Source organism: Hydra viridissima, unplaced genomic scaffold (genome assembly GCF_058129835.1).
Source record: "Hydra viridissima isolate aposymbiotic clone 2 unplaced genomic scaffold, HvirCarnegie_v1 scaffold_7, whole genome shotgun sequence".
Lineage (NCBI taxonomy): Eukaryota > Metazoa > Cnidaria > Hydrozoa > Anthoathecata > Hydridae > Hydra > Hydra viridissima.
Genome location: NW_028324306.1, coordinates 6,726,148 through 6,797,329, shown reverse-complemented (window position 1 = coordinate 6,797,329; position 71,182 = coordinate 6,726,148). Strand labels below are relative to the sequence as shown.

General features: G+C 27.9%; 7 protein-coding genes and 1 pseudogene across 15 annotated transcripts in view; 5 read left to right on the top strand and 3 right to left on the bottom strand.

The window, feature by feature from the left end:
• Positions 1 to 405, bottom strand: part of LOC149885903 (uncharacterized) — a 1,057-nt gene extending 652 nt beyond the window's left edge. Inside the window, exon 1 of the mRNA XM_090094291.1 lies at positions 1 to 405. This exon is cut by the window's left edge and continues 480 nt beyond it. Coding sequence (XP_089950417.1) covers positions 1 to 405 — 405 coding nt within the window.
• Positions 406 to 2,917: 2,512 nt separating this feature from the next.
• Positions 2,918 to 9,026, top strand: LOC145184025 (uncharacterized). 2 transcript variants are annotated; one of them, XM_080059567.2, is made up of 5 exons: positions 2,918 to 3,117; positions 3,697 to 4,766; positions 6,338 to 6,441; positions 6,842 to 7,879; positions 8,269 to 9,026. In XM_080059567.2, the coding sequence occupies exons 2-5, from the start codon at positions 3,703 to 3,705 to the stop codon at positions 8,505 to 8,507; spliced, it is 2,445 nt and encodes an 814-aa protein (XP_079915693.2). In that variant the 5' UTR covers positions 2,918 to 3,117; positions 3,697 to 3,702; the 3' UTR covers positions 8,508 to 9,026. The 2 variants fall into 2 exon arrangements, with proteins under 2 accessions (XP_079915693.2, XP_089949483.1); XM_090093357.1 differs by having other exon boundaries at positions 2,926 to 3,474.
• Positions 9,027 to 15,881: 6,855 nt separating this feature from the next.
• Positions 15,882 to 18,546, bottom strand: LOC145184412 (ribosomal L1 domain-containing protein 1-like). The gene is made up of 6 exons (XM_090093962.1): positions 18,354 to 18,546; positions 17,373 to 17,524; positions 16,826 to 16,937; positions 16,599 to 16,747; positions 16,324 to 16,422; positions 15,882 to 16,246 (listed from the first exon to the last, which is right to left on the bottom strand). Exons 1-6 carry the CDS (start codon positions 18,414 to 18,416, stop codon positions 15,937 to 15,939), a joined length of 885 nt encoding a protein of 294 aa, XP_089950088.1. The 5' UTR covers positions 18,417 to 18,546; the 3' UTR covers positions 15,882 to 15,936.
• A 6,291-nt stretch (positions 18,547 to 24,837) lies between these two features.
• LOC145184754 (chitin deacetylase 8-like) lies at positions 24,838 to 27,889 on the top strand. Its single transcript, XM_090093747.1, has 8 exons — positions 24,838 to 25,829; positions 25,942 to 26,041; positions 26,268 to 26,342; positions 26,446 to 26,709; positions 26,795 to 26,856; positions 26,930 to 27,176; positions 27,395 to 27,619; positions 27,727 to 27,889. The coding sequence occupies exons 2-8, from the start codon at positions 25,942 to 25,944 to the stop codon at positions 27,849 to 27,851; spliced, it is 1,098 nt and encodes a 365-aa protein (XP_089949873.1). The 5' UTR covers positions 24,838 to 25,829; the 3' UTR covers positions 27,852 to 27,889.
• A 2,790-nt stretch (positions 27,890 to 30,679) lies between these two features.
• Positions 30,680 to 31,702, top strand: LOC145184739 (hydralysin pseudogene; annotated as a pseudogene). Its single transcript, XR_016454598.1, has one exon. The product of XR_016454598.1 is annotated as a hydralysin pseudogene (transcript).
• A 2,484-nt stretch (positions 31,703 to 34,186) lies between these two features.
• On the top strand, positions 34,187 to 38,862 carry LOC145184757 (uncharacterized). Its single transcript, XM_090092138.1, has 7 exons — positions 34,187 to 35,817; positions 35,958 to 36,353; positions 36,467 to 36,560; positions 36,974 to 37,090; positions 37,174 to 37,290; positions 38,103 to 38,191; positions 38,401 to 38,862. The coding sequence occupies exons 1-7, from the start codon at positions 35,699 to 35,701 to the stop codon at positions 38,402 to 38,404; spliced, it is 936 nt and encodes a 311-aa protein (XP_089948264.1). The 5' UTR covers positions 34,187 to 35,698; the 3' UTR covers positions 38,405 to 38,862.
• A 110-nt stretch (positions 38,863 to 38,972) lies between these two features.
• Positions 38,973 to 52,331, top strand: LOC145184406 (uncharacterized). 6 transcript variants are annotated; one of them, XM_090092134.1, is made up of 19 exons: positions 38,973 to 39,106; positions 39,305 to 39,363; positions 39,498 to 39,585; positions 39,794 to 39,840; positions 39,922 to 40,194; positions 40,330 to 40,453; positions 40,729 to 40,821; positions 43,913 to 43,992; positions 44,128 to 44,246; positions 44,390 to 44,528; positions 46,753 to 46,853; positions 47,017 to 47,105; positions 49,694 to 49,730; positions 50,161 to 50,195; positions 50,483 to 50,565; positions 50,651 to 50,732; positions 51,118 to 51,149; positions 51,264 to 51,376; positions 51,958 to 52,331. In XM_090092134.1, exons 2-19 carry the CDS (start codon positions 39,307 to 39,309, stop codon positions 52,049 to 52,051), a joined length of 1,686 nt encoding a protein of 561 aa, XP_089948260.1. In that variant the 5' UTR covers positions 38,973 to 39,106; positions 39,305 to 39,306; the 3' UTR covers positions 52,052 to 52,331. The 6 variants fall into 6 exon arrangements, with proteins under 6 accessions (XP_089948260.1, XP_089948256.1, XP_089948259.1 ...); XM_090092130.1 differs by having other exon boundaries at positions 40,726 to 40,821; XM_090092133.1 differs by having other exon boundaries at positions 38,978 to 39,106; positions 39,299 to 39,363.
• Positions 52,332 to 53,709: 1,378 nt separating this feature from the next.
• Positions 53,710 to 56,071, bottom strand: LOC145184600 (uncharacterized). Of its 2 annotated transcripts, none has more exons than XM_090092136.1 (2): positions 55,933 to 56,071; positions 53,710 to 55,084 (listed from the first exon to the last, which is right to left on the bottom strand). In XM_090092136.1, the coding sequence occupies exon 2, from the start codon at positions 55,041 to 55,043 to the stop codon at positions 53,745 to 53,747; it is 1,299 nt and encodes a 432-aa protein (XP_089948262.1). In that variant the 5' UTR covers positions 55,044 to 55,084; positions 55,933 to 56,071; the 3' UTR covers positions 53,710 to 53,744. The 2 variants fall into 2 exon arrangements, with proteins under 2 accessions (XP_089948262.1, XP_089948263.1); XM_090092137.1 differs by lacking the exon at positions 55,933 to 56,071 and adding an exon at positions 55,233 to 55,728.
• Between the last annotated feature and the right edge of the window lie 15,111 nt (positions 56,072 to 71,182).

Here is a 71,182-nt window from a genome sequence, read left to right as displayed (position 1 = left end):
AAGACAGTGCTTCATAATAATTGCTTTGATCGGTTTTGCATCTTTTGGCAAGTGGTAGCCTTGAGCTCCCAATGCCGCTCTTAAATGTTGACTTTTTGCCAGTACTCGAGTTGGTAATCCATCAATGGCGACTAACTCGGACAAAACAACTGCCAAGGAATCTTTTTGGGTCACGAAAAAGTGATCAATTTTTCCAACTTTTTGTTCAACTTTGGCTGATACTTGTTTCATAGCATCGGCCTCGATATGATGCATTAATTTGAGATGAGATCTCGTACCACTGGTAGATCCACCTTTGCACTTGGTTTCTTTGCTACAAGTTTTGCACTTCGCCAGCTGCAGATCCTTACTGTGTAAGAAGTGCTTCCATACCTTGGAATTATTGTTTCCTGCAACGAAGGTCATCTTCGTGTTTATTGCTTTTTCATCAAAGATCTGCTTTCTCTCACTGTGTTGCGTCTTTTAGGAGTTGCCAAATTAAAATGAAAGCAAAATACCAAATTATTTAATTAACAAAATATCATTTTTAAAACCGTGGTAATAGATTGAGAAAAAACCGGTAACGGTAACTATTGGGAATAAAAATTACAGGTAAAACCGGTTTCTCATTACCGGTTTCCATGCCCTAATGACAAGTTTACAATGGATGGCTTGCATGCAACTGATAAGGCTGTTTGCAACAAATGGCTTCTGTGACTGGAAGAATTCTTCCGATAGTGAATATTAAATAGAAAACCAATTAGTGAATGATTCATTTAGAGGGACTTTTTTAAAATTGCGCCATGACTGCTGGCGTGTGAATTTTGTCAATCTAATATTGTGTTTTTTTTCCGGTATTGCTTAACATTTCATAAAGGGGCCGATATGATAAAACAGTTTACAACGGTAATACATTTCGAAGCTAGCTTATAGATGCAATAAGTTACTTAAAATAAAAAAGTTATAAAATTTTTTAAAATAAAAACTAAAGATTTTGACTTGTTTTAAAGTTCTTATTTTGTAAAAATTTATAAATAGCTTCGGAATGTGTTACGACCGCAAACTGTTTTATAACATAGGCCCATGGAAGGACTTGACCTGGCACAGCGCCTATAAATTTTTCAACTGTATTACGAAAATTGGCGGTTTACGAGAAATGTGTTTCGTGCATTAGAGCAGCTTTTGGTCTACATAATCGGCCCACTGAACGCATATTTCGCTGTAAAATTGAAAAAATTTGAAAGTTAATTTTTGAAGAATATGTGATCAAATAGAGCTCATCCAGCATGTGGTGAAGAAATCGTAGCAGCGATGGCTGAGCCGCTTTCCAAGTTGTTGTTGTTTTAGTCTTTGGGATTTTGAAAATCCTGAAGAAGATCCTCGGTTTTGCACTAAAACTTTGTTCAGCTATGAAGTACATTTTTAGCTTAATGGCTATCTTGATAAATAAAATTGCTGAAACTGGGTTGAAGAGCAACACACGAGGTTTAAGAGTTGCTGTTAAATCCAGAAAAAAACAAAATCTTGGTGTTTCGTTTTTCTTTAAAAAATGAGGCCGGCGATAACGTATCTGCCAATTGCATCCAATATCGCGCTATGATAACTGACTATTTGATACGTGAAACTGAAGCCTACGATCTCAAAAACACTTAGTCCCAACAAGATAGCACTACTTGTCACAATCCCCGTAATACCATAACTTTATTGCGAGAACACTTTAGAGAATAGTTAATTTCATGCTTTGGCCCGGTGAATTGTCAAGCCTTACTCTTTTCACTAATAGACTTTTTTCTTTGGGACTATGTAAAGTCTACATGAATAAACTGGCAACGATTGAAGTATTTAGAAGCCAACATTACTCGTGTCAATTACCAAATACCGTAGGAAATGTTGGAACGCATTAACGAAATATGGAAACTTAGAATAAACCATGTTAACCACAGTTAACGGTCAAAATATACAAAAAAATATTTAAAAAATAAATGACAAAAATAGTTCTTTTAATTAAACTTTTTAAATCATTGTTGAAAAAAGTACCTCTAAATGACTCACCCTTTATTACTTAGCCTTAAGCACATTCTTGAGGCTGCTTTTAGTTGCTCATGTTATTTAATAGTAGTAAAGCTGTCTTTAAATATTTAAGCATAACCAGATTTTGGGGTCAGTAAGCAATTGCAAAATTTTTGGAATGTAAAAAAGATTTCTATTTCATTAAAATGATTGTAAGTTACAATCATAAATATTTTTCATATTTTGAATAAATGTTAAAAGTGGCGGTTTTTCAAGGCGTAATTTTTATTAATCAGGATTTTGATTTCGCGGTTTTTATTAGCGCAATAATGTAAACCTCCAATAAGACAAGTTTTTAAAATACCAATCAAAAGCCTTTATTTAGTTTCGCTAATATGATTTTTAAAACAACTATAAATTTACATAAATAAATGAATAGGCGTCCTAAAATAACTTATTAAGGCAAATCCATCGCGATGCAAACTTCAATGTTTTAACTTCATTGGTAGTAAGATTTTTTTTTTTGTCATAATCAAATTGACACTGTGATATATTTCGATAGAAATTGAGCGATTTTCTTATTTTCATATTTATAATTTGCAATTCATTTTAAATAGTTACGATAAATAAACAAGTCAATAATGTCAAGATCATCATTAATTGTTCTCTTAAAGGCAACCTAAGGTACAGTAGATTCTTAAAAAAAATGAACCCCAATACTTCTTGATTTAGCGAACTAAACTCTATTTTCCTCTTTTTAACTAAACATAACTATATCTCGGTAAAAAATTCATTGATGCAACGAATAATTTTTCATTTCCTTCAAGGTTGTATTGATTTATACTGCATTAACTTAATTTTAATTTTGCCTTTAAAGGCGCGGATACATTATTTGTTAAATAAGCGCTTATACTCGCTTAATAAACTTCTTTCTTCACCACGTGCAAATATTGTTACAAATTATTAGTATGCTTTGCTACCCTCACTCTCTGAGATCTGTTTAAATAATCACTTTTTTAAAAATAACAGTTCAAGAATTTTAAGTGCTTTTATTGATGTTTTTAAGCGATCAAGCAACTTGGAGATAAAAGCATGTGATATTAATTAATAGGAAAGGAAAAATAACATGTAAGTACAAAATACACAAATTTAGCAAGTGTAAATCACTATTATCAATTCTTTAGTTGAAAAGTAAATGCGCTGTTAAAATTACGTTTAAAAAAACCTGCTAACAGTTTTCTTAATAAACTGATCTTTTTATTATATTAGTTTCAATAGTGTTATATATTGAAACAAATACTAACTTAATAAAAAGATCAGTTTATTAAGAAAACACATATATATTTATGTGTGTGTGTGTGTGTGTGTGTGTGTGTGTGTGTGTGTGTGTATTAGATGAACACACACACACACACACACTTAGGTTGTAGCTAGGAAAATAACAATAAAAAAGTTGTTGCTAATTGAATGTTACAACTCAGCTAGGTATAATTATTTTTTGTTCTCTAATATAAACAACAGTAAATACTAACATTTTAACAATTAGACACATGTATCTGATAATATCCATCATCTATAAATTTATTTTAAACTTAATCATTAGTGTAAAGCTTTCTTGCTGTGTTATTGTAAGCCAACAAAAAATGGTAAATTAATTTTTTTTGTTGATAAAAAGTGTTTAACTTGTTATTAGTAATTTATATCTAGAAATTTATGGAAGAGACTGCAGTGGGATTGGAAAGTTCAACAAGATCTCCTTTAGAGGCTTTGAACTGCTTAGCTGCAACAGCAGGTAAACTGATTAATAATGAACAGGAGGTTCCAACAAATATCTCACAAACAAGTTACCTAAAAACAGAACAAGAATCTCTCAATAATAATTGTTCACTACCTTGTATTACCTCTCTGAATAATAATTTAACATTAGCATATCCAAATAACTATTATCAAACACAGGAGTCTGGAATGACAAACTTTCATTTCATTTCAAATGGATTTTCCATTCCAAAAACTTCTATTTTTACTCCTGGATGCAGAACGCCTTCTTCACTTACATCATCACCAAGGTCCAACTTAAATTCTAATGAGACAGAGAAGTATTTATGTAATCCAATGTCTTTATCAAGTAATCAAAGCGAATATCAATCTCCATGTTTAGATAATTCTATTTATTCTAATAAAAGTATACATAAAGTTACGGAAAAACCACCTCTATTGTTCGGGATGGATTCTTTATTAACAGATAGTTCTTTATTTGAAACTCTTGTGCAAGAAAGCCAAAAAATTTTGTCTAAAGACGAAGAAAATGAAAACTCTATCTCAAACAGTAAATCTCCTGTAACATTTACTCATAAATACAATAGCAGCCCAAATTTATCTAGAGAAACCAGTCCAATGTTAAGTGATTCAAACTTAAAAGCAATAAAAAAAAATCGTGTAAAAAATTTTAATGTTGGTGATAAAAGAACACATGGTGGACCACCATTTAAACCAGGATGCTCTCCTCCAAAAAAAAACACTCCTGAAAGTGCTTTATGCACTTTTTATGAACACACGTTATTAAAGATGGCAACAAGGGGCTTTTGGAGTGGTGACAAAGGTCCTCTACAGGATGTGTTTAGGTTAGCAAGAGTTGAAAACTCTGATTTACAATACTCAATGAAAGATATAACAGAGCATTGTTATAACATTGTGAAAACAAAACTCGAAGCTGTTGATATCTCAGTGCGCAAGACTATGCACCTTCATATGAAAAACTATGTTATTGAATTTGATAAGTGAGTAGTTTATATTTGTTTGTATATAGTTTAATATTTTCATGTTTTTGACAGTTCAATTGTTTATATGTTTGCTCGCTAAATAGTAATAAATCTATACACAAGATTTTAGATTTCATCTTTATCTTTGTAATGAGTTCTTTGGTCTTAAGCTTTTTATATATTTTCATGAATTATCTTAAATTTTTTTGTTTTTTTTTGTGTGTGCACATCTGAATATACATGTTTACAAGTGTTCTTAGCTATGCAATAGAAATATCAATAAACACAATACAAATAGAAAGTAATTGAGTACTATTTAAAGTCCTGCTTTGTAATTAAAACTACCAAACAAAGATTCCATGGTTATATAAATATTCATAGGAAAAAAGTTTTAATAATCACCTACACACACAAAAAATAACTTAGTAAAGTTTAAGTATCATTTCTTTATTAAAAAATTTTTTTTTTAATTTTTTATAAAAATTTCCTCTTTAAAACTAAAAAAATATTTGTCCAGTTGAATAAAAGTAGTTCATCCATTTTTTAAAGTAAACAGTTTATTTTAAAAAAGATTTGCACATTTAATTTTTTATTTTTTTTTATTTTATTGATTTAATAAAAGAGTATTAAAAATAATCTATAACTTCTTCATTTCTAATGCTTATAATTAATGTAAATGTATTAAAGGTAGTATTATGCACTGCATACACAATAGAACTTTGGTTTGTCTCTATAGTCTTTTAAAACACAATATTGGACACTGAGTATCATTGTCATCATTTTAATCACCAACTCAATAGGTTTCATATCCAATTAGTGTTTTGAATAAAGTAATGCATGTAACATGAGCTGTAAAGTTTAATGTAAATAACAATTCGACATGTTTTTTAATGGTTAAATTTAAATACAGATTAATCTTATTGTGAGTGTAAAAATAATTTTTGTAAAAGAGTATTTAGAAGAGTGCAAAAGTTACAAAAAGAATCAAAATTTTATTTATAAAAATACATTCAAACAAAAAATTGTGTTAAAATTCAAATATGCATCACTAACGCAAAATTATTATGCGATTCTTTAAAAGAAATTAAACTTTCCTTATCATTCATCATTTAGTAACTATAAAAGTTGAAAGGAAAACAATAGTAATGCAGCTCATATAAAAATGCAAGTTTAATGTAATAAGATGAGTTGATTCAATAAAAAAGCATATATTTATCTTTTAAGCAAAGGTTTTGTAGTTCATCTGACCATTAACATGGAGCTGCTCTTAAAAATAGTTTAATATTTTTATTGTTAAATTCTGTTTTTAGTTTTTGTATTAAAAACATTTCTAATTAACTTTAAGAATTAAATTTTTTAAACAAGAAAAGGATTTCCATGATATTTTTGTTAGTGATATTTGCAATAAAATCATTTTAGTTAAATTTGAAACTTAAATATTGAAACCAGAATATTGTTCTGGTTGATACTTTATTTGAGAAATTTATTTACAAGTATTTTTATTTAAAAAATTAAAATTTATTGAACACAAGGATAAAATTTTATGTCATGTCTTCTTGTTTCATTTTCCAGAGTTTGTTTATTTCCAGCTATCTTAACCGAATCTACCCTGTTTCATCGGTTGCTATCAATATATATCTGCCCACTGCTGTAGACTATGCTGCTGCTACTTGGCATGGCATAGTACCTACAGGTAAGTCAAATAGTCGCTTATTTGTGTGCAAATCAAATTTTATTATAGGTTATCAAAAAATATTTGTACTGAAGTAACTAGGTAAAAAATGATATGTGCAATCTCTAATTCTCTATTTAAATAGCTGAAAATTTAAAAATTTTAAAAATTAAAAATGATCAGCTAGTTAAAGCAAATCAACTTAGATATAATTTGTTAGTCATAAACCACTAGATCGCAAAGTTATTTTTTAACACCATGCAATTAGTAGTAAGATATTGTATTATAGTAGTATTTTTCATACAAATTTTTAACTTATTATAAATCATAAAAAAGTTTTGCATTCTATTTTGAAGTGTGTTTTGTATTTAAGTTACATGTACTTTTTTATTTTTTAAATTCTTTAAGATTTTATATGTAGGTTGGTCAGAATATCGAAGAGCTGTTGTAATTCGTGAGGTGTTTGAGGTCATGTATCATTTTAGCTTCTTTTTACCTGAGCTCCCTGAATTTCACTCAAGTTTTTTTGACAAACCTTATTCTGACCAAACGCTCCTTTCTATAGATTTGCCTAACAGCCTTTTTGTAAAACCTAAAGATCTCAAAGAACCCAACAAACAAGCTAAAGATATATTGAAAGAACATGCAAGTTATTCTCGTGTATTTGAAGCTTTGTGGAATCGATTAGCTCCTCATCAACCGTTCCTAATTCTTGCTGATAATGTTCAAGTAAAGCTGCAGAACTATTTTGAAGAATTTCCTCTGGAGTTGTTTGCACCCCCTGAACATTCTATTATTGTTGTTGACAGAAAAAAATTTAAAGCACGAGAAGTTTTAGGTTATTTTAGGCGTGGTGTCCAATTGGTTGACTATTCTAAAGACACAGGAAATACAATTATTGATACTGTATCTACCTTAAGAAATTTTTCGGTGACAAGTGCTGTACGCAAAATCCCTCCCGGAAAAATAAGCAAGCTGGTTCACTCAGACCTACATCTTGAAAATTATACAAATCCAATAATAGAAATAACTAATGAAGTAAACTTGAATGATGTTTCTACTTTGACCAGAGTTAAAAACAGAAAAAGGAAAGTCAAAAGCTGTAGGTCACACATAGATGCGAAAAAAACGGCCGATGATGAGGAATGCAATGAATCTAACGAAAATAACATGAAGTTACAAAGTATTTCAACGTTTTGTAACAGCCTAGCTTCTCCTGAAGACCATAATTTATTAGGAAATGACTTCAAAATTGATTTAAACTTGCAAACCGCAGCAAATTTAAATTTGTTAACTCCTCCTGAACAGTTTACTTGTTATCCTTTTTCTGCTACGCCTACTGAAAATAGAGACTTTTTTCAGCCTAAAAGTAGGTTTTCTAGACCAGCGAACTTTTCTAAACAATTTCCATCGGAGCCAAGCCTCGAAAGCATGCGTCCGTTTGAAGGACATAGCCCCGGTGAGAAATGTTTTTATATTTTTGTTCATTTTCTTATTCCTGACATGACTAGCAAATCTGACGGGTGTAGAAGTTACAGAATCTTTTTAAGTTTCAGAATCTAAAAAGGTGCGGCACGTAATACTTCAAAAATGTTTCTTGCCAAATAAAATTGTAGCTTTAGATTCTAAAGGAGTTGGATTTTTATTAATTTGTATGAGAAAAGGCTTTATTTTTCAAAATCTGTCAAGTCCCCTTCTCCTTTACTATTTTTATTTTTTGTTTTTCTCCTATGTTTTCTCTATTTTACTAGCTAAAGCTGTTCCCAAATGGTTTTGTTTTTAAATGAAAACGTTCGAGGCTAACCCTTAATTTTATATATTATTCGATCTTCTTTAAACTTTTTGTAGCTGGCATACTTCGACCTAAACTTGACCATCATGGTGCATACACGCCAGACATTCTATCACCAATGCACTTTCCGTCCACAAGTAACTCTGGAGATATGCTCTCCTTGCATCTCATGATTGATAGTTATCGCAGAGCTGCGAAATACTTACTTGACACTGCCAACCATTTAGAACTAGTTGCACGGCGTACCAGCAGCAATTCAGTTCATGTGAAAAAAGAACCTGAGTCTCGACTATAGTTTATTGACTGCGCGTAAACGCATGTGCGAAACAAATCAAGTAAAGCGCTTTCTTTGAAATCTTGTGTTTTTGATCTCTTTGTTATTTTAAGGTGTCCTCAATTTTCTAATAAAACAAATTAAAAAAAGGTTGTTTTTTTTTTTTTTTACCAAATATTGTTAACATTTTACCGCTTTGAAATGTTTACTTTGGCGGTAAAATGGAATCTTATAAAACAGATAATTGAGTAAATTTGCTATCATGCAGTCTTTTTTTTTACCGATGCTCCGTTTTTTAGTACTCACCTTAAAAGATTTTTTATATTTTTGGTGTAAAATTAATCGCATCACTTGAAAAAAAATATCTTGCCATGCAAAAAAACGCGCCGAATTTATACTTAATTTGTTGAAGCGATATAGACGTAGAACCATGTCATATTGCAAAAGCTTTGCGGTTACAAGATCTAGTTGATGAACGGTTTCTTGTTTCAGTTAATATTTATGTAATATATAAGACTTAGAAGATTCTGGTGTTAACTACTCTTTGTTTTTTCTTTTGTTGTGTAGTTTTTTTTTATTTTTTTTTAATCTTTCCTTAGAATATATATACATATATATTTTTTAATTGGTAAAAATAATAATGACATGCGTCTCAAAACATTCCTAAAGTGATCCAATCCGAGTCAGCTTTGAGTTACCAAAAAACCAATTAAAAACAAGGAATTTGCTCAGCACTTAATCCATATCTGAATTGTTAGTAAGGTGTATGACTACTCACTTTCTATTAGTTATGACTACGCAGTTTTTTCCAGTTAAAATGTTTAATAATCCTACCAATATATATTACCCCCTTACCAAAGGGCGTACCTTTTAACAACAACAAAAGTTGTCACATTTTTATCGGACAAGGAAAAGGTAAAACATATTTCCATTTTTATTAAATGAAAACCCACAGTTAATTGAAAACTCATAAATTCTTCTGAATATTTTACATTTCTGAGGGAAAATAAGCAAATTCAAAAAGTCATTTGAGAAAAACTGAAGTAACAGGTCTTCTACAATATGTTTGCAACATTCAAGTGGAACAACTAGATGGCTGCCCCTTTTTCCTTGAGGTGTCTTCTTTACCACGGTTTATCTAAAACCATTAACTCTAGATTAACTTAAAAATTAATAGATGTAAGTCTCCGCTAAGAAGTTTAAAATAATTTGGAGCTGGACTTCTCCTGCAACAGGTCTAAAGTAGGACTTCATAAATTTTACAAATTAGTTTCTGGTGTCTTACTAGTAGACTTTAGTGTTGCATAAGCTTTTTTGAACTTCATTCCAGAAGAGAAATCTGTAATTAATAAATTGCAATATAAGGTATATAATAATAACAATACATAGGTGTGTGTGTGTGTGTGTGTGTGTGTGTGTGTGTGTGTGTGTGTGTGTGTGTGTGTGTGTGTGTGTGTGTGTGTGTGTGTGTGTGTGTGTGTGATAAGATTGTTTTAAGTAAAAGCTCCCTTTTATCCAAGCCTCTAAGTTTCTTTTTTTTCGCTTTAACCGTTAAATTATCGAAGCTCGTTATCGTTGTACGATACCAATCCGTTGTAAATCACCTACAACAAGCTAGATGGACAAAAAAACATTTTGTTCTTCGATTTAATTTTTACGGATGTGATCATTATTTTAGTGTTTCATCAACTAGTTATGCATTTTTTGATTCTTTTTAAGATTTGGGGAACTTAGAAATGTTAAAAAAACTGAAATACAGAATAAAAAAATGCATTAAACTTTTTTTTTACTAAAAACTATAATATGCATAAAAAAAATAAACTATGTCATAAAATTTACGCTATCGCCTTTAAACACATATTCCTTACTTTACCCAAGGGAAAAGTAAGGAATATGTGTTTAAAGGCGATAGCGTAAAATTAGCGAATAATATATACTCAATTATTATTGGATGAGTTGTAATCCAATAATAACTGAGTATATATTATTTGCTAATTTTACGCTATGTAATGTAACAATCTGACGGATCGGATCCTAATTAATCTTTATTGTCACTGAACTTTACATCGAACCTGTACATCAGGTTCGAAATAAAATTCTGTGACAATTAAAGGCGGAACAATTAAATTTAAAACTTTCAACGGTAATTTCCCTGTTCTCTTATTTGGCACTTCTCTGTGTGAGTTGATGGCAGAATCAGATGTTACAAAAGGCATGTTAAATATGTTTATATTTTTTGAAAATGTATGGTTTTTCTCGTATGGTGCAGAATCAACGAAAATCTTTATTGAAGGCTTTTTGAGACTCTTTCGAGAGTTGTCCGATTGGAAGAATGCATGTTTTAACAACCTCCGAATTATGTCAAAGAATTTTGTGCACAGTAACAGGCATTTAGTACAACAGGTATAGATTTAGATCTATAACTTTTGGTTTCAGAATAAAGTTTTTCAAGTTCGATTGAGTTAATATTATAGCCGGAGGATTGCGTTCTCCATAAAATACTTAAACTTTTAATGAGATTAAAGTTCAACCCCGAAATCTCACCACTTAACTCCGGTTTCATAAAAAGCTTTCGAGGTTTTGATTTGTCTACAAAAAGGTCCGTATGGTTATAAAATTTTTGCTCGATTTCCTTCTGACGTTATTGCGCACGATATCTTTTTATCACTTCAAACGTGCCCCTTTTTTATATCCAAATCAAAGCTAATGTCTTAAAAGAAATTTAAAAAAAATCAACGCATGCAAAGTTGAGAAATCAAGACCGCAATGTTCTTTTTTAAAAAATAAATCTTTTAATTCACCTTTCATCATTTTTGGAGTCGCACCATACATGTAACATTTTTGTTGATAAAATGTTGAAAAAATAAGCTTAATTAGTTGGGAGTAGAATGTGGGTGAAGGTCATTAATTTTGTAAAAAAATGGTGTGGTCGTCACTCAATCTCAATGGAGTAAACGAAAATAAAAACGGAGATTCAGCAATAGCATCGGAGTTCGTAGATATCTATTTACAAGTGCTGTGAATAGAGCTTCTATCACTTCACTATTTGCTGATTAATGTAAGTTGTATAGGAAAGGGGAATTTAAGAATTTCGTATTGCACTTTAACTAAACGTTCATTAGTTTTATCCATTATGCCTTGAAAGTTAATTTTGGCACGTGGTCTGTAATAGAAAGAGGCTCATCTGAAGGGTAACAACCTTATCGACTTAGAATATAATAAGAAAACACTTGTCGTCCTAAATTTAATGACCATATTCGCGCCTGTTTGTAAGGATAACTTGCACATTTAGAGTAGACAGAATAAGCTAATATCTTATTTTAAATAATATATCTGCGCCCTCTTTAGGCAATTTTTATTTCATTCAAAAAGAGCTAAATGTTATATGGGGCTTGATTGAGAAATTTGATAAAGTACATGATTTTTAACTGCTAAGACCTGAATCATGAGTTACATCAATAAAAAAAAACTATTACAAAACAAAATCCAATACAAAAAATTATGTTTTTTCATTGCTCATGCTTCATTGAAAAACAGCGCACACGATGTAAAAAAAAATTAAATTACAAAAATTGTGGATCGAAGTGGTGATACATATATATATATATATATATATATATATATATATATATATATATATATATATATATATATATATATATATATATATATATATATATATATATATATATATATATATATATATATATATATATATATATATATATATATATATATATATATATATATATATCATTGAACAGCTAAGGACTTTCGTTATGCAGTATGTAAAAATTAGATTAGATACATGTGGTACAAAATTAAATTCATGAAATTAAAAAGTGCTTACCCTTCTAAAACAGATCTATTACTACAACAACAAAATGATTCTTTTCCTAAAATATTGTTAAATGTTATTGAGAGTATAGTAAAATTGCAATAAAATTTTTTTCATAAATGAAATTACATTTTAACACAAATGCTTATGACTTATAGCTTTGGAATATTTGTCATCACACCTCAAATTGTTACCAATTAGAGATTGTTATTGTAAAAATATCGTCAATTGGTCGATTCTTTGAACTGACTTTTGTCCACCTAGTTTGTATAAAACAATTCGCGGTGTAATGAAATTTAATAATCTCTACAGGTAAAAAGACCTCAGAATGCAGTGGGACCTCAGAATGTCAGGTTTAAATTTAACCAACATAGAACTCGATTTTTTTAATTAAATTCTAAAAGTATTGAATAATCTGATTAAAGAATATAATGTTAAATCATTAACAAAAAAATATTACAAATAATCCTTACAAAATAATCTAAATTACGAAGACGTTGAAAATAGTCTTTAAGCAATAAACTTTTTTTTTAAAAATAATTTTAAATATTTCAACCCCTTCTAAAAATAAGTTTGCAGAACCTTATCAGAAATGTTGCCTCAAGACTCTAAAAACAGTGCTAAAAAGATGCGTGCGCAGAATAAAAAGATGCGTGCGCAGAATAAAAAGATGCGTGCGCAGAATAAAAAGATGCGTGCGCAGAATAAAAAGATGCGTGCGCAGAATAAAAAGATGCGTGCGCAGAATAAGTCAAATTTTCTTAAGATCGCTTTTTTAAATACCAAGCATTTTGAGGTGCTGCACCTAACGCTTTTAGGTACCAAATCAAAAACTATATAACAAACTAAAGTTATTACTTTTTATCATTTTTTTTTTATAAACTGGAGGGTTTCATCGTGATTGTAAATTCTAGTGGTTACTATATATCCCTGCCATACACCTGTTTCTAATTGATTTGCACCAATGAAAATATTACATTCTATAAGTTCTTCAGCTAATTTGTTGAGGTGTTTACATGCCATTGCTTTTGTGCAGTTAAGGGCACGATTTATGGATACAGTTCCTTGTCTCTTTTTGGTTATGTACTTTTGATATTTTGCATCCCAACGCTTCCAAAAAGACTTGCTAAGCTTCTTTGTTCGGAGTGCTCGTTGAGCATTTGGTGATAGCTTAGTGATCTGACGTCAACGAAGGTTTCTACAGGCTTGCTTTCTTACTTCCGAAACATTCAACATTATCCTTGTCAACTCCAACCTGTTCAAACCTTGTAGGCACCTAAATATATCATTGAAATAATAATACAAGAAAACTAAATAGTATAAGTTTAGTTTTCTTAATGAACAATATTAAAAAACCAGGATTTTATTACAGTTTATAAATTTTCATTTTAATATTCCTTCTCGTTTCCAGTTACAATGACACCATCAATTCGTTTATTAATTGTTCTAAGATCCTTAATTAGTGGAAATTTTTCTGAATTGATTGTGGCCCAACCACGTTTATTGTTGATTTGGCACCACTTAACTGCTTCCTCTAACTGCTTACTATTCATCATTATGACATCTCTTAGAACATGCAAATCTTGATTTGCTTGTTGGTTCTAAAGGACTTTCCCATTTCTTATTTATTCTTTACTGAAAGGAATATCAAAACACACTTTTGTACTTGCACTTTACTTTAGTAAACGCACTTTAGTTTAATTTATTCATTTTTTCAAAAGCAAATAAAAAAAAACACACTAAAGTGTGTTTTGAATGAGGTTTTGTGACGAAACTATAAGCAGAATATTCATTTCATAATGTCGAGAAGAAACTGAAAGAGTAAAAACAAAGTATATGCTCAAATATTTGGGGCTTAACAAAATCTTTAAAAACACCTAACATTTTGAGATCCCTTTACCTGTACCACGAGACTTTTGGTTTGTTCGTGTTCGTTAATTTTATTTGTTACACGACCAAATGTAACTATTGTTGTTTACATATTAGCGAATATCACTTCATATTTGAAGTGGTAGAAAAGTTGCTATGCATCTTTATTTGAAGACTGTTACTTTATATTTTGAGTAAAAAAAATCGCAGTACAAAATTTATTTTCTTTTACTAAAATAAATTATCGTGACTTACAACTACATATATCGAAATATACTTTATATAAAATATATAACAACCAATATTTGTAGATACATGAGTAATTGTTTTTTCTTCAAACCATTTGTCTAGTCCAATATTTAATAGAAAAAAAAAAGGCTTTTACAAATCCATCATGGACGTAGAAAAGGCATTTAAACAGCTCGAAATCTAATTTTTGATTGTCTTTTGGTAGTATGTCCACTATATAGATTAATAAACTCATTTCCTCTTTTCATGAAGTATGATATTGTAATAATATTTCAATTACAATATTGTATTTTACACAAAAAGAAAGCGAATTTCTTGAAGGAAAAAAATTAACTATAACAAATCATGTTTTTATAATACAAAATGGATTGTTTTAAAAAGCTCTTTACAAAGATCATTAGCATATAAAAAGTATTTTTTTGTTGTTATTATTCAGACGTTCAAAATTTTAACAAATATTAATTTAAAGTTATAATAAATACAATTAGTAATATGAATATAAATTAAAAGAATTAAGTTATAAAACATTTTACACAATAAATGAGCTTTAAATTTATCTTTAGAGAAAAATTTGATACGAAATGTTTTTAAAAATTCAGAAAAATATACATCACAAAAACAAAACAAAAAAATCAGTATAAAACCATATATATATATAAATTATATAACTTAAAAATTTTCTTCCAATCTTTTAAAAGCGTACAAACCAATTTTTTAAAGAGAATTTTTTAAAAGTCATTCTCCAACTTTTAAAAAATTTTCTTCCTCAAAATGAAAGTCATCATTATCATTTTCTTTTTTCAATAAGTTTATACTATTTCCAAGTTGTATAAATTGACGGGTAAGATCTTTATCTAGTTGCTTGATAACTTGCATATCTGCATGAAGCTTGTCAATAAACTCATCAAGTTTTGTTTTGCGGTCTTGAAATGAAGGTACCTGCATTTCACTAGGGTTTTTTAGTTACTGAAATCAAAAAGTTGCTAAAGTTGTAAAGTGCTGTTTGCAGTCTCATTCTAAATATACTATTTTCATTCTTCTCTTTAATCAAATTTTAAGAAATATACAAAAGAAAGATTTACATGCTTCCACACACTATTAAATTATTGTAATTGCAGTTATTTGAATTATGAATATGTGAGAGACAAATTTAAACATGATAAAAATTTTAAAACATGTTGTTAACAAATAACAACTATCAACATATAATAATGAAACATTATTAAACATAACCTGTTCACCATGCAGCAAAATAACTTTGAGCCATAATGGTGACACCTGTTACTAAATACTTTTTAGAAAAAATAGTAAGTAGCTTACCCATATCACAAAAACTATTAAATCTTCTGACAAGTTGTTTGAATAAATGTTAAAACTAACAAAAAAAAACCTATAAGGTTTTTTTGTTAGTTTTTTTCTTAAAAAAAGAAAAAAAAAACTCTTTAATCACATATTTATTTCATACATAAAAATGTTATAGACTAACAGATGAAACTACTTAATAGACCCTCTTCTTTTGAGCTTACTGCTTTTTGTTTTAAGTTTTTCGGTTTTTTCTTCCCCTTTTTCTGTCACACTTGCAGTTTTGTCATCCAAAGAATCTTTTGCTTTAATCTTTTTTTCTGAAGAGAACTGTAAAGACTGGTAAAGGGGCAAAGCTATAGATGTAGCAGTTTTTAAGTAATAGCATTTAATGTTTTTCCATCCACCTGGTACTTTATTTGCTATGATTTTCATTGCATGAATTGCATTGGCAAGAAGCTCTTTTTCATTGTGTAAGTTCACACTCCCAATTTTAATTGCACTATGAATGATAATAGGAAAATAATAGGCTTAAATTAGCATCATGGAAATTAATAATATTCAAATAAACTATTTTACCTGCTTGGCCCATGACCCATTCTTAACAAAGTACATGAAAGAGACTTTTGTATTTCAGTTTTTAAATCGTTATAAGTTAAGTTGACAGGAATTGGTTCCCTAAAAATGTAGATTGTAAACTATAAAATAAATAAGTTGTAAAAAAAAAAAAAAAAAAAAAAAAAAAAAAAAAAAAAAAAAAATCAGGTGAAATAGCATCAACAAACAAAAGCTAAATATTTAAGCTGAATATTACAGCAAACCTGAAAACCAAAACAGCAAATCAAAATCTTTACCTTTTTCTTTTAAAGAACTCTTTTCCCAGAGTCTTACAAACAAGATGATAAATGCGATCATCACAAAGAAATACATTATAAGATGACAACAACTGGCGCTTTAACTGATATGTCTTGTATTCTTTGCGTAATTTCGTTAAACTAATTACCTAAATTTAGAAAATTATTTAAAAACAGTATCCAACTTTTCAACTAACAATTCTTTTCACTAAAACTAAATTTCATACCTTATTAATTGAGACAACACCTTTTTGTTGAAGGGCTGCTTTCACAACTTTTCCAGGCTCTTTTGATATCAAACAAACTTCACTGGAATCATTGAAACTATGCGGTAGAGCACTAAATTGGAAGAGAAATGTTTTAAAATTTATTTGCAAATAGGTGTCTTTAGTGTGCCATAAACTTATTATAAATATATCTACTTTTAAATGAACATAGTTATTAAGAAATTATCCAAAGAACCGCAAATAAGTGGTTTTGAGAAATTGATGTGGTCTTTGTTTAAAGCTCTTCATTCTCTCAATAAAGAGTGAAAGATGAATTATCAACAAAATAGCTTCTTTAACTTATTAAAAATTAAAACAAAATATTTTGTAGATTTAATTGCACAATAATTTGGATTGGATCATTTCTGTATAACTATGGCAAAAAATTGTTTACAGCAATATTTCTTAAATCTTGCATGCATATTTATATACATAAACACACACACACACACACACACACACACACACACACACACACACACACACACACACATATATAGTGCCTTACATTTTCTTTGGAGTTTTTTTTACAGTTGGAATTTTATGAACACCTAACATTAGCCAGAGATAATTATCTTGTTCAAACAACTCGTCCTTTTTTTTCTCTTCAGACAATTTTATAGATAAGTGTGACAGTAGAGCAGAGATAGCTAAACGTACCTTGAAAATGAAAATATTAGAAATATACTGTATACAAAAAATTCTTAGATACAGGCTAAATACAAAATCAGAATGAAGAAACATTTTATCATTCTATACTATTGGTTCACTTACAATAAGATTAAAAAGCTGAAATTTAGATTTGTAATGTAAACAAATTGGAAAGATAGAAAACTGATTTAATAGTAATTTCAAGCTAAAGTGTCATTTGAATAAGTTAATACAATTTATAAATTGAATATACTCAGGAGTTCACTAAGAAGGTAAGTAAGGTGTTATTAAACTTAAGAAAATTTTCCTAGTTTTTTATTTTTTTGATTTTTAAGTTAACAAAATAAGTTAAAAATCCTTTCCCAGATAGAGATGAAGTCAGTATTATAACTTGAAAAATTTAAAGTGTTAAAATTTGTTAAGGTAAAACTAACTTTTGTATTCATGCAATGTAAACCCTCAGTGTTAACATTGCTTTTAGTTTTGGAACAGCTAGTTGTTTCAAGAAGAAGTAATTTTATAGAAAATGACTTCTAGCTTGTATGAGACTGACATCCAAGTTAACAAACAGATAACAATCTAGCAAAATAACAAAATTTTAGCTTAAAACTATTACAAATTATAGAGCCTATATCATTTAAGCGTTAACACTTTTAAAAATCCATCTCAATTTATGGTAGCCCATTAACGACGTTGTTAAGGTTGCCTTTTAGTAAAGTAAGAAAAGAAATTTTTAGTTTAGTAAGGAAAATGAACAAGACATAAAAATTCAAATTAACTTTTTGCATTATTATAATTTATGTTTTTTTATTTATTTATGATTACCATCTGTTTTTACCTGCTTTCGACTGAAAGGGAGCTTTTTGTTTGACGAGTCTACCCCATGAGTGCTCACCGCCATTTTTAAAAGTGTGGGTTCTGCGTAGAAAGAATGGCATTTAAACGCGGAGTTATGATATCAAAATATTGTAAATTTGGTGGCAAATGCAAATTTTTTATTTGCAGTTTATAGAATATCATGCATTAGATAGATTTTTAATAAGGTTTCAAAAGTAAACTGAAAAGAATCAGGTTATAAATTCGCAAACTCACAAGAGTAGGCTCACTGGTTAAGGAGTCCAAAAAAAAAAATTAATCATAATAATTTCCAATGTGTGTGCAAAAGAAACATTTTTAATTTTAGAATCAATCAATCCAACCTTTTTTAAAAAAAGAAAGTTTAATTGAATGTCATGCAATCCATGGCAGTACATAACTGCATGTATTGTAGTATTGCAATCCAAAAAAAAATTAATTTCCATTGTAGTTACAGTACAATCTCTCTAATTCGAATCTCCTTAATTCGAAATCCTCTATAATTCGATTAAATGTTAAGTCACCGTGAAATGCGCTTAAGAAGAGTCAAATTTCTATAATTCGAAAATCTCTCTTATTCGAACATTTATTGAACTTAGTTAACACTTCAGAGTTTAATAGACTTCTTGAAATACTTGCGTGTTTGAACGTGTATATCTGCTAGTTATGTAATGCATACTGCTTCTTTTTTGTTGTAAAATGAATTAACCTCAATAGAAAAAACGACTAATAAAAAAAAAAAAAAAAAAAAAAAGAAAAAATGATATTGTTTTTAATTTAAATCGGACCCCTAAATAATAGGCAACTCTTATTTGTACTGAATTGAATTAGAGTTTATTTTCACGATAAATCTATCCTTTCTAAATATTGAAAAATATAACACCATGCCATATTGACCATAAGGGACAGTCGTATAAGTATGAACTTCTTTTCCTTGAACTTCTTTTCCTTGAACTTCTTTTACTTTTCTTGTTAATCGTGAAATCCGGAAAATAAAAAGTATACAATTCACATCCATATTTTCCAATGCTTAATTTACTAGTTTGATCTATAACGACGAACCCTTTGTAGTTTCTTAAAAGCTGTTTTACATAATTTCTTAAATTCGTTTGTTAACATGTCTTGGCTTAAGTGATCATAAAAATGTGATTTATAAATTTTGCGTCTTGTGGAAATACATAAATAAATGTTTTTATTCTCACGTATGTCTTGGAGATTTAAAATAATTTATTATATGTGAATACAATTATATATTATTTTAAACCTTTATTTTCCATCCTGTACGATTAATGGTCACTTTTAAACAATCATTCTCTATATCTGTGTTATTATTTTTCAAAATTATTAACAATAAATCATATGTAAATTTATTTTCTCTAAAGTTATTGCAAAACTTAATTAATTTGGAACTTAGTGAACTTGGCCTAAGGGTGGATTTTTCTAAAATATCTATGAATTATTTATTGCCATCTTCATTTAGCTGCAGTTTTATCAATATCTAACAGCTATAAGTTTAGCTTCTATGAATATTTATCAATATTTAGGCCATTTGACTATTAGGAGGGAAAAACAGAAAAAGCTTCACTTAAATAGAAATGACTGGCATCGTATCGCTCTAAGGAGAAATTAGTGAAATTTATTAACAGCTTTACTCACAATTTTTTTATAGCACTATTTTCAGTAATCGGATTAAATTGCGATTAAAGTCTTTTTTTTTAATTTTTTTTTAATTTGGAGAAATTGTGATAAAATATGTTAGACGCTGGCTACAGAAGTTAAGATTTATAAGTAGCCTAGGTACTCATCGTTAACTTGAGTGTTGTATTGCCACTTTTGACAAAATTGATATGATTTGTGAGATGGGTTCTTGAACTTCGGCGGCCATCTTGTAATTTTTCTAAATTTTAACTTTACTTTTTTAAACTTTACATTCTAGATAAGTATTATCTTATCAATGATAAAATTCACAAGCAATCTTTTTGTGAATGACATTAATTCTTTCCTATACTATCATTCCATACTATTTCCATTCCATGAACGACATTTAATTTTGATTAGGACGTTGTTTGATGGAGAAAAAAGGTCCGCTAAACCAACGAATTGAAACCAATAAGTTATGTTTATTCAAACTAATTTGAAGCTTTTTATTTTTACTTCTACATCAGTGAAATACCATTATGAAAATGGGAATTTAGACACCATTGGGAAGGTGGGCCTTTCGACGCTTGCAAGTGTACAAAAGATAAACCCGAGGGAAAATCTTTTTCACGAGGAAGTCATGAAAGAAAAAAAGAATTTGTTAAAGTGATTTTTGAGCTTCCGTTAAGTTAGCTAAAAACCAGGAATAGGACATACGCCATACGTGAAATGAGACTTAATGGTAAAGCTGATGACGCTTCAACAACCATTGTTCAAACTTGAATTAAATGTCTAATAGCGTTTCTTGAAATTTATTTGAATAAATCAATCTTTGCAAAAAGATTGAGTATTTTAATGAAAATGTTCAGAAAGCTAAAAAATCATTTTTAAAAAGACGATCCTCTTTTTTGATAATTTCAAAATTTTTACTGCACAGGTTACTCTTTAAAACTGTTATTTTCATTTTTATTATTACTATTATTATTATTATTATTATTATTATTATTATTATTATTATTATTATTATTATTATTATTATTATTATTATTATTATTATTATTATTATTATTATTATTATTATTATTATCATTATTATTATTATTATTATTATTATTATTATTGTTATTATTATTATTGTTATTATTGTTATTGTTATTGTTAAATGATCTGAACCAATTTACTTTTCTATCCTTTTAGTGTACAGATGATTCAATTAAATCTTCTTTTATTTCGTCGCGTTCACTGAACGCCCGACTTTTTTTATCTTTATACCTTATATCTTAGTTTTAAACAACTAAGTTTTTATATATTCAAAGCATTAAAAAAAAATTTTTTAAAAGTATTTAGCGGTAACATGTTATCGTAAAAGAACATCAGTAAAAACATAAATCAAAGTATGTTTGTATTGCCACTGAAAAATTTCATTAAAAATACTATCATAGTCCATTTGCGCTTTATAAAAATATAAATTAAAAATCAGTCCAATTAATGTAATTAATAAACAGCTTTTTCTCTTTAATACAGCGTCAAATTAGTTTCTATAATAAAAAGAAATAGTCATGCACACTATAAATAAATGTTCATACTTCCCATAAAGTTAATTTGTTGAGTAAAAAATCCCAAATGAACAATTCACTTTTTTTTTTAGCAAAAAAATAATTAAGCCAGTATTTATTATTAAAATAACATAAAAAAAACTTGACAGACAAGTTTTTCGCCATTTTCTGATAGATATTTTGCATTTTAATATATCACGAAAAAAATTGTCAACCCTGCATATTTTTTAAGATTTAAAGTTCACCTATGCTTACTTGCTCTGTATTTGTGAGCGACCAAAACAAAAGTGGGTAAAACATGCCCTTTTAAAGTTTAGCAGGCCATGGATGAAATTATTTTTTTATAACCCCATGACCTACTAAAGTTTAGTAGGCATGGGGTTGTAAAAAAATAATTTCATCCATGAGTGAGACATGTTCTACTAACTTTAGTAGATCATAGTTGAAATCACGTTTTTTTAATAGAAAACGATGCTTGGTTATTTTTAGGAATAGTCAAACATATTAAACATGTCTAGATGAAATTATACTTTTTTTTTCGGCTCAAGTGTGCTAAGACGACCGTTTAAAAAATAGACATAAAAGACGCTAGGAACCAATACATTCCATTGAATTCGAGCCTTAATATGAATAAAATTATAATTCCATAGGATTCAGCAAATTAGAAAATCTATAGAAAATCTATAGAATTATTTTATGTTGATTAAGTGTGGTTTTTCTGAAAGAACTTCTTTTTCTTTTATATCAAACTGATTTCTTGTTGAGTTCCCCAATTTTGATAAGGATCAAATTAATACTTATATGATTATTATTTATATATAACGTGCTTTTTATTCTTCATGGTATTTCTTAAAGTAAAATGCAATGACACCTGGGATGACGAAACAGTTTAGCCACTACTGCTACAGGAGGACTGGAGACACTACAATTAAAGTGCTGGAGTGAACTGAACAGCCGAATGCTATTTTTGTCGAGAATGTTCTATTTCAGTACGAACAGTTTAATTCTTACTAACTGGAGATGTCTACAGCATTAGAAGTCCAAGCAACAGTTTCACATTTCAAGGTTGCTTTAAGAACGACTGCTGGAAGAATGGTTGCTGTAAGAATGGTTGCAGTAAGAATGGTTGCTGTAAGAATGGCTGCTGTAAGAATGGTTGGTATTAACAAAAAAGAACACGTTTATTTTGAAGTTCTATTTAAAATAGATGGAAACTTTGGCGCTAACTACAATTCAAAGTTTAAGGCGAAGAATACCAGTAAAGGCCCTTCAAGGTCTACATTAAATATCATTTAATAAAATATTTAATATTTTTGATTAGAACTTTTTATATTGTATGAGTTACACAATATAAAAAGTTTTAGTTAAAAATATTAAACTTTTGATATTAATTCTTAAATTATTTCTAAAATCAAATTCAGTCAAATGTAACTTTTATTTCTCCAAGCAGGAGAATTTGTCAAACAACGATACAAAAATTCGTAACTTGGTGACCATGATAAAACTTAGGACCACTGCAGCATTTTTTACTCCACCAACTTCAGAAAATGGTAGAATGGTAGCTGACCTTCAATGCCAATAATTTATCGTCAACCAAAGGAACATGTGATTGATTGCTAATTTTGTTTATCAAAGGCTTTTCTTCAAAAAAAGAAAGATAATTTTTATCAGTCTCATATTTCCTCAGCTTATAGTCCTGTGTCCCATAAAAAACATATTCTTATTGCTGCAAGAACTTTGGAACGAAATAATATTTCCGGTTCTTGAAACAAACAAATATAAAAATACAGTAGTCAGTATAAAACTTTATATAAATAGAACAGCTCTTTATATTAATTTTACACTTTAGAGAATGGTAAAAAGAATGCTTGTGTTTTAATTATTCTAAAAAATCGATCTTTTCATATCAATCAAGCTATTTTGTTGGACATTTGATCATTAATGAAATTGATCTTGATGTCAATGTTATAACATTTTTAAAAATGAAAGCTAGAATGATAGCACAGTCTTCTCATTAATTTATATTTCATTAACCTTTTTTATATTCTATGCACAAGATTACTGGTCAATGATTACATTTGTAATTTTTTAACAACTAAAGAAGAATAATGACTGATTTATTCCACAAGGACAATTTAGTATCGCCTAAAACTAGAGTTTTAAATCATACTAAATTATCTTTTTGGACTAAATTGTCTGAGTAAAAATAGCTCATTGATTGACATTTGTTAAGATTTCAACCATGTGAATGTGACTTCAATATGACCAGCAATATGAATTCAACCATGGCCAGAATATTTAATCTGCTGATCAATGTAAATTTTATAAGAAAAGCTAGGCTCGATTAATTATATCAAAACTAGTTTTTCTTAGATTTTTTATTTTAAATTCTGAAGAGCGAAAGATATTCTAATTTTATTATACAGGACATAAAAATCAACGTTTTTACTGGACATAATTAATGTTTTTCTCGTAAAAAAACGTTGTAGCTTTTATTTGTTTTAAATAAAAAACCTGAAATATATTTTTCGACTTCTGTAAAAACTAATATCCTTATACAAAAAAATGCAAAATATTTCTTTTTTGTAATTATTTTTTAAAATGTTAAGTTTTTATTCTATAGTTTTTTTTCTTTTTTTTTCTTTGTAAAAAAGTAGCAAACACTTTTTCTTTTTCTTTTTATTCTTCGTTTCTTGGTTTCTTTCTGCTTTAACAAAGATGATCTTACCACAAGATTCCAGTATTTACATCGAACTGTACAGATAACATTGACAGTATTCATCTTGTAATTAGACTAGTAAAGAGTTTTTCAGTAGTAAAAGCACTGAGTTCAATATCGACATCAAGGTATTCATCTTTTTCTTTTTAAAGTGAATTTTCAAAAAAATAAATTATTAGAAACAAAGTGTTAAAATCCGGCATTTAAATGCAAAGCTATTTTGCCAGGTTTTTAAGTTACTAAACGCGGGGGTTAGGGTTATTTTTTTCAGATTTTGAATTGGTCAAAGTTTGAGTTGAGAAAAATTCTAACCCTGATAGTAACCCTCAGAAATCTAAGTTAAGAAACTAAACGAATTATTGATCAATATGAGGGTTTTAATGAGAATTCTCAACAAAATACACTATTTCTTAATTTATTTTTAACAATAACTTGCAATGCTTTTGAGTTCTTATGAAAAATACCCACAAATTGCAGATTTCAAGTTAAGTTATAAAAGTTAACTTAGACCAAAGGTTAATGTATAAACTACGGAATCTGGCATAATTTTGAGACAGAAACGTCATTGGAACAAGGAAATACTTTAAGAGATAACATCGAAATGATGTTTAGCCAATCATAACAAGTGTAAAGATGTAACCAATGTAGATAGCATGACAAATTGTTGCTTTGAAGAACAGTTATTTTCTGGCAGGAAAAATATATTGAAGCTCGCAGCAATTGTTTGCATAATCTATCTCCTACAGCGATATTGTCAAACAGATCTAATGTGCAGCTCCTAAAGAGAGTTCAATTCATTTAAATAACAGAAAGTCATCTTTTCCTGCTTGTATATCATTATACTGTTACTGCTTGTGTCATCCAAATCAATTTGGTAGTTGGCATTATAATTTTATTAAATTTATGTAAAATTACCTTCCGTAATAAATAGACCCCATTATACTTTTTTACTAACTTCCCTGGTAATCATGCATGGAATTGACAGTTAACAACATTATTTAAAAGTTTTTGCCTGAATAAAAAATCTTTAATTACTACTCAAATCCTTTCAGTAGACCGAATTTTTCAAAATAAATTGACGATCAAAAATTTTTTGATAGATCTAGTAACTAAAAATGTCCTTAAAACGCAGTGTTAAGTCTACTTAACGCACTTGTAAATAATTTTTTGTTCCAACCACTTTTAAAATGATGTTGATGATCATTATTAAATACTCTTCGATGTGTCGCTTAAGAAGACTGGGAAGTAATTTGCTACATCTATTTTGCCAAATTTTTTAGACAAAAATGTTGAGTCACTATTTTTCATTGAAGTATTTAGTAAGCTTTGCCTAATAAATGAAAACTTCCTCACGTTAACGATTTATTTTCATTTTACAGTTGCCCAATTATCCAAAGATATAATCATATTAGATCTGCAAGACTTCCGTTCAATTCTGTATAAGTTCTCAAAGTATTTTAGAAATCTAGCTTCTAGAAGACTGTAGAATCAGCCGATAAAGAGAAACGACAAATACAAATAAAGAGAAGAATCTATTAAAAGAAAGGTGAGTTCGTATTAAAAAATCGACATCAATATGGCATTTTACTTTTTTTATGTGTTCTCAATAAATTTAAATACCTTTCCTTATAACCTTTTTATTTTGTTATTTTCTGTAGATGAGAGAACAACTTCTAACAATATTTTTTCTTTGCTTAATAAACCTCATTCCTGCAAAGTTAATCAGAAGAGATTTGGTTTTGAAACGCATTCGCCACGGTTAGCTACTATACTAATAGTTTCAAACTAAATCTTCTTTATATTTTATATGCTTTTTTTTTAAATTTTCTTGCGATGTTGTGAACGCGTAGAAGTTATCTATCCTAAATGGACTTGCTTGTCTCACTAGGTCTAAGATGATTTTTTTGAAAGGGGTCAAGAATATAAAACATAAAAAAGTATTTTTCTCTTTTATTCGTCACTACTGAGAAATAAATTTTTTTAGCCTCTTTTCTTGAACCTACTTTGGAGCCAGCAACTAATGCATCATCGCAAGCACCCATAGAAAAAAACTTATCTGGTATTGAGTTTTTTAAATTAATTTTTCAATTGCTTTCAACCAAAGTAGATGTTTTTTTTCTTATATTTTTTTGACTGTGAATTTACAATGTTGCAATATTTAGCTCCAGCAAAACTGTGTGAAGGTTTAATTTGTCACCTACCAATGTGTAGATGCGCAGGGACAGATATCCCGAGTGGCTTATCAAGAAATAACACTCCTCAAATTATCTTGCTTACAATTGACGATGGAATTACGGAAGAAAAGTTTAGGGTGTATAACGATATATTAAACGGAACCAACTTCAACGGTTGTCCAATTAAAGCAACGTTTTTTGTATCTGGAGATAATACAAATTATAGTTTGGTCAAAACTCTACACGAGCATGGTAAAAGAACTTAGTATTTATATTTTTTCACAACTTGGTTTAAATATAATGATCTTTCAATTATCTGATGCTATTTTAAATTTAGGCCACGAGGTAGCCGATCACTCTGTATCTCACCGATTCCCTGCTGATTGGTGGAGCAATAATGTATGTTATATTTGTTACGTAAAGCATCGATGATAAAAGAATACACGGTTAGTTTTTTAATTTAATTTTATAGGCGACCTACAAAGACCTAGAATTTGAGATTGTCGAACAAATGAAAACTATCCAGGAGGCAGCTGGAGTAACCACTCGAGGATGGAGAAATCCATTCCTTGGAAACACAGAAAATACGTTTCGGTTGTTAGCTGAAAATAATTTCTTGTATGACAGTTCTTTGGGTACTTTTCCAGGAATAAGATGGTGGCCATACACTTTGGATTACTTACCACCCTTAGGATGTTACATGACAAACTGCCCGATAAGTTAGTACATCTATTTACATTATTATCTACTATTTTATCTATAATTTATTATCATCTACTATTTTATCATCTATTCATCTATTATTATTTATAAACTATGAAACAAGTTCTTAAAAAAAAAGTAGTGAAACATTTAAACAACTTTTAAGTTTTAAAAGTTAAACTTTAATTTACTTTTTATTATCATAAAGAAGTTGAACTCAAGAGTTATATCATAGATTCCTATCCTGGATTGTGGGAAGTACCATTAGTCACATGGCAGTGTGATGATGCAGGCCTTGCATTTGGATCAATGGTTAGTGAATGCGAAGACTCAGGTGTAGAAGAAAGTGTTTATCAATTGATCATGAGGAACTTTAAGCTTCATTACGAGGATAACAAGCAGCCTTTCCCAATATTCGGAGATTCATTCTGGTTTGATAATGCAACGTATAGAAAAAATGGTAAAAAACTTAAATGTTTTATAATTATTAAGAATTTATTATTTATTTACAATGGGTTTAAAATTTGAGCTTCAAGACTCATATACTGTTTTTATATATATCTTTAGCTCTCGTTAGGTTTATAAATGACGTAACGAAACTAAATGATGTATTCTTTGTAACCGTTCAACAGGCTATTCAATGGATGCAATCACCAATTGGACTTGATAAAAATCCTTTTTTTTGTAATTAAAAATTTATATGCTTTATAATAAATAGCAATAAGAAATACTGCTTTTTAAGTATCTCTCGATAGAAAATTTTTTAAAAAATCATAAACGAAAGCATGTTTTGGTTCTCATGTTGTCGAGCAATAAAACAATCAATTTTATCAATTTTCTGAATTCTTTTGAAAAACGACTTAGAAAGTACATATCATTTTTTATATTCGAGCTTTTGTTTGAATAATTTCATTGGTACAAAACCACCTAAATACTTAAACCATGACCTTTCCAGCTCTAAAATTTTGTGTACTTACCGTATTACTTTAACTATAACCAATTACAAAGTTTGAAGCCATAAATCCTAGCAGTCCTCGAGACAAATAAAATGTTTCCCATTATAATCATAGTTTACGTTTTATTTGAAATAATTGTCCTTTTCTGCCTTCCAGAAAGGAAAAAAAAACAGAACACAAATACATATATATAATGTATATGTATTTATACATTATGTATAATATATTTGTATTTTTTTGATGTTATATTTATTATATATCTTCGAAACTTTACAAGGAGTCCGAATTTCGTATTTAAAAAGAACAAAGAGAGTGAGAATATCATTTAAAGAGTTTTTTTAAAAATGGTATAAAGTCGACATTTTATATTTTTTCGAATTTTGGCCTATGTTTTCCTCGCAGGTTGAATTTATTCTGTAGTAAAAAATGTCGATGGTAAAAATGTCAATGGTAAAATACAAAAACGTAAACTAGCAACTAACTATTTGAGTTAGCATTCGATTTTTAATAAAAACTTCAAAGTGAAGTGTTTCAAAGATTTCTAATGAAGATAACTCCAAAAGGATTTCATGTTACTGAGTTCAATCCACTGAAGTATAAGAAGATACAGTATAAGAAGATGCCTTAATTAGTATATATATATATTAAATGGTAGGCAGTTGATTGACCTTTAAACTGAGTGACCATACAAATTTTATTCTAGTATCAAACATCTGAATTCCGTAAATAAAAATAATATTAACTTTATTCTATCTGACGTATCATCTACAGCTATCATGACATCTTCTACAGCTATCAAACTCCTTACAAGTTTAATGACAGTTGTTTTAATTGTTTTTAATTACATTTAACATTAGCTATATTTATTAACGAATGACTTTGTATAGCAATTATATCAGTTTTGTCTTTTTAAAAAAAAAACTCTCAAAGCGAAGTTATGACTTGTAGCTTTCTTTGCTTTTTTTTAATTCGAAATTTGGATTCCTTGCAAAAATTAGAAAATATATACAGTGGCTTGTAAAGTTTAGAAAATATATACAGTGGCCTATAAAATTTAGAAGATGCATACAGCGGCCTGTAAAATTTAGAAGATGTATACAGTGGCTTGAATACAAAAAGTTTATAATTGATGTTGCTTTTTTTTTTATTTAAAGCTTATTTAAAGTGAAACCAAAAAGCCATGAAAACCAAAAATTTTTTCCTTTATTACAAATTTTTGGTTATTATTTCTTTATTTCCATTTTTTCGAATTTTTATTTTCAAAAAAAGATGTTTTAAAATAAACTTTTAATTTTGTTGTCTAATATTTTAAAACATTATCGAAAACACTAACAAAGTAAATTGTTAAGGAAAATGAATTCTCAAAACTACTTAACACAAGTATTTAAAATTCCCCTACCTACTTTTTTTTTTTATTATAAGCAATCACTTTTTTTTTGCACAGTAATTGAAGAAACTTTTCACCGATTTCATTGAAGGTTATGATAAGTTCAACTAAAACTTGGATTGACTGTCACTTAACGAAATATAAGACTGTTATCGCGCTGCGTGGTTGTTTTTTTTGACCATATCAGTTCTGAATGACATTGGATGCCATCTGTTTTTTAAGTTCTAGCGTAATTCTCATAAATTGATAATCACCTTGCTATTTCTCTGTTAGTGTCTCTAAGGCTATTCATCAGACCTCATGGAGTCATCCTTCATACCTCATGGAGCCATCCTTATTATCATCCTTATTTTCTGTTACTTTATTGCTTTTTTAAGCCGGCCTTAATATGGAAGATCATTTTATATTGAGCCCTGTTTTTATATTATTACCTTTTCTTCGTTAACTCAAGAAACGCTTGGTTTATTGTTTTTTTTGCATTTAATCTTATTTCAAGTAGTACATTAAGTACACAAAAAAGCATAAGGTAACTATTTTGAACTATAAAGAAGATTGAGTTTATTCTTATAGTAGACTTTGATGTGGTTTGAAACCAGGGCATGTACAAGTGCGGAATAAAAGCAAGCTAATTGAAAGCTAATTTCAAACATTATCGTAACACTAATACTGATTTGATTTCCTAAAAGCTGGTCCTAGATTTTTTTTTAAAAAATCTTTTAATAAAATTTTGTAACAAACGTTTCTCTGCCTTATCTATACATATATCAATACCTCACATTAATAGCTTTCATTAAGACCTTTTAAATCAATAGAGAACTAGGATTACCATTCTAAATTTAACTCATGTTATTTGTATAAATCCCATGTGATTTGTTAACTTTAAAGACTATTGTAATTATCTTTTTTTCACACTTCACATAAATCAAGATTGTAACTTGATTTAAAACTTGTTAAATAATATTTTAAAAGACTACAGAAATTTAACAGGATTATAAAAATGCTGGCCCACAACTTGTGAAAGCTTTCATTAAAACTAGTTCTATAGAGTTTTAATTTTATAAAAATGTTTCTTAAAAATGATGTAAAATATGAATATAATAATAATAGTTTCCAGTTTTTCCTGTTCTCTTTTTGTTTGAATTTAATTTAAGTATTTCCTGTTGCTTTATTTAGACTCAACGGAAATGAACTACACTAATTACCTTTAAAACCGTATAAAAGAGAGAGAAAACTCAACAAAAATGATTGCAAGCACTCGCACGACTTCAACAATGACTAAAGAACTTCTAACCTTTGGTGATCTTACTTGGCTGGAAAGTAGTCCAGACTCCGTACGAAATGCTTTTACAAAGGCCTATGGTAAAGTACCTGACGGCATTTCTTTAAACCACGAAACCTACTTTAATGCATTGAAACCTGCAATTACTGAGCAGTATGGTCACTACTGTTACAAAAGAACTGGTGGGACTACAATCACATCGCAAGAATTATCTGAACCGATGGAAGCGATACTTGGGTCATCAACTGGAGTAAACAATGGCGATACGCCAATAACGTTGACCATCAGTGTTATTGGCAATTGGTCTGATTCAACAAATTGGTCGACAAGTACAGAAACTGGAGTAAAAATGTCTTCCGAGTTCGGCGTTGAAGGAACTTACAAAACAGGCGGAGATTTTTCCTTTTCTGTGACAACGGAGAACTCAGGCTTTAATTCCGTTGAGAAGTCTTTAACATCACAAGTCCAAGTAACAGTCCCTCCACGTTCGAGAGTTGCTGTAAGAATGGTTGGTATGATGAAAAAGGAAAAAGTATTTTTTGAAGTTCCAGTCACAGTGGATGGAAGTTTTGGTGCTAACTATGGTTCAAAAGTGCAAGGTCATCATTTTTGGTTTATGGGTGCTGGACAATGTTTATCAAAGACAACAGGTATCATTAAAGGTACTATTGATCACACCAGCGTATCTGACGTAAGCACTGAAGTTCAACATAGTCAACCTTTGTAATTGAACATTTATCAATGTTGGATTTGATGTTGTTGTTATTTCATAAGAAACTATATCATTCCTGAAAGTTAAAATAAGTTTTAAAACTCTTCAAGCTTTTTTTGCTAACGGAAAATAAAAGTTTATTTCATCTGTTTGTAAAATAGAATTATTGAAATATTTATGTTAATAATAACTTTATCAATGATTATAAATGACTTTTTTTTATATACAAAAATCAATAAGGCAATTAATATTATTATTTGCCTTATTGATTGTAATTAATATTAATTGCCTTATGGATTATAATTAATATTAATTGCCTTATTGAATAAAAATAATAATAACAATAATAATTGAGTTATTGGTCGCTCAATAGGATTTGAAGTTCAATTTCAACTTTTTTTGAAGATGATAGATTTTTTGGGAAAAGATTCATTGTTACAAAACAGCCAAGTTCTTTTTATAATCATTGTTATGTGTATAATCAGATAGTCTCTAATAGAAACTTTTTGAGCACAAATGTTTCGATTTATAAAGACCTAAAAAACCACTGAAAATGCTTAAAACACTCGGTGAGGTTTTCTAGAACTCTTGTGGTTTATCGAAGGAGTTTTCTCAATAAACTCCTTTGATAAACCACAAGAGTTTGTTGATAATCATTAAAAAAACAACAAATAAACAATAACTTAGGTTTTATAGGAAAATCAATAAAAAACAAAAAGTAAGAAATTATTTTGAAGAATCTTAAAAAAACTTAAACTCTCTGATCAAGAAGCTTTTTTTCCCTAATATGAAAGTTTTAATTGATTAGCATTGAACTAGGATGACTTTAGCCAATTTTTGTGACTTTGCTTCCCCACGAATTAATTTCTTGTACAGTTGCGATCAGTAGGTCAGAAAAAAACTACAATAGGCAATAGTTTGTTAAAAGAAATCATCTCAGTAGTCAACTCGGTGGCCAAAATCATCCTAGTTAACGGTTTCTTATTAAACCAAAGGGTATCGTATTCAAAGAATTCAAAGAAACATATCATTCAAAAAGCAATTCAAGTTGAATTAAAAAAGTATATAGATTTGATGATGCTTTGAGAGCATACTAGAAACATTTGATTAATTTTTTGCTCCGTAAACTTAATGTTTGATATTTGAAGTTTTCCTAACGACATTCAAACGTTATTGCGTTTGTTAATCGCCTGAACTGAAATTATTATTAGAATATAATGTTGCTAAAATTGTATACATATTTATGCTAGTTTTGAATAATGCTCATTAGATCTATTTCTTTGTGAATATCTGGCCAAAGATTATTCCTGATTCTTGTCATAGACAATGTTTATGATTTTTTAAAATATAACATTTATAACTTTCAAAATAAAACATGTTTATGTATACATAATTATGACATAGCTTTATTCATGATCATTAACACATTATAAATATACATTGTGTTATGTGTGTAATGTGTGTTAATGATCATATATATAGACACAATTGTATGTTTCCTGCACTTTATTATATATATATATATATATATATATATATATATATATATATATACATATATATATATATATATATATATACATATATATATATAATAAACTTATTAAACCTTGTATTATTTATAAACAAAGTATTAATTATAGCTGTATTTTTAATTTTAAGTAGATCAATAACAAATATTTACAACAATACATTAGATATACCATTTTGTAAATGTATAGTTCTCTCTCTATATATATGCCTTAATGCACTGTACCTTTAACTAAGTGTTTTGTTATATAACAACGTTCTAATTTTGTTTTATAATAATTGATGTTATAGATGTGCATCTACATATATTATAGCTGCATGCACTCATATGCACAAACATTTCTTAATAGATAGTAATAACTATCTTATAGTTTAATATTTATATTTTTTTATAGGACTTTAAAATCTAGAAAACACTGTTTATGGAATTATGCAGCTTTGATATCAGCCATTCAAGCTGTAAAAAAAGATTATGAAGAAGAAAATAAAATAGTTGATTTTGCATTATGCAGCATTAGGAATAAGATTTGATATAAATTTTTAAAATATACTAAAAACTTTGTTGAGAAGCATAAAAATCATTCAAAAATGGAACACCTGAAAAACAGTAGTGTATGATGTGCAAAAGGCACAAACATGTAACTTTTCATTAACCAGATGGTATAGCTGCTATTAGACATCAGTGTATGAATGTTTGTAAAGCTTCGACTTTTCTATTTTTAAAAATGTGTTAATTGAAAGTAATTTAATAAACCACAGAGCACATGGAATTTGGACAAGACTAAAATGCAATTTGATTATTGCCCTGGAAAAATTAATTACTAAAAAAAGAAGTTAGATCTACATAGTCATAAAATTTGTTAAATTGAAAATGCACCAGAAGGAAGCGCATTGAGTGTTTTTGACAGTTGTTGGAAAAAGCAGGGAATTGCATTTTTCTGGTTTACCAAATGATTTCTTCCAAAAATTGATTCTGACAGACCTCAATTACTTATTTTAGATGGTCATAGCTCACACAACTTTGTAGAGTTATTAGATGCAGCTGTGGTAAACAAAATAAATATTATTGAATTGCCAGCTATTGAATAATTTTGATGATCTACCTCAAGCATCTAATGACCGTTGTAAAACAGCAGAATCCAATATTTATCAATCAAATCAATTAATTGAAACAGATGTTGACTCTTCCCTTTTAACATATCTAGCAACAGCATTCCTTTATATTAAATTTTGATCATACATATGCTATTCCTAATCCATTCCCAGTAAAAAATATAGTTACAGTTAATATTAAGGTGCCATTAAAAAAAAACAGAAATAACAGGCTCAAGTCTCTATTAAAATTTTCCATTAAAAAATCAAATCTTTCCAGGAGATCCAGATTCTGATGTTTTAGCTTATTGCGCTCGAATCATTAAAAAAAAGAAAACTGTATTCTAGCAAAAGTATTTTTGCTTACATCAACAAAAAACATGCAGAAGTTCAAAAAAAAAAAAAAAAATTATTCAAAGAAAAAAAAATATCAAGAGGAAAAAAAGACTCCAAACAAATAGCTCTAAACAAACTGCAAAAAAAATAAATAATAGATATGAAATGTTTATTATTCTTTTATTTGTTTCTTTATTTTGTTTTTTGTTTTTTTTTAACTTGTATATTGTATGTTTCTTCTTTCAGTTGAAAGTTTTTCTGATTAAAGCAAATAAGCCAGTGGTCAGAATTAAATTTAAGCAGCAAGAATTAGATATTTTGGCCGGCATCTGAAAAATTGATCTTTAAAAACTTATCAAGTTTGATTTAAAAATCTTTCTGAATTATATCAATCCTTAAATATTCTATTTATATGCTAATTTCTTTATTCATAAAACACTACATGGACTTTTACTTTTTAACAATAAGTATGATGCGGCCAGACATTGGTCTGTTAACCCTCAAGCAGTTCAATATCAAATCAGACTCACAAATCATAGAAAATTGCTTGAACAATTTTTTTGGATACAAGAAAGAAAATTCATGTTGTTAACAACAATAATAACAACAAAAATGGAGTGAAAGATGAAAATTTTCCTAAAAAAGCATTTTGTCTTTTGAGTTTTGGATAAATATTCTTTTGGTCTGATGAATTTAAATTTGATTAAAAATAAGTGATTGACTAAAAAAGGTTAGGTAGATGCCAGACAAAGCTTTCAAAAGAACAAGCTACATTAAAGAATCGTGGAGAAAATGTGGTATGTTGAGGTGATATGGGATGAAATGAAGTTGATGGTTTGGTGAAAAAAACTATTGTTTCATGGTATAACAAAGCACTAAAATGAATTGTTTTTGATTTTTTGAAAATAAACTTTTTACAAAATAAGTTTTTGATGAAACTTTTTTTTTGGAAATTATTTTTCTTTTTCTTTTCTTTTTTTCCATTTTAAGAAATAATAATAGTATGATACAAAAAAAAAAAAGAGAATTCTCTATTAACAACACTTCACGCTTCTATAATTTCCACACTTCTATTATCTACAAGATTTACTTAAATAATTTTTTACAATTGAACTGCAATCATTGTATTAAGCGGTACCTAGTTTTGCCAATAAAGTTTATATTAAAGAAAGTGATTTTCCACATGAAGAAAACCATTTTATTATAATGCTTTTATAATATTATTTATTATAAACAAATAGCATAAAATGAGTGATGAAGCAATTCGTAACTATATTTCATCAAATGAAAATGATGATACCACGTATAAAGCTGAGAAAGAAAGGTATCATTTATATGCTTGTGGTGGTTGCCCATTTGCAAACATGTAAGTTAAAATAAACAAAAGTATACAAATTATCTTGATTATAATTTAAGTGGTGAAAGTTCTTTAACACATACTTTTCTTTTTTTACTATGTTGAAATAATGTTTGTGAAAAAACTGTTAGTGTTTCAATTATTTGTAGGGCAACTATTGTGCTTGCGCTGAAAGGTCTTGAAGATGTAATATCAGTTAGCTTAGTTGATCCTGTATTTGATGCTGAAACTGGATGGAGATTTACACCTGATATAAGTGGTTGTACTGATAATGTATGTGGGAAAATCTTTTTGAAGGATGTTTATGAAATGTCACATCCAGAGTATCAAGGAGTAACCTCTTTAGGTTACAGTAAACAGACAAAAATTCCTGTTCTTTTTGATAAACAAACAAAGAAAATTGTTAACAATGACTTTATAGATATTATGAAAATGCTAAACACACAGTTTAACAAGTTCTCACCATCAGAGAAACACGCACTTATCAACATTTATCCAGAAGATAAACAAAATGATATTGATAAAATGAATCAGTGGATCAATGAGTAAGGCTTGATTCGCTGACTTGTTTTGATATTTTTTTATTTTGAAAAAAACAAGTACATAGTAACAAGACAAAACAAGCACATAGTATTAGCTTCAATTAAACTTTTTATAGTGATATCATTATGGGTGTTTACAAATGTGGATCTGCAAAACTTCAGGAAGATTATGATAGACATGTTAATAAGCTGTTCGATAGTCTAGATAGGGTAATGAGATTTTTAGCAGGGTTCTTTTTATGCTCCTTTTTTTCACAAAAAAAAACATTTTTCATTTTAAAATTTATTCCATCAGTATTTAGAGCTGGCTAATTACAAATTCTATAAACTACAAAATCAAGCTATTTTGACTATATATGTTATTTTGATTATATTGCTATTCTGATCAGTGTACAACATTTAATTAAAATGTTTAACATGATTTTTCCACCAATCATGTTTTGATATGACTCTTCCAACATCCCTGTTTTCATATGATTCTTCCAGCATCAAATTTAGGAATCATTGTAAAAACAATTTTCTTTAACACTTTGAAACTTTTTATTTCTAACTCTTACAAGTTCAAAACAAACAACTTAATAATGCAAAGTTTAATACCTAAGTTTTATTGTTGTTATTTTTAGGTGGAAGATATTCTCTCAAAGAGCAGGTACTTAACTGGAAATACTATTACCTTGGTAGATATTTGCTTGTTTTCATGTCTTGTTCGATTCGATAGCTGTTATTATACATTATTCAAGGTAAAATCAGTTACAAATTTATGTCACTATTTAAATGAACATGTTAATAGAAAACTAAATATAATCATTTTTATTTTCAACAGTGCTCTAAACAAATGATAAGCTGGTACAAAAACATATGGGGATATACACGAGATATTTACCAAACTGGAACAATCAAGAACATGATCCACTTTGACCATATCAAGTCTTTGTATTGGGTGAGTTACTTGCCTTTTTTGAAATTTAAAATGATTTTTTATTGCTTTTCCTTTTCAATAGAAAACTTAAAACAACTGCTATAAAAAATGTAAACAATTTGATTGTTTTCTTTTATGAAAATATTTTTGTGGAACATTGATGATTTCAAATTGTAATGTTTAAATCATTAACTATACACTGCAGTTAGAAAAGTTGAAAACAGTTAAATCATTTACAATGTTAAGTGAAATGTTGTTCATTTTACCTTTTTTTTTTTTAAGTAAACCAGAGGTATGAAGCATAAACATTAATGAAGCATAAAAGTAGCAGATAAAAAATGTTATTTTGCAATTAAAATAAACTTAATATGTTTTATTGATCCACATGTCTTGATAACTGCATAACTTTAGCATTCTATCTACTTTTTTTTTTTTTTTTTAATAATATTTGGGGTTAACATGCTTCTTGTGGATATCCCTGTAACTAATGTCTACCTTGTGGGTTGGGGAAGAATGTCATTCTTCAGCTTTCTGGTCCAAACAAATCCTCGTTGTTTGATAATGCAATGACCCATTAAATCTTTCCATAAAATTTTTTATGAATTTTTTTTTTAATTTTATTGAAAAGCTAGGTACAAGTTTGGAATTTTCTTGAGAAGTTAAGCTGTAGAAATCAATTCAAATTTCTTAATTGAAATAAGTTTTTTTTCCTTCCTTTTTATGAAATTAAAATATAGTTATTAAATTTTATTAAATAGTTATTAAATTTAAATAATTAATACATCATTAAAGTTAATAATTAAAATAAAAATCTACAAAAAATTGTTTATTAGTTAAACAAGACAAGAAACCCAAGCTTAATTCTCCCAGTTAGTCCTTGCATTGATTTCTCACAACCAAGTCAAAGAGAAGAACAGTTGAAGTAAAGTTATTTTAGTTCATTTTTGCTATAGTTGCAATATTTAATTGTGCCATAACTTTCTGTAAAATTTATCTTCCAAAATATTTTTCTTATCTTATTTATTAATCTTTGTTATACATTTTTAATGTTATTGATCGGCCTGCTTGAAAGTGTCTAAATTTTGCTAGTTACTAAAAAAAAAAAAAAATTAAAAATAATTTTATTTTTAGGTGACTAAAGTGAGTGATCTATAGATTGGTGCAATTTAGTAAACTTTAAATGGATTTTTTTTAGCATGTTTAATTTTTTGGATTCAATCTATTACTAATAGAAAGTTATATATTTTGAAGATTTTTTAAAATATTGTATAAAAGATGAATTGAAATTTTTAGATAATGTAAAAGTGAAGAAAATACTTTAAAAAAGAAATTTAGTTAATATAACAGTTGTAATAACATTTAATATAATAATTACAGTCAATTTCAAACTTTTTATACCTATGTGAAATAAATTTCTTTAGAAAATTTGTTGATTTTTTTTTAATTAATATAACTTTACAACTGAATAATAATTTATTAACCAAAAATTTATTTTTTGCAGACTTTCATAGTATGTATTTTACAAAAAAGCGGATGTTGCATATTAATAAAAAAACATAACCTTGGTTAGTTTAAGAAATCTGGTTTTAAATCCATATTTGGTTCTCTTGTTTTTTAACCACTCAAAACTTACAACAGATCACAAACTGTTCCTTTTTAATTTCTTTTAATTTGGGTACTATTACATTTTAAACATATATTTTTTAATTTCAGTTTTTTTAATACGTTAAATTGTGGTGAACATAGGAAATATTTATTGATAGTAATATATAAACGTTATTTGTTTCAATTTTAAAATTGGCTGTGTTGAATAAAGTGTCAGATGTCAAATAACCAGGTGAATAAAGTCTTGTTTAGCAAATGTATTTTTTGTTTGTTTGTTTTTTTTTTTTTTTTTTTCATTCTAAAAAATTGAAGCTGATAATAAAAATCATTTAAATTGCTAAACAGTTAAGCTAATGGTCAAACTTAAAAGATTTCTGTGATTTGAGTGAAATGGTTTTTGTTGAATGAGTGTCTTTATTAAAACTTTCAGAAATGGATGTCTCAGTAAAGAATTTAAACAAAAGAAAGAGGAAGAAAAAAAGCAAAGTGGTTGGTTTTTTTGTAAAAATTAATAATTTAAAAATGTTATTTTGACATTAGTTTAAAAAAATGTATGAGCTTCACATTAAAGTTTATAAAAAATCATAAACTTAAGTAAATGGCTTAAAGTTTTTGTCTTACAGAATGACTGTATAGAAATGGATATTGAAAATACAAACTCGTCAGCTGATCATGAAGCTGTTATTGCAGAACTGGACCAAAACAAAAATGGTAAAGCAGAATGTATTTGTACTTATACCAGATAACTAAATTTTAATTAAAAAATTAATTTAAGTTTTGATTGGTTAAATTTTCTTGTAGTAGGTAGTATTTTCTTGTACTTGTTTTACATTTGTTCATTGGTCAATTTATAGTTATTTGATTTATAGTTATTTGATTTATAGTTATTTGATTTATAGTTATTTGATTTTAAATACAGCTGAGAATGACTTTCAAGTTGTAACCAAGCGGAACAAAAAAAAAAAAGTAAATTGTGTATTAATACTTCTACTTCAGAGCTAAGAGCATTATCTTAAAAAAAGTATAATTCACATTATTTTCAATTAGGACCATCCTCCCTCTATAAAATTTGACGTTGATGAGCTTTTTTCTTTGGGGGGTAAGCGAGCAATGGGTTCATCATTAAATATCAATGACATTCGCGCCCTTCTGTTAATTACTGTGACAGACCCAAATTATGTAGTGGTTCCAAATTGGTGTCAGATTAAAAGTAGAAACAGAATTAAGCGATCAATCTTTTTAATGGTGGGTGGTGTTTCAGAGGATGATTTTACACTGAATGTAGATTGTTTTCCATTTTTGACAAAATGTTTTGGCAAGGTATGTTCTCCACTTTATTGTACTAAATCCTTTATTTTATTTTTTAATGTACATAAGGTTTCTTATTCAAGTTTTATTACAATTTTTTTAGTCCTTTTGAATTGATTAATTTTACTTCACTTCATCCTATAACAGCATATTCCTGTTCGAAATGAAGGCTCTGATTACATGCTCAAGTCTCCTTTAGAAAGCTACCTAATGTACAGCTTGTCAAAAAAAATGCTGCAAAGACAGTTGATGGAGAAAGAAAATGACAAAGGTAGATTTTTTTCTTTTCCCTACTTTTGGTGCAACAATATTGTGTTATTGCATAATGCAGTTTTTTAACTATGTTAAAATTTAAGTCGATGATCAAACAATAATCAACAGTTTTTATTACAATGCTTTTATAATAAAAAGTTATTGTTGAATATCTGTTGTTGGTGTATAACTACACTAAATATCAGAAACTGAATTTAAGGAAAAACAAAATAATGTTTAATTGGTTCAAACAGTCATACTAAAAATTAGTATCTTAACCTTATTTTCCAGAAGATTCTGAACTTGATTTTCATGAGTACATTTTAAGTGACTATCAATTGAAAGTGAATGATTTCCCTGACTGGAACTCAGCTGCTCTTGAACATGGTGTGTAAATATTTTTTATTTGAAGTTTGTCAATGTTTTTTATAATTTTGGGTGACCTTTGTTTTATTTTTTTTTAAATATTGTTTTTATTTTTTCATACTTGTAGGTCAATTGCTTCATAAATAAATTGGTCAGAATTGCCATATTATTGACAAAATAAATTAATTCTGGTATCATTACCAAAATTATCAACTAGACTATTTTGCATTTAATTAATTTGCAGATCTAGTGGTAGATATTTGTTTACAATTGCTATAGTGATATTACACTTTCTTTAGTTGTTCAGTGTTATGATGTTTTATTAACTTTCTCATTTATAGGCTAATTAATCTTACTTTGCATCAAATTGTGACATTATTCTAAAAAAACATAGTTTAAAGTTTAAATTTGCGAGCATGCTGATGCTTGGATAAGTTTTGTTTTATCTATCATTGTCGATCTCTTCAAGGAAGCCTTAAAAGTTGGTCAATCGGGTCAGATAAGCACATCAGTCTGCATAAAAAAGTTATAGTTTGTACAATTGCATTTAAAAGTAAAATTTTCCTGATATTTTTGAAATTTTTGTTGCAAGCTTCTTGTGATTCTTAACAAAGCATTCTAATGGCAAGTATAATCATGTGAACAATCTAATGTCCATGCATAAAAATTTTATTCAAATTTTGTGGTATGCAATACCATGGATAATTATTAATGATAAGTTTAAGTGTCAGATTGAATATGAATGTAAAGAATTTGTTCTGACAAAGCTGTTGGTACTATTTAACATGATATATAGTCATTCCACACAGTTCAACAAATATACATTTTATAAGTATTCTTCATTTTTAAGGACATCATGTGTATCTTTTATAAACTTTAAAAAAAAGTAGGATAACAGTTTATTATTGATGATGGTTTGTGGTTAAACCAAACAATTTTTCTAATGAGTCCATCAAATCCATGTAGTTGTAATACACAGATTTAATGGACATGCTACAAACATGTAATCTAAATTGATTGCACAGAATCACATCTCTTTTTTTGCAGAAGGTAAATAGCAGTTTTTATAAGTACATATGGTGTTTTTTCTGCTGCTGATATAAAGGTTTTTTTTATTTTGTCCTATAAGACTCCTCCCTAAAATCAATTTTTTAGTCTTCTTTAGAAGTTTAAGGAGCTACTTCTGATTTTAGGTCGTGTGATAGAGATTTTTATTTGCCAATACATTAATTTCTCTTTCAAATATTTTTGTTCTATAATGTGCATGATTCCAGTTTCTTTGATAATATAAGTTAATTTTTAATACCTGATTGATTGGTATCCAATTTAAGGCCTATATGTTTTGATAGTTTGGCTTGAACATTCTATATACAAATACATTTTAGTGACCATATCTAAAAAAGTTAAATGTAGATTGGTAAATTTAATGCTTAATTCAGTTTACACTAGGAGCCTATAAACCTATAAAAACCTATTGTTTAATTAAGTTAAGAAAGGAAATTTATATTTTTAGTTTACTTACAAGTTTTAGTTAAAAAAATTTCAAACAACTTAAACCATCAAGCTTTCCTAAAAAAGAAGTATATCTTTTAACAAATAAAATTGTTAAACCCTGCTAAAATGTATTTGATATTCCTCTTTTTAACATGATGTTAAGCAGAAGATTTGGAGATTCTGATAATATATTTTTAATATAACAAGATCATATAACATTGCGTTTAAAACTGTCAAAAGTCAAAAAGAGTCATAATTGTCCTTTTCCCAGAACTTTGTAGAACTCAGAATTTATTTTAATACTGTTCTTGTCAAAGCAATTAATTCTGTCACTTGAAATATTATTCTGATATTTCTATCTTCATAGCCAATGTCCCTTTTTTCTCAGAGATTTTCAGAGACAAGATTTTATTAAGATAGTAAAAGTTAGCTGTTGTCTTGGAGTACTTGAGTAATGTCAACTTGACAGTTTTGTCAAGTTTCAATGATAACATAAAGAAAAAGTACTTGGCAAACAGTATGTAATTTATCATAAAAACTATGATGTTGCATAAAATTGACTACAACTTTTATAACAAATTGCTGATTATTGGAGGGATGATCTAAGCAAGCATGCAGCCAGAACAATTGGTTGACTTTATTTAGCCGTCTTGCATAATTAATCATACCAGGTTGAGCACTTTGCAGATAGCAGTTGTGATTATCACTGGCATTGTAACTGAATCGGATATTGAGACATTTTAATTAGATGCAACTAATCTGCACATAAATCATTTATCTCTGTATCTTCAACATCACCAATACTACATCTTTAACATCACCAATACTACATGAAACTATGGAAAACTAAATTGTTAGATTCTGCTGTGGAGCAAGTTTCAGCTACTAAGTGTCTTGTTTCTCCCACCAATCAAGGTTTCCTTGAATTTGTTGGCATCAAACATAAATAATTGAAGCAGTTTCTAAGATTTAGTTCAATTTTTTAGATTACTACATTACTTTTACCTGTATTAAAATAAAAAATATATGTATCTTTTAAAACAAATATACGTTAAAAACATAAGTAAGTTTTATTCCATAAGTACATTAACAATCTGTTCTTGTCACAACTCATCGGCATACTTACATCGGCATACTTACATCGGCATACTTACATCGGCATACTTACATCAGCATACTTACATGTACAAATATTAAACATGCCGTATAAATTGATGTCTTAAAAAGAAAATTTTTCTTTGATTCTGGATATTTTCTTAGTAAATCTTTGTATTTTATTCACTGTTTAATGAAATAGTAGGTATAGTAGCACTTTTATACATTTCAATCAACTCAGTTACTGCATTTTCTGAAATGTCATTATTAGCCTAGTACTCCTTTTGCCCCACTCTAATTTAGAATGTTTATAAAAACTTAATACAGATTAATTGTTTTCCCCACTTTTATCCATAGGTGGCCACTGCTTCCTTGGAATTTATATTATCATGTAGGAATATGTAAAAAAAACTGTCTTTAACTTCAATCATCAGTTTCAATCAGTTGCATATTTTTCCTTAAATTATACAATTGTTACACAATTGTTATTTATTGTTTGACAACTGCTTATTACATCTTACAGGTGTTGTTTCCACTCGAAAAAACAATGAGGTGGTTCGTGCTCATAAAAAAAGTAAATTGCTAGCAATCGACTGTGAAATGGTAAATAATTTTTATGTTAAACTTGTTCTTTTCTTACATTGTTTTTTTTCGTAATTAAAAGTTAACAATAAGTTACACGACTTCACCAAAAATTGCTATATTTCCATAATTCATCTTCAGTTTATTTTTATGTAGTGCAATACTGCTGGTGATAAGCGTGCACTAACTCGTGTGTCTATTGTGGATGAAAACTTAAAAGTAGTTTATGATCAGCTTGTTCAACCTGATAGTCCTATTACTGACTATCTTACACAGTAAGTGATTAATGTGACGTATTTTTAGAAAGCATGTTTATTTTTCCTCTTTGACCATAAGATGTTCATGGTGAAAAAAGATTTTAATTTCTGCTATTGGAATATAACAATTTCACCTGTAATGTACTTTAATATAATTTTAGATTTAGTGGGATAACTCCAGAAATTCTACATGGGGTAACTACTACATTGCAAGATGTGCAAACAGATTTGCTAGGAATCATCCAGCCTGATACAATACTAATTGGCCATTCTCTTGATTTTGATTTGCGCTCATTGATGGTAAAATGATTCTTTGAGTATTTTATTAAATATACAAACTGTTTTTGTTAATTAACATTTTGAAGAAGAAAATTAGAAGTTAGAAATGATACACTCTGACACTCTTTGTAGATCAGAACCACAATTCTGATCCTTCTGTGTGCAAATACAAAACAAATGACAGGCTATGTTCATCAGAATATAACACATTCAGTGTCATTGCATTTTATATTTTATCAAAAGTTTAGATTCTGTTTTTTCTGCATTAAAAAGAGTTTAAAAACTTATAGTGGTGAAAATAGCTTTTCTTACTTTAGACTTGTTAAGACCCTAACTTTAGGGAACATTTTTAAAACTATTTCTAAGTGAGTTTAAAAAACTTTTAAGGAATATATTTAAAAAAGAAACAACACAGTTGTCTTATTTTACAGAGAAAAATAAGACAACAGAGAAAAAAATTTTACATAGAGAGGTCATTTATTGAAAACTTTTGATTTCTTGATGGTTTAAAATTTATCTTCATAACATTCCTAAAAAACCATAATTATAAACATGTGATCATTTAAACAATAAACTTGTTCTGGAATAAAATTGAAATCAGACTCTGAAATCAGACTTTGAAGGATTAGTAAAGACATTGAAAGATATAATGAAGTGTATATTGGTGTAAGCTGTAAGTCTTATTACTTCACCTCATTCTTGTGAAATTGAAGAACAGTTAAAGAAAACTTTCTTGAAGGTAAATGAAAAAAAGGAATAAAATGACATTTCAGATTTTTTTTTTTTTTTTAATACTGAGTTTTTAATGGATGATGCATAAGTTACTGGGCAAAATAAAAACTTTAGTATCTTCTTTATAAACAAAGAAAAATAAGATCTTTTTAAAGTAAAGTATTTATGAATGAAATTCAGTTATTTCTTATATGAAAAAATTCCATCATCTGCAACAGATCATAATTTGACTTTAACAACTTTCATAAGCAGCTGTAAATATTTCAATTTCTTTTAGTTTCAATTTGATGCAATCAACCAAGACTTGCTCTGTTGATCTTTCCAACCTCCCTCATAAGTCTTTTGAGCCAAATATACCCAAATATTCTCAACTGGTTGTGCTTGAGGGACATTTAGTGGGTTGGATTCCTAATCAATATTATTGGTATAATCTCCATCCAGTTTAGAGAGCCTTTAGAGTATTGAAAATTTGCTGAATCTAGCCAAAATAAATATTTAAAGTTACCATGATACTTATGAATGGATGAAAGAAGTCATTTTTATGAACATTCATTAATATAAATTGATATATTGATTACTACAGCCTTTGAAGTACAAAACAATTGCTCAGATATACTATGGTCAGATACGACTATCTTCATTAATAATTTTAGAAATTTCTCTTTTCCTTCAAAACAAACACATTATGTGCATGTTTCTTTTATGTTTGTGTAGTATCCAGAATTTCCAGGTATGTTTTCACCTGTAAAACAAAAGTATTTTTCATCATCTATGACCAGAAATGATTTTGTATTATAGAATTAGTTAACAAGTTTTTTGCTTCTTTTATTTGGTTTTATTTGTTGTTCAATAGTGTATTTATTAGTCTTTTGTTTGGTTTTATTTGTTGTTCAATATTTATGAATATTTTTTTATAGTATTTATGAATCTTTTCACAGTTTCTGGATTGATTTACATTGAGTTTAAGATCAAATTTTATCTGACTGAACTCTTTTTGATAGATGACAAATCTCTTGAGTTTAGCTTTCTTTTCTCTAGTCAAGGATGTCAGACAAACAGACCTCTTTTTATCAGAAAAGACTGACCAGTTTTAAGTCTATTTAAGTACTTACAGCTTGTATTTTGAGCTATACCTTCTTTTTTGAAACAATATACAATTTCATTATTTTTTATTTAAAGGTTTTTTACAAATGACATTTTGAGATGTTTTGGAAGAGATTCTCATTCTGCTGCATTTAACCTCATTTTAATTAAATGCATTTTAAAAAATAAACATGTCATAGATTTTTTTTACATATGCATCAAATCACATGATTGTTTAATAAGCTAATTAAATTAAGATCAAGTTTCTCCAATAACTTATGTATCACTCATTACCAAACAGTTTTATACTATAATTATTGGATTGCTGATTCAGAAAAATATTTCTGATTTGAATAATGTCAAAAATTTCAATATTGTCAAAGTAGTAAAACTTTCCAATCTTTTATGGTTCTTCTTAAATTTCATTTAGCTTCACCATGACAACATTATTGACACATCTGTATTGTATGTAGATCAACGTGGACCAAGATATAAATCATCTCTACGTTTTCTTGTTAAAACTTACCTGAAGTATGTCATTTCATTAAGACTTCAGTTTTTAATAATGGTGATGAAAAATGATTATGCTGGTTTTTGTTTGAGGAATTCTGCACCACTGAATTTTTAATTGCATTATATAAAAGTAGTAGTCTTTTATTTATAACTTGGCATATATATTTAAAATATTTTAAAGTCGTGATATTCAAAACACAGAAAAAGGGCATTGTTCCATAGAGGATGCTAGAGCTTGTATGGAGCTTGTCAAACTAAAAGTTGAAAAAGGTAAATAAATTTCAATTTTAGACATTTATTCATTTACTTGTCAGTGTTCTGGTATCTTACAATTGTCATGACAATTCAAATTGCTAGATACCGCTGTTTTAATGTTAATGATACAGTTATTTAGTTGCCTTTTTATCATAATTTGGTGATATGCAGAGTAATTAATTTTACCAGATTATAAAAATATTTATAGACTCTTTTACACATTTTGATATCAATGTCTTATTTTTTTGTGCAATTAAGCTTAGTTTCTTTTGTCAGAACACTAGTTTGGTAAATACTGTGAAGGTTTTTTTTCCAAGAGTTCAATTGTTTTTTGAGTGAGTAATAAATTGCATCAAAATAAACAAATACATAACAAATAATAACAAAACATTTTTTATTTGGCAAAAGCTAAACATTTTTAAAAAGCATATAGCGTGCTGTCTCATTGCATTTAAACTTAAAAATTAATTTTTAATCCATTAGTTTTAACCCTTATTTTGAATATTTTAGAAATTGTCCCAAAATATTCTAAACACTACATTAAAATTTGAAGTGTTATGTTTACAGTTACTGCACTTATGTAAAAATGTGCATTACAATTTAAAAAGTATTCAAAGACTCTAAGAAATGTTTTTTTGTTAAAATTTTTGCCTAAAAATTTTGTTTGTTTGTGCATATTTTATCTTTTTAATCTTAATTATTTTTAATCTTAATTATTTTTAATCTAATTATTTTTAATCTAATTATTTTTAATCTAATTATTTTTAATCTTAATTATTTTTAATCTTAATTATTTTTAATCTAATTATTTTTAATCTAATTATTTTTAATCTAATTATTTTTAATCTTAATTATTTTTAATCTTAATTATTTTTAATCTAATTATTTTTAATCTTAATTATTTTTAATCTTAATTATTTTTAATCTTAATTATTTTTAATCTTAATTATTTTTAATCTAATTATTTTTAATCTAATTATTTTTAATCTAATTATTTTTAATCTTAATTATTTTTAATCTTAATTATTTTTAATCTAATTATTTTTAATCTTAATTATTTTTAATCTAATTATTTTTAATCTAATTATTTTTAATCTTAATTATTTTTAATCTAATTATTTTTAATCTAATTATTTTTAATCTTAATTATTTTTAATCTAATTATTTTTAATCTTAATTATTTTTAATCTTAATTATTTTTAATCTAATTATTTTTAATCTAATTATTTTTAATCTAATTATTTTTAATCTTAATTATTTTTAATCTTAATTATTTTTAATCTAATTATTTTTAATCTAATTATTTTTAATCTTAATTATTTTTAATCTAATTATTTTTAATCTTAATTATTTTTAATCTTAATTATTTTTAATCTAATTATTTTTAATCTAATTATTTTTAATCTAATTATTTTTAATCTTAATTATTTTTAATCTTAATTATTTTTAATCTAATTATTTTTAATCTTAATTATTTTTAATCTTAATTATTTTTAATCTTAATTATTTTTAATCTTAATTATTTTTAATCTAATTATTTTTAATCTTAATTATTTTTAATCTTAATTATTTTTAATCTTAATTATTTTTAATCTAATTATTTTTAATCTAATTATTTTTAATCTTAATTATTTTTAATCTTAATTATTTTTAATCTAATTATTTTTAATCTAATTATTTTTAATCTTAATTATTTTTAATCTTAATTATTTTTAATCTTAATTATTTTTAATCTTAATTATTTTTAATCTAATTATTTTTAATCTTAATTATTTTTAATCTTAATTATTTTTAATCTTAATTATTTTTAATCTTAATTATTTTTAATCTTAATTATTTTTAATCTAATTATTTTTAATCTAATTATTTTTAATCTAATTATTTTTAATCTTAATTATTTTTAATCTTAATTATTTTTAATCTAATTATTTTTAATCTAATTATTTTTAATCTAATTATTTTTAATCTTAATTATTTTTAATCTTAATTATTTTTAATCTAATTATTTTTAATCTTAATTATTTTTAATCTAATTATTTTTAATCTAATTATTTTTAATCTTAATTATTTTTAATCTAATTATTTTTAATCTTAATTATTTTTAATCTTAATTATTTTTAATCTTAATTATTTTTAATCTTAATTATTTTTAATCTAATTATTTTTAATCTTAATTATTTTTAATCTTAATTATTTTTAATCTTAATTATTTTTAATCTAATTATTTTTAATCTAATTATTTTTAATCTTAATTATTTTTAATCTTAATTATTTTTAATCTAATTATTTTTAATCTAATTATTTTTAATCTTAATTATTTTTAATCTTAATTATTTTTAATCTTAATTATTTTTAATCTTAATTATTTTTAATCTAATTATTTTTAATCTTAATTATTTTTAATCTTAATTATTTTTAATCTTAATTATTTTTAATCTTAATTATTTTTAATCTTAATTATTTTTAATCTAATTATTTTTAATCTAATTATTTTTAATCTAATTATTTTTAATCTTAATTATTTTTAATCTTAATTATTTTTAATCTAATTATTTTTAATCTTAATTATTTTTAATCTTAATTATTTTTAATCTAATTATTAGGACCATCATTTGGGAATCCTCAAGTTGAAAGAGAAAGGTGAAGTAGCTTGAAGAATGCTATTAACTAAAAGAGAAATTCTATAGGATTTCTAAAGAACTTTATGTCCTGAGTATAACCATTTTTTACACTATTTATCCATTAGCAACGAGGTTGTAACAATTACTACCCAAGAACAAAAAAATGAACAACCTTTTTTACCTGGAGCAATTTTCAAAATAAGTTATGAAACGAAGTAAAATACAAGTTTTAAAATAATTTTTTCTAGGTAAAAAATTCGATCTTAATAATTCAATTCTTATATTTTTAAGTAAAATGAATTTAACAGGTAAATTATATCTAATGACATGTTCAAAAAATGATCTGCGGATATATTTGCTGTTATGCCGTTATTTACATCTTTATTTACGATATTCTGTTATATTCTCTTCACTTTAATATTTTTCGAATTTGTGTTATTACTTTGTAGCATATTCGACGGTTTAACACGCGCTGGAAAGAAAGGTACGTATATTAGATATATAATTTAAAGTCAGCATTTAGAAATAGTCCAATTTTAACAAGGCTGTTAGCTGTTTGCAATCTTTCAGTGAAATTTGTTGAAATAAATTGCTAGAAGCGTTGTGCATAATTACATACATTTATATACAATTATGCACAACACTTCTATATCAACTTTTATCTGATACACTGATAGAAAACGTTCTTTTTCTTAAACGATATAGGAAAATTTAAGAATTTATATTTAAATGTGTAAAGTAATAAGTAATTACTCTAAAAATACTTTAAAGGCGTGATCATGGATGCGGCAAATATCGTTCGTCAGTATGCGCATGGAAACAATCACGGAATCGCATGCGCTTCAGATGAGCAGGTAATTTTTTTCTTTCTCTCTATGTGTTATAACCGTGTGCATAGAGGGATATGTGTATATGTATAAATGATTCATTTTTCTGTAGGTCGCATCAAATGGGAAAAAGTTTGTAAATACCGTCGACTTTACTTTCTGTCATTTTAGAAGCTATGAGCAACTGTTAAAGTGTAAGTAAAAAAAACCTTATACAAAAAATTTTATTACAGTTTGGTTACATGGTTCATTCACTTATCGCATACAAAAAGGAAATGCATTAAAAACTAATTTTCCTCCGAATATTTCCTTAAAAAAAGGATCAAAACCCTGGCAGTGTATATCGGGCTCTAAAACTTCCTAATTTTCACTATAAAGTAACAACACCTAATTTTCACTATAAAGTAACAACACCTAATTTTCACTATAAAGTAACAACACCTAATTTTCACTATAAAGTAACAACACCTAATTTTCACTATAAAGTAACAACACCTAATTTAAGTAAAAAGTCTCTTTGTGAAACCATTATAATTCTTCTAATATCTTTTGTGTGCATGTGCACACTTGTATGTTTAGCTGAAGTTGTTATCACCGAAAAAGAACGCAAGGTATATCGTTTTTCAAATAAGTGAAAATTGTGTTCATTTTTAAAAAAGGAAATTTAATTTTTCAGTTATTTTATAAAAATGGTCTTTGTATTTTTAAAAGCCTTGATTTTAAAGGATACTCTACGAAAGTTAGATGAATATATTTCCGAGGTGTTAACAGTGGTGGAGCCATGCTGCTTAGTTGTAGTTGCATTGAGTAGTGGATTCATTCCTTCAAAGACGATGAGGTGAAAAAAAAAAAAAAAATTATAAAAACATATAAAATCCTCTGGGGATTTTGATTTTAATGCGAGCAGTTTTTGTGATTACTTAAAATTCTTTGTATGACGAGATTTTCTCTCATTTTTACCCTCTTTATTAGGATTTTTGTTAAACCATTTCCTCAGATTTTTGCATTAAATTTGAAAATAATTCAGAGAAGAAATTTGAAATTAAAATCAGCGTAGAAATGTTTTTGAATCAAAAATTGTACATTAAATCTTATTAAGTGTGTATTAAGTGTGTACTAAGTGTGCATTGCATCAGTATCGTTGTCTATTATATGCATCAGGGTTTCGTTTTTCTGTTACTTCAGAAAGTTCGATTTATCTTAAAAGACTGAGATTAACAACAGCAACAACAATAAAAAAAAACACCAGCGCCAATGCATAGTCTAATATATTTAAATGATGCATTTGATATGTTAAATCACTAACTGTAAGAACAAAGTAAATAACAATCTTTAAAATACGATGTCAGTTTAAATAAAAAAATCGTGGAGTGATTAGGCCATCAAATATGATAATGTTAAAAATTTATTATTTTGTAGGTTGCTTAGAGACAAAGAGGAGCGAAAAAAAGAAGAAGTAAAGAAAGCATTGAAATTAGCTAAACAAGGCGCATGCTTCGTAAAAATCACCTGAAAGAGAAATGTTTTAAAAGAGCACTTCTTTGAAAAATAAGGTTTTTATAAGAGAAATAAAAAAACGAGCCTCTTAATGAGATTTTTACCGCCGCTTTGAGAAAAAAAAAAAAGTTGCGTTCCATCGAAAGAGTTTTTAACTTTTAAATAAAAACTTTATAAATTTGTCTATAAAAAAGATTTTCATTGTCAGTTCCTAAAATTTAATTGTTCTTTACAAAATTCCGAGAATTTATACAAATGGCTGCACATTTTTCACAGAAGAACATGGATTTTACAAAGTTGTATTTATTTTCTTCCCTTTTCAGCAGCATTTTGTGGTAATTGTGAAAAGAATTCCTTGACTTGAATTCCTTAACTTGACTTTGACCTCAACGCAGCCAGCTGCGTTTTTTAACTTGTTAAAACATTGAGCAATCGGAATCAAATTTGGTGTTATTTTCAAAAGAATCTAAAACTTCTGATATCCTTTCACTCTTTTTATAAATTGCTCCTTGTCTTTACAACAACAAATTTTCTTTTCTCACATAAAAATAACAAGTCTTAAATTAATAAGATTTGAAACAAAAAGTTTACCAGCTCGGCTCGACAGTGTAATATTATTTGGTGGCTTAATCTGCTATCGACCAACTCCGTTTTATGCAATTTTACGGGATTACAAAAAAAACTTAAAAAATAAAATATTTACATCCATGTTCCAAAACTCTATTTGGTACTTTTTTATTTTGAAAGTTAAGAGTGGTTTAATTTGCACATTGCAGGTGACAACCTTCTGTGTACTCGACGACATCAAAACATGATTTTAGGTTAAAATTGGAGTTACCCTATTTGCAGGCCATCGTAATGTAATTATATAAGAATGGTAATAAAATAGGAGGATAATGTAAAGAATCGTGAAAAAAGTTAAATTTTTTATTCGTTGAGAAAGTTTTATACTCCATCAATTTTGAAAAATAATGATTAATCTAAATTATGATTGTAATTATGAGATCAAGAGCAGTTATACTGAAAGAACAACTTTTCAACGATTTAGCGAAGTGGATTTGAAAATTTAGTAATATACATTATAATTTCACATTAAATAGCTGTAAATGGTAGTTAGTAACTAGTACTTCCTAAGAAAAAACTGTAAGTTGTATATTACAGCTGCTTTTGTAAGTATTTGTTTATTATTTTACAGCTGCTTTTGTAAGTATTTGTTTATTATTTTACAGCTGCTTTTGTAAGTATTTGTTTATTATTACTTCTGTAACTTTTACTTAGCTGTAGATGTTACTTACAGCTACTTCCAGTGTTGTTTCTATGAGTGTGTAACAATTTCTTGTTGCGTAGCCAATAGAGTCAGCTGCAACAAGAAGTGAACTCTAAAGTTGGCCGCTTTGAGATAACTCCACGTCCTAATAATATTAAAGTTGATCTTTTGTTTGGTGCAACAACGAGCAGAAAAATGTTTCTAAAAAGTACAAAATAAACGGAGGACGAAGATTAAAAGTTATGCATTATAAAACCAATTTTGAAAATGTTCTTTCTTATTTGTTGAAATTCAAGAAAATGGTATTAGCTCCCTTTGATGCTACCCCCTTCCCCATTTGTTAAATGTTTGTTTACGAATTTTATGTGTTTCCTTAAAAATAGTCCACAAAAAAAGAGCCCTTTAGAGCCATTTTATATAACTGCTATACTGTTATGTATATTTAAATACAAAAACCGTAAAAATCCCTGTACCAGTTTTCTACATTTCCCTCGCTTTTTGCCTTGTTTTGCATGCTGATTTCGTAATTTTTCAAATTCTGAAATGCCTTTAAAAAATCCTCTCCTAACTCGCTTCTAAAAAGCTCACTTTCCAATAAGATGTCAAGCGCATCCTTTAGACTTCTAGGTAAATTTTCATTTTTCTCTATTTCTTTCTTATCGACGTCATCAAGAGTTTTTAACTTCATCTTATTTTTTATTCCGTCAATTCCTGCAATTATTGAGCCTGCAACGACGAGATATTGATTGGCAGCGCCACCTGAAATCCGATTTTCAACGTATGTTTGAGAAGAATCCATGTTTTTAACTCTATATGCAACAGTCCTATCATCAATACCCCAAGCATTATCTAAAGGGGTAAACGTTTCCGGTTGAATACGCTCATAACAGTTAGTGGTTGGACAGAAGAGAGCCATTAATGCATTTGAATGGTGGCGTAAACCAGCGATCCAATGTTCTGCTACCTCCGATAATTTGTCTGGTCTTGTTGCATCATAAAACAAGTTCTCTCCAAACATGCTCCATAAAGAATGATTAAAATGGCCAGATGATCCACTCTGATCAAGGAAGGGTTTTGACATAAACGTAGCTTTGTAGCCGTGCATCTTTGAAATTTCATGTACCGTTTGTTTGAAGTAAGTTGCGTTGTCTGGACAACTTAAGCCAAAGACAGGTTTCATTGTAATTTCTTGCTGGGACGGACCGTACTCACTGTGATAGTTTTCTGGGGTTACACCCATTTTTTTTAAATTCTGCATAATATCAATGACTAAGTTTTCTGCCCAGAGAGAGCTTTTTGTCGCCGCATAGTTATGCCGTTTAACTACAGGTAAAAAGTTATCGGATACGGTGTAAAACTCGTATTCGAAAGCGCCGTAAAGCTGCATTCCCATTGACAACAGTTTCTTAATTTGTGTTTTACAAATATTTCGAGGGCTTATTGAGTAAGAAGCACTATCATTTGATTTTAAATGAAGGTCCGCTAAAACACAGCCAACATCAGGTTTCCACGGTAATTGTCTGAAGCTTTCTTTGTCAGCATACAAATAGCCGTTAGTAAACTTCTCTTTATCTGAATTTAAAAGAAATGTTCCGTCACAGCTAAAATCTAATAAAAGTCCGCTGTATAAGGCTAATCCGACATCTGCCATTTTTGTGTAATAATCTTTATCGAGCAATAATCCTCTTGCAACACCATTTATATCAATACCCTCGAGTCGTATACTTTTGGTAGTTTCCATGCTTCTTACAATGAATAAGAACAGCTTTTTCACGTGCAGATCTAAAATTTAGAAAGCAGTGATAAACATTGAGAGCTAAATAAAGTTTCCAATGACATCACCAAAGATTTTAAAAGATGAAGTTTTATCAAGAAGGAAAACATTTAAAAGATATTAAAATTTTTTTTACAGAAGAAAAATGCAACTTACGTGTTGTTACAGACTGACATCTACAGACGCAATATTGGAATATACTAGATTAGTGCGAATATGTATTTCTCGCCAATCAAATTGTTGTAATAAAAGGAATTTTTAACTTGTTTACGTTCTTAATTTTAGTGAATTATCATGTTATTTGTTTAGCGTGTTTTAACACATAAAAATTATGCTAGATTTTTTTTGTGCTTATGGTTGTAATAACAGAAGATTGAGTGCAATCTTACAAAACTTCAACATTTTGAAGGACCAACCAATTCTATTACTTATTTCCAAACTTAAAAAGTATAACCGCTATTTATTTTTCCAATAATAACAAACCGTTTTGATTGGCGAGAAGTGATGCAAACAAACTAATTCCGCAAATTTATAACAAGTTTAAGGAAGTATTTTAAGTATCGACGCTGTTTTTCCGTTTTTCACGAATAATAAAAAAAACGTCTATATCAATTGTTTGAATAAATCTAATTTAAAAAAATTTTATATTTTTAAACATACAAAGCTATAAGATCCCTGAAAAAAGTTTGCGATGACGTTATTTTGTTTCAATCCTTCAAGACGCATTCACTGAATTGCTATTCGAATAAATCCGTTAAACTCAGTTTTCAAAACAGAAAAATTTTCAAAAACTTTTGATTGAAAAAATAAAGATTTTTTAAATAAACTTTAGAAAAATTAATCTCAAAAAACTTACGTGGAAATTTACACTTTACTTGTTCGTTGTTAACGGAAAAAACCAAGCGCTGATGCCAAACTTGTAATTACAGAAAAAAGCCGTAAAAAATGTCTTATGCCAATGTTTTCGTAAAAACCTCATTTTTTAAAAATCCCATAATTCAATTTATTTAGAAAGACAGTTTATTTATTTAGAGAGTACATTTCAAAGCTTGTTAACGAAAGATTGCACTAACTTTATTAAATATTGCATAACTTGATAAAGTTTTGTTAACTTTTGACTTTTGAAACAAAACAAAGATTAAAGCTTTAAAATTAATTACCGCAAAATTAACTTTTTAACAGAGCTACATAGCTGTTTTAAATGCTTTAAAGATGATTGATGTATTCGTAAGGCGACTTAACCAAATTTATACCCCATTCACACTAACAAAGCCGAGTTTTAATAACACTCGCTTTAGAACTGTGTTCAGTTAAAACTTATATATATATATATATATATATATATATATATATATATATATATATATATATATATATATATATATATATATATATCAGGCGCGGATCTAAGGTGTGTGGCCATTGTGGCAATGGCCACATAGTTTAAATTTAACGGCAGCCATGTTAGTTTTGGGTTTTTTCGCTAAAGGAATATTCCTAAAAATTTAAATTTGTTTGCCGTAATTTACGGATTTTGGCTATAGAGATTCCTGCCATAGCCACAACGGTTCTTATCATACGTTACCGACGTTTTATTCAATCAATAAATGCCGTGAAAAAATATTAAAATATCGATTTTTTATCGTATCTTCAACCGTGAAAATAAAATTTGGCCACACAGTTACAAATTCTTGGATCCGCGCCTGTATATATATATATATATATATATATATATATATATACTTATCGCAAAACTATAAGTGTATGTATATACTATATATATATACACTTAACCGCAAAATTAACGCACCACTTAAACATTTCGATTTAAAGTGTCGTCAATATTATCATATATCTTGACAAAGATATTAAGAACAGAATACATGAACACAATTATTTTGATGATAATAATAAAATTGACTTTGAGGATGGTGAAAAAAAAACCAAAAATATGGTTCGTTTAACAAAATAAAGCAAAATGATTATTATTGTTAAGCACACTAATACAGCTTAAATTGAAATATTTTTGACTTAAATAGTGTTATAATAATTAGTGTTAAAACTTCTTTATTACAGCCTAACAGCGACATGACATACTTTCAATTAGAGATGTGGTCGTTTCTTGAGGGATATCTTCCCACACGCGGATAAGTCTTGGTCACAGCTCGTCTAGACTGTTAGTTGGTGGATGTTGGCTTCTAACACGGCATCCCATTAAGCCCAAAAGATGCTCTATTGGATTAATATCTGGACTGCAATCTGGCCACTCCAAAACTTCAATATTAACATTAAGTATTCAGTAACAATATGTGCCGTATGTGGTCAAGCATTATCCTGCATAAGAAGGAATCCATCTCCAATGTATGGTGCAGAAGGTACCATAAAAGGTTCTAAACTTTCTGCTCTTTATCGTTAAGAAGTCAGAAGTCCACCATCGACAATAAAAAGCTCTGTGCGAGCTGCAAAAGATATTCCGCCTCATACCATCAATTAGCCGCCTCCATATATAGTGGTTTCTCAAATGTTACAAGCGAAATATCTTTCATTTGGTCTTCTGTACACTCTTGGGCGGCGATCAGAACTTATAAGGCAAAACTTTGACTAATCTGTAAATAAGACCTGTCCCCAATCATGCATTTCCAATTCATATGCCTCCTTGCAAAAGTCAGTCTGTTTCTTTGGTGATCTACAGACAATCTGGGACCATTAGCTGCTGCCCGAGGTCGTAAATTTAAAGCATGAGTCTTCTTCTTATGGTATCTTGACAAACAGCAGTTCCATGAATCTAAACAAGTTGTATTTGGAGACTTTGTGCAGTGGTGAACAGTTCACTCAATGTTCGAAGTATTAAAAATCAGTCCTCCACGGCATTGGTAGCTCGTGCACACATATACACACTTAAGCGCAAAATTTACACAATAATGAATATATTATGTCAAGCTCACATTAACTAAGTTAAATCACAGATTAACGAGTTTTTAATTGAGTTATGTCTTTCTACCTTTAGTCACTCTATCCTGTGGGTCTACTATAATCATTTTTCAAAAACGTGAAGTGCCATTTGAAATATTAGTCCATGATGACTCTTTTTACTGTAAAATATTATGTTAAGGATAGATTGTGTTGATCCACGAGTAATTATAAATTTTAGCTCTTAGAAAGTAAATATTCATGTTTATCTTGTTTTGATAACAAAACTGTCATAAATAATTATTTGGTTAATGTATGTTATTAGTAACATTAACCAACATCTTTTTTTTGTTACGGAAAAGTTTATATGATTATTTCTAAACCTAAATGGGGTTTGAGATAATTGTTAAAGAAACCCATCTCATGTAGCTTTGACCAGCGTAAGTCGTTGTACCTCTGACTGGTTCATACTTTTGCGAACTTTAAGAGGCCGCTTTTATGAAAATTTTCATCAAATTTCTCAGATGGACTGTTCGCTATTGCTCTTACATGTAAATAGCGGAAAGCCTAAGTTGTAAGGGTTGATTATTTGGATTCATTTTCGACAACTTTGATTGTTTACTAAATGGTTGTGAGCTTTTATTGACATTGGCATTTATTGACAGCCAGAAATTTCCTTATAACATATAACAAAGCTGTAATAGTCCAAATAAAATAAATATGTAGCTTAGGGAACAGTAGAAGAGTCAAAGGACAAATGTCACTTAGACGAAATCTTGGTTGATTAATAATTGTTCCCTCAAAAATGGAACTCCACAAAATGGCTTATGTGCAAATAATTTAATAAAAACATATTCTTAGTTTTTACTTAACTTGACGATGCGTAATTGCAAAAATGTATTAATTAAAAATAATTGGACATTAGTTTAAAAAATATTAGTTGTAAGAAAACGCGTGTACAAAATAAAAACTTGTTTTATACTTTAGATCTTGAAAATTTGAATTGTCTTCATTTTACAACTTTAATCCACAATATCTTCATTAATGTGTAGTTGTGCTGTGAAATAACCAGGAAATTAATTCACCATCGATTAAAAAATGTTTTTATAATATACTTTTAGCATTGCGAACACGGTCCCCATTATACAACTCAATGAGCCAATGAGATAAACAAAAAAATCTTCAAGTAAACTTTGATTAACGACTGAAAACAACAATTATTTATACCGTCAAATATAAATAATTGTTTTTTTTTTTGTTTTTTTTCTGTAACACAATGGTCTTAAAATTTTTTCTTTAAACCATAAGGAACTTCGTTGCTCTGTCTAATTGGAATTTGATACATTTAAATCTGTTCCTATTGCTACGATATATACATATTTTATGCGCATATATAGTAGCAATGGTCGTGATCTTTTTTCAAGTGAATCTGGCACAATTTTGAATATTTCGTTCCAGTTGCTATGAAAAACCTTTCGTGGTTTATGATGCTAATGTCATTCATGCGTCCTTCATATTACAGATAGGGAGGACAGGGGAGGAAAAATGTTAAATGTTGCTTAACTATATCGCACGATAAAAATACAAAGCATTCTTAACCAGATCCGTCAATTGTGATAGTAGAGGTACATTAAGGATTATAATTGTAAAGTAAATGCAAACATAGCACTTGACATGTCCTCCTTACTTTTTTCCATGTGTTTTCCACTACTTTTCCTAGGTTTCTTGACTTTTTTAAAGCATTCAACTCTAATCTTGCCATATACAATACAAGTAGAAACATCAGTAAAAAAGTAACCAAATCTTTCCAAAATGATAAACTTTACAAACTTATATTAAACAATTAAAACATATTAATGACAAATGCCATAAAATTTCAGGTCCAATTTGAAATTTCAAGAAGTTCATATTTGGTTTTATGTGGTCCGAAGTCACCGCTTTCAAAATTAAGAAATTAACGATATAGCTGATTAAAAGTCACATCAAAGAACACTTGCATTTTACTTGCGGTAAGTGTCATCATCGAAATATCAACATAAAATTACGATCGTCGCAATAGCAACAACTATTAAATAATAGCGCGAAGAAAATAAATGGCTTGTAAATAAGCATCTGCGTATCGTTATTGAAATATTGAAACTAACCGATATTTTTTACGACAATGGGTTTCGATATGAAATGGTATGATCCGATATGTTTCGATATAATTTCCATAAAATACCGTTTAGGTTTGATATGCACGATACCATTATTGCTTTTAGAGATAAATATCGCATTATTTATTGTTAATAAATGTATAACGATATTTTTTGAGTTTCGATATGATTCTATACGTTCCGATAAAATATCGTTTGGTTTTCGAAACTTTTCGATATTTTACAATATTTTGTATCAGACATAACTAAATGTTAATTTGTTTTTTATTAGATGTTTTACAATATTTTGTATTAGACAAAGCTAACTTTTAAACTAAATGTTAAGTTAAGTTATTTTGCAATATATTTTCTTAATTTATTGATTAAAATATTGATAAAAATTAAAAATCGCCTATTTTTTAACGCCATTTTTTAGATTAAGTTGTTAAAAACGGCTATGGCGGTTAGGAGGACAATTCAACTGTTTATTTTTTTAAATAAAAACAAAAGCGCTCCAAAAAACTTTTAATTTTTAAGGTGGCTTTACAGGAAATGTTTTTTTTTAGTAAAATAACTTAAATCTGTTCTAAAATCAGTTTTATAAATTCAATTTAATGAAAATAACAATAAAATATAAATGCTTATTGAAAAAAAAAAAAAAAAAAAGAACTTTATTTATAAAAAACGCATAAAAAAGCATATATTTATTTATTTTTCAAAACACGATTAAACCAGAATGGCTAATTAAAACAACTCGCAACTTTGCAATATTATTATCTGATATATGAGGTAGAGGATGAACTAAGATCAATATATAAAAACAAAAACATTTCTTTTAAGTCCCTAAAAACTGAAAATTGACTAATTTTTAGGGGGTAGGGTTCAAAAAAAGACTTAGCAATCAATAAATATTCATTCAATTATCAAGATTCTAGTTCATTCTCTACATATATATGTATTGGACAATTAGGGAAAATTTGAAGGTCTAAGCATTTTTTAATGTTGAGATATCATGTTTTGAGTTTATAAATTATGTTAAAATCTTCATTTTTAGATAAAAGGCAAATAAGTTAAAAAAGTTTTAAAAACATCTCTTTTTGTAGCTATTTTTTGATAATTGTTCTTGATCTTTATCAATCCAACCTTTCCTAATTCCTCTCAACTCTTTTCTTCTTTTTTTTTTTTTTTTTGGTTGTCCTTTTTTCACCATATTCTGTAACCGCTTTCGGTCTTTTTTTACTTTTTCCGTTTTCAGTACCAAAAGATTCCTCTTCCAATTTCACGGAATCCAATTACCATTCTCAGGTTAACATCAAACATGTTTCTACCTTTTTTATCATTTTTAACAATGTTTGAAGTAAAATTACTGTATGTAAAAGAACATTGTGCATTTGTACATGTGAAAATAAGTTTATGGGAGAAACCCATTCTGCTAGAATAATCATCTGTGATGTTAACTTTACTTTTACAATCAGGACATGCACTAACCAAATCAAATAACTGTTTGATAAAAATAAAATTAACAAGAAGAAAATAATCATTTGTGTTGGCATTACTTGTATCTTCGACATCAAACTTTAACTTTTTAGAACTGATACATGAAACATTTTCAGACAAGTTACCAGTTATATTCGTATCTTTAATACATTTGGTGTGCTTGTTACCACTAAATTTTCTCTTCTTAGATCTTGAAGTATTCTTATAATTACCCATTATATATTTAATTTATTAATCTAAAAAAATATTTCAAGTAAACATTGTATCAACACAACTTGTGTTAGTATAATGGTTTTGTCACAAGAAGTAATTAAATGATCGTGAAATGATGCAATTTTAATAAGTGGAACGGTTTTATTTTTAAAACTGAACATGGTTAGCCTCTAAACTAAATCTTTTATAATTGCAGAACACGAAAACATACCAAAAGAGTGGTTAAACAAAAGTTTTCATACTGCTTTTTTCCGTTGCTATAGGCGTTGCTAAGGAAGCTACTTTATATCATACCTGCAAAATGCAAAATTGTTGCTTAAAAAATTAAAATTATTAAAAGATAATTGTACCATCATTTTCAGCATTGTTAAAAGTCTCAAAAATCATGTTTTTCAATTTTTTTTGATTTTACACCTTTTATTTCCTGTGAAGCCACCTTAAAAAAGAAACAGTTGTGGTTAATTCCAATAAAATTCACGAAAGTCCACTTTTTTTAATAACAATAAATACTTATTATGCAATTAAAGTATCGTCTTGCTGAAATGTTGCTGCTAATTGTAACGAATGGAAACTTTCGGCCTCGGTATCGGTTTCGGCCGAAACCGAATCTGAAATTTCTGCTTCAATAACCTTTTACTTTTTCTGTTTCAGCCGAAATTTCGGTTCAAACCACTACAGAGTGGACCAGAATTCGCTTTTACTGGACTAAACTAATAACTCGTTATATAAAAAAGATTTAAGAGCGATTGTTGCACTGTTTACTAATTTGAGGATTGCGGTTTCAAAGGTGACGTCAGTTTAAATACTTGCTTGCTATGGATACCTAAATTGCTTAGCAACATTTTATTTACCAAAATCATTATTAACTGGACAATAGTAATAACTTTAAAAATATTTATTGTATTACCCCAATAATTACCAGATTAAGAATTTTTCACATTACGAATGTAGTGGGGCCACCTGAAATGCCTAGCAACCGTTCATTTTGCATAGTTGCTAGCTTAAATGACTTTCTTAAAACAACGACTTTTTAAACTAGACTAATATTAATGTGGCAGTTCGATTGAAAACTAATTTATGTATTTGAAAGATTAAATAAATACCCAATTACTAATTTTAGGTGTTTTTATTCAGTTCATGGGGTCAATTTTATATATCTTGAAACTACCTACCTTCATATAAAAAAAAAGAACTTAAAGCTTAAACCTTTTTGTGAATATAATTATATAAAAGTTTACATTTTTCACAAAAATTTTCTTAAATATTCAAGAGGGTATTGATTATGATGTAACATAAAATAAAGGTGGTTTTAAAAGTTGTATCACTTCTGGATCGAATGGTTTCTTATTGCTTGAACTTTTTTTTCTATAACTACTGATAAGTGGATCTGAGGAACAAAGAAGCCTTCTTAAAACATCCATGTTGGTTTTTTTTCGGGAACATTTGCGTGAAAAATACTCTCGAAGTTTCTTAAAATAATTGTTGCGTGATTCTTGAGCTTTTTCAGAAAGCAATCCAATAGGTAATAAAAATTGTCGTACAACTTCATGTCCATGTGATAAAATACGATGTAAACTTTGTGGCATATAATACCATGAATATAGTTCTAGATATATATTTGCAACATTTATACAATACACAAGAAAAGCATCTGGATCGATTTGCAATCCTAAGGATAATGTTTGTAACAACATAAATCATTTTCATTAAGCATAAATCAAGTTCAGAAATGCTAGATACTATTTAAAGATTCTCAAAAAAACCTTCTCCCAGAATTTTCATCATTCGATGTACCTGAACCACTCGATTTAGGGACATCAATAACAACTCCAAGTTGTTCGTTTATTTGTTCTTGTATTTTTTTCTTTTTTAATTCAACAGAAACCTTATCCTTGTGTTAGTTCTTGTTATTCTCTTCAAAATATTATAAATAGGTATTTTGAGATGCATAATTATTAAAATAAGTCTTTAAAACTAATCTAGTTTCACTGAAACCCAATCATTACATACATGGCCGCCGAGAGGAGAGGGTGGACGGGGAATATTCCCGGGGCCCCGTGTGTGCACAAACAATTTTTTAAAGAAATTTTTAAAAAATTTAAATAGCTTTGACTTTTAAAAGATTTAATTAACTTTCATTTTTAAGTTTCAATGACTAGAGAACGCTTCTATTGGTCCTGGGTATTTAATTAATCATAATGAGGGCCCCTTAAGAAAACTTCCCCAGGGCCCGAAATTTCTCTCGGTGGCTATGATTACATAACCATTTTGAATAAAACGCATATAATGTTTTTGCCACATAAAATTGGATACATCATTTAACATGTAAAAATCATTAACAAAGACCATGCAGACATCTGCGGACAATAAATCAAATTTACATTGATAATGTACATATTGGACATTGTAGTTCATGCCTAAAATTACTGGACCATCTTGGACCGCAAAAGTATTCGAATTTATGAGTGAAATTTTGACTTAAAAAAATACTTTAAACACGCCATCATTTGAAATCAATTTATATGACATAACTAAGGTGCAAAATAGTGCTGCAATAGCTCATTTGAATGACAATACTTGAACTATGCAATAAAAAGAGAGGTTTAAAAATTATTAAATATTTTATGCTTATTAGTTGAAATCACGTGACAATCGTAATAAGAAAAGTTTCGATCCGCAAATGCTTGTAAATATAAAACTTGGAAATATAAAACTTGGAAATATAAAACTTGGAAATATAAAACGTGGAAATATAAAACTTGGAAATATAAAACTTGGAAATATAAAACTTGGAAATATAAAACTTGGAAATATAAAACTTGGAAATATAAAACTTGGAAATATAAAACTTGGAAATATAAAACTTGGAAATATAAAACTTGGAAATATAAAATAGGATAAACCAACAAAATGTAAAAGTACAGCAGATCGTAGTATGGGGGCTTAGGGTAGTTTCATCATTGGAAGAATGCCGTAAGGAAGGAACGTTGGATATACGAAAATAGAATGAATGAAAATTTTGATAATAGAATGAATGAAATTTTTGCAGAGGCAGAAATTCAAGCAGCAGTAGCAGAACCGCTCAACAGTTTTAAATGGAGCGCTGGTTATAAACAAAAGCAGGGGAGAGTTCGCTCTTTGAAGAAAATAATCGAATAAACAAAGAAATAGATAAAGAAACGCGTGGTTAGTAAAATAAGTTTAAGAATGCTAAATGCGTAAAGACTAGGATGTAGTACAACGCTCGGAGATTATTAAGAAGCAAAAGTTATGCATTATGCAGATGCTTAAGTTTTAACCATTCGTCAAAAGAATGTAAAAATAGTAAAACTTGTGGAATTTGGTTAAAAACTTACTTGATGATGGGAGTAACAAGATCTGAACGCTGATGTAGCAGGTGAATTTTTATTTCAGGTAAAACGCAAGAAGAAACTGTCAACAAATATTCTCAATGATTATACATGGATTAGCATGGATTTAGCATGGATTATGTTGATTTACACAAAAAAAAGGGAATAAGGGAAAATCTAACAACCCAGTTGCTGTCTCCAGGGCCGCCGAGAGCCTTCAAGCCGCCCGGGACAAAACCTTTTTTGACGCCCTTATAGATTTCTCTTCATATATATACTTAGCATAGAAGCAAAAAACATTATGCCTTTATAGCTACTTTAACTTTATTTCATTTTTTGCTAACTAACCGCAGCATAAACAATTCCTAACTTAAATAAAATTTTTGAGCTTTTTTCGAGGCAAAATTATAAATTACTTCATCATATGACAATGATTTCGCGAGATCATTTTTAATAGACAAGATCATAAGATTTGAAAGTCGCTCTTGTCCCATGGTGGCTCTGAAATGGTTTTTTATAATCTTAAGTTTACTAAAAGATCTTTCACCCTCTGCAACGGATATTGGCATTGTGTGAAAAATGATTAATTTCGAAAATATTCGTAAATTGCTTCGGAAATTATATATATATATATATATATATATATATATATATATATATATATATATATATATATATATATATATATATATATACCTATATATTTCTACTGAATCACCTTCAAATAAGTATTTTGATTAGTAGCTTCGTAAAACCAACGTAATTCTTGGAGCATTTGTTTATTTTTTTCACATTCTTTTACCCTTTTGGAAGCCAATGCCCTATTTTGGGCACCAGAAAGTTTTTTACGATTCATTATTAACAGTTACTGTAAATAACCGTACGCATCAATAAAATAATAGCATTGTCAACTACGCAAACTCATCAAAAAATTATAAACTCAATCTCAAAAAGCTAATGTCATATATCAATATTTCAATAGTTAAATATAAATCTTAAACATGAATTACCATAAATAAGTTGATCGTAAAGAGTTGAAAAATATTTACTATTACTTTCTAAATTCTGATTAGAATTATTTCTAAATTGTATTCACAGTTTGTCATTTTTTCGAGGAATTAAAAATAATGGTATAACGCGAGTAATATATACATTTCAATTATGGCATTTTAAGATTAAAAAAACTATTTTTATTTTACTTTGGCATCTGGCGCCCCATCGACATCTGCCGCCAGGGACAAGCTGTCCCTTTGGGGCCCCCCCCCCTCTCGGCGGCCCTGGCTGTCTCACATGAATAGACATGAATAGACATGAATAGACATGGACTAGTAATTTCGGTGGATATCTACACACTTTAAAGTTTGCATCAGCTACTAAAGTTAGAAATGTTTTTGATAGTTCAGCAAAATGAAATTGTAAATTGATTTACAATTTCATTCATCAAGGTCCAAAGCTTCAACAAAGCTTCTTGTGACAGTTTTCATTAAGATTTCTTGTGACAGTTTTCATTAAGATTTCTTGTGACAGTTTTCATTAAGATTTCTTGTGACAGTTTTCATTAAGATTTCGGAAATACTTAAAAATTTTGTTTGTGATATAACAGAAATGTGTTTAAGAATCGGAATACACAAGGACGATTTATCCCACTGCAGAATCAGAAGTGTTTCAATTTAATCGAATGGCATTTGTGATCAGCTCTTTGCCTTATTTTTGCACAATTTCAAACAAGATCACGCAAAAAAAAAATAGCCAGTAGCTTTAGTAGCAGTTCTTGAATCGACTTATATAAACGGTTTAATGGTTTCAATCGTTGATGAAAGGACAGGTTTTCTATTATTCAAGGAGTTATTAAAGTGTGGCTTTTTTGTAGATGCTTCCTTTTGTGAATTTAAAAATTTAATAATTAATCGAATCCATCAAAGAGAATGAGAATGATCACAAAAGATTTCAACAAAACTTGCGTTTTATTTGCGGTGAGTATTTGCTACCCTGAAAACTTGTAATTTACAAAGTCAACACTGCCACAGCCATTAAATGCGTGTACCACGAGAAATCTTAACTTAATCTAAATGTCTATTACTTTAATAGATAAAGAACAGTTTATAAATATAAAATGAGAGAAAAATTAACATTGTAAATCTGAAACGGCAAAATCTTTAAAAATATTTAAGTACTAGGGTAGAGCGGGGCAAAATGTGACAGTGGAGCAAATCAGAACAGTTTTGTTAAAAGCTTTACACCTCAGTTAAAAATTGATTTTTTTTCAGGTTTTAGATTTTCAGATTTAGATTTTTATACCAATTTTATTTCATTTTTGTCATGGTAAATTTTGAAGTATAGAAATAAAGATTTAAATTTTCTCAGGTAGCAAGTTATAAAATTTCCACAATTTCTAAAACAATTCAACAACAAGAGAATTTTTTCAAAAAAACTTTTCAAAATTCAACATTCTTTTAATAAGGAAACGAAACATGCTGCTGAAGAGTTTGTTTTTTTTTTTGATTTTTTGAAGCTTAATCGTTCCCCCTCTCTCTCTCTCTCTGCAAGCCCGCGTTGTTTCTTTAATATATGGTTTGTGGTGTAATTACACCAAAGCAAAGATGATTGGATCAGATGAAATGTTTTTAGACTTTAGGGTAATGTAAATTGTGGCCAGATAGTTAGAAAATTTTGTTTATGGGATGATATGATATGTAGTATTTTGTTTATAGTACTAATTTATAGTGTTATGACCAAAACTAAAAATTGTAACTAACTTAACTAAAAAAACTGTAACTAAAATTAGTCGAATAACTTTTTAGTCTAACTAAAATTAGTTGACTAAGAATTTAGTCTAACTAAAATTAGCCGACTAACTTTTTAATTTCATGGTATTGGTTATTTAGTTTTTTTTAGCACTAAATCTTGCTTTAGTCGACTAAATTTAGTTAGACTAAAACTAGCCTTAAAACCCACCCCTAGAAATTATATAAACATAATATGAATTATGACAAATAAATTAATTTAAAGACATTCATCAAAATTTATTGTTTTGTACGTAATATAATTTATGAAAATTAGGTAACAAAAATGTTTTGTTTACACCTAATATTGCCCCAAATTTTTTTTTATTGAATTAAATAAAAATTGGTTTGTTAGCAGAACAACTTCGTCAAAAACAGCTGATATTTTGAAACAGCTAAAATGTCAGTCGACTAACTTTAGTTATACTAAAAATGTAGTCGACAAATTTTAGTTAGACTAAAAAGTTAGTCGACTAATTTTTATTAGACTAAAAAGTTAGTCGACTAATTTTAGTTAGACTAAAAAGTTAGTCGACTAATTTTTATTAGACTAAAAAGTTAGTCGACTAATTTTAGTTAGACTAAAACTAACCTTAACTCGCACCCCTACTAATTTATTTAACTATTTAAGTTATTTTTTCTAAAAATTTTTTTAAAACATTTTCTTTAGTTTGTTTATCAGTTCATAAAAGGATTTTTTTTTAACTATAGAATGAAGTTATAATACAAACTTTTTAAAGTATAGAGCAAAAGAGTAAGGATTGATTTTTTATCTGTCCCGTTTTGCCTCGCTTACTTTCAAGATAAGAAAGTGTGCTGCTTTAAAAGTTTGCTACCTTATTTGTTTTAACGTTTTTAAAGCTTTTTTTGTGTTTTTTATTTGCTATATCATGAAGCTTTAATATTAAAAAAATATTTTGTGTTTATCTCGTTTTTTTTCTCTCAACAAAAATGTCTTTTTTAAGTGTCCCATTTTTCCCTCATAATACCCTACATAATTAATAATTTTTTTTATTTTTTATAATTTTTTAAAATTCTTTTATCATCATCTGATTGATTTCAATTTTATTCTAAAATATTTACTTTATTTTAATAGATAAGTCTGATCAATTAAAAACATAATTTAACTATTATGTTACTTTTAATGAATAAAAAAATATTAAAGATATACAAGAATATCTAAAATAAAGCTTTTGTAGCCATGTAATAATTTTACTAAAAAAAAATCTTTTCACGAAAACAATAATCTGTCAAATTATCAATGTTTTTGTCATTCAATTTTATTCTTAAAAAACTTAAAACTTATATTTTAGTTTTCTCATACGAACGCAATGAAAATGGTTAAATCTTTGGTTTAACCAATTTCATTGTACAACTAATGCAATCAAAGCGGGTTTAATCGAGCTGTGGACTCAATTTGATTAACAAAGTCAAACTTGTACATTTAACAAGTCAGATGAACAGACATATTTGCATAGGACCTACCTTTTTAAACCACATCTTGTGGGCATACTATTTATTTTTAAGTGTCAGATGAATAGACGTGTAGGCATAAGACCTACCTTTTTAAGCCACTTATTTTGGACGTACTGTTTATTTTTACTGTCTACTATTAATTTATTCAATTTAATTTTTAACTATATCCCTCAGATACTTTTAAAGAGTTGAGCTAATTACGTCATTAAACGTCATCGTTATTTATTTTTTAATATTTTTGTTTTTTTCTCAGATTTTAATCAAAACTATTAAAAAGTTATTTAATATTACGATGATAGTAGTAAAAAAATTTTTATAAAGATATAAATATTATTGCATATATATCAAAAATATTTATATAATAATTGCTTTGCACGGTCCGACTTTAATTTTATTCAATTGTTTGCGCCAGGGTGATAAAAAGTTAATCTGGCGCAATTTTTTTTAGGTTGAATTTAAAGTTAAATGACAACGCAGATCCAAAAAAAAAGTACCTACGAACATCACAAAACCTCAAGTAAATATTTAATTTTCCCCAAACATTTTTATATCATATATTTGTATACGGTCTGTGAAACGGGACTTTGTGGTCTTTTTCATTGCAACATCGCATACAATTTATAAATATTGAAATTTTTCCCTTTTATGTTTAAAGACGTAATTATATTTTGATTTTGATTTTCATTATTTTTAACTAAAAAACCAACAGAATTTGATTGTTTTTTTTTTCCTGTCAAAAACCAAAACAACTTATTTTTTGTCGCTTTCCGCCTCGGAAGTTACCTGCCAAAGAAGGCGCTGAAGAACGGGGGTGCAGAGGGGTAGGTGGAGAGGGGATCTTTTGCTGACAAGTCTTCTTCATCTTAAATAATTCTACATTCTTATCTTAATCAAAAGTATAAATTTCCACAATTTTCAGTAGAGTTAAAAATAGTGTTGTGACTAAAACTAAAAATTATAACTAACTTAACTAAAAAAACCGTAACTAGATTTAGTCGACTAACTTTTTAATCTAACTAAAACTAGGCGACTGACATTTTACCTACAACTAATTTTAGTCAAATGACTTTGTTGTCTAACATAAATTTAGTCGACAAAATTTTTAATTTGCGAAAAATATATTGTTACTGTTACCCAAAAAATACTTTTTTAAAAAAATTGTTTTGGTTTGTTGTTAAGTGGTGTGAGCACCATGTTTATAATTACAAATTGCTGTAAGTTGCAAATTTTATCTGCAGGGCATCTATTTTAAGGTTTGATTTTCAGAGTTTTTTAGGTTTTTAGAGAAAAGTTTGCGACATATACACTTGGAATGTTGTAATAGTAATAAAACTTATCTAACTAGTTCCCCCTCCCCTCCCTCCCCTTCCTTCCCCCCCCCCCTGTTATTATTAAGTATCTATTATCTTTCAATGAAAAGCGGTTCAGATCTGGATTTTTCAATTTCTAATTAAAGTGAATTATAAATTATAAAACACATATGAAATCAATTTTAAAAAACGATGCCATGTTTTTGAAAGGTGTGTTATGTGCAGAAGCATTTTTCGGATTTCCTTTATATAATATCTGCAGTGATTTTTTGAGGTAATAATACGTAATTTATTTCGTTCTACGCTCATAAAAACGCGTAGAACGAAATAAATTACGTATTATTACGTCAAAAAATACATATCTTATTCAACGCTCAATTTTGTCTTTCTTTTAAAAATTATTATTAAAATGCTAATAACTAATTATGTTTT

Excerpts from the sequence above, each read along its gene's own strand:
- LOC145184025 (XM_080059567.2), top strand. The coding sequence starts at position 3,703 with ATGGAAGAGACTGCAGTGGGATTGGAAAGTTCAACAAGATCTCCTTTA. Across the intron at positions 6,442-6,841 it reads GCATGGCATAGTACCTACAG|GTTGGTCAGAATATCGAAGA; the intron begins GTAAGTCAAATA and ends TTTTATATGTAG. Across the intron at positions 7,880-8,268 it reads GTTTGAAGGACATAGCCCCG|CTGGCATACTTCGACCTAAA; the intron begins GTGAGAAATGTT and ends AACTTTTTGTAG.
- LOC145184412 (XM_090093962.1), bottom strand. The coding sequence starts at position 18,416 with ATGGCGGTGAGCACTCATGGGGTAGACTCGTCAAACAAAAAGCTCCCT. Across the intron at positions 16,748-16,825 it reads GTGTTGTCTCAATTAATAAG|GTAATTAGTTTAACGAAATT; the intron begins GTATGAAATTTA and ends TTCTAAATTTAG. Across the intron at positions 16,423-16,598 it reads GAGTTCTTTAAAAGAAAAAG|GGAACCAATTCCTGTCAACT; the intron begins GTAAAGATTTTG and ends CTACATTTTTAG.
- LOC145184754 (XM_090093747.1), top strand. The coding sequence starts at position 25,942 with ATGAGAGAACAACTTCTAACAATATTTTTTCTTTGCTTAATAAACCTC. Across the intron at positions 26,042-26,267 it reads TTTGAAACGCATTCGCCACG|CCTCTTTTCTTGAACCTACT; the intron begins GTTAGCTACTAT and ends AAATTTTTTTAG. Across the intron at positions 26,857-26,929 it reads CTGATTGGTGGAGCAATAAT|GCGACCTACAAAGACCTAGA; the intron begins GTATGTTATATT and ends TTAATTTTATAG.
- LOC145184757 (XM_090092138.1), top strand. The coding sequence starts at position 35,699 with ATGAGTGATGAAGCAATTCGTAACTATATTTCATCAAATGAAAATGAT. Across the intron at positions 36,561-36,973 it reads TGTTCGATAGTCTAGATAGG|GTGGAAGATATTCTCTCAAA; the intron begins GTAATGAGATTT and ends TGTTATTTTTAG. Across the intron at positions 37,291-38,102 it reads ATATCAAGTCTTTGTATTGG|TTAAACAAGACAAGAAACCC; the intron begins GTGAGTTACTTG and ends ATTGTTTATTAG.
- LOC145184406 (XM_090092130.1), top strand. The coding sequence starts at position 39,307 with ATGGATGTCTCAGTAAAGAATTTAAACAAAAGAAAGAGGAAGAAAAAA. Across the intron at positions 46,854-47,016 it reads CTTGTTAAAACTTACCTGAA|TCGTGATATTCAAAACACAG; the intron begins GTATGTCATTTC and ends AATATTTTAAAG. Across the intron at positions 50,733-51,117 it reads CTATGAGCAACTGTTAAAGT|CTGAAGTTGTTATCACCGAA; the intron begins GTAAGTAAAAAA and ends TTGTATGTTTAG.
- LOC145184600 (XM_090092136.1), bottom strand. The coding sequence starts at position 55,043 with ATGGAAACTACCAAAAGTATACGACTCGAGGGTATTGATATAAATGGT.